The following is a 70,090-nucleotide window of genomic DNA, read 5'->3' on the forward strand; positions in this document are numbered from 1 at the left end:
GGAAATTTCAAATTCACTCAGTAAAAGTAATTAGGTTGGACACTTAGATACTTTGAGACAACGTTTATTACTGTTTCATATAGATTTTATCTGAAAATACAAGAAAATAAAATGCATTGTAAGTATTTCTAAATAACTGCAAATAATAATATAAAAGGTTAAAGTCACTTTTCCTTTTGTTTTATTAGTCAGGTCCCTGTTGGTCCTGAATACACCCTTATTACAAAATGCAGACTGCTTTATTGTCCAGAAATGCACATAATTTGATTAAACAGAGTGGAACAGCCCTGCAGCCAAACCTTCTCCAATACATGTTCGTTGCTGTTACACCACAGTATCATGTGACAGGAAATTAAACATCCGGTGTGTGAGGAGAAGAATCACATAATGCTCGTTCCCCCAGTGCATTTATCATTATATAACAGAGCTAAATCATGTTCAATCAAAACATTAGACCACATACACTCTTGGCCAGGCCTGTGTCTGTTAAATTGTTCCTTATGTTGCTGGGGATCTGGGAACCTTCAAGGATCCACAAGACTCCTTCAAGACCCCCTGAACTCTTTCAAAAGCCAATAAAAGCTCTTCACAGGCCAATGGAACCATTTTCGGGGTCATTGGACTTCGTCAAGGATCTTGATAAATCCACCTTAAGGACCAGTGGAGCCCCTTTAACGACCAGTCCCTGCAAGGATTCATGGAACTCCCTGAAAATCCTTGAAAGATCCCTTGAACTCCTTTGAATGTGACTGGAACACCTTCAATGCACAGTAGAACATCTCAAACGAGGTTTAAAGAACCTCAGAAATCTCTCAAGGACCTTGAGGAACTATAGTGAACATATACGCACACCCTCCTCTTTATTCGGTGAGTCTTGAGATCATCGACGCAGCTCATTTTCTGTTAGACCCTCTCGAGTACGTCTCTATGGCGATGAGGATGGCAACAGCAACACACACAAACAGAGAGACAGGAAGACGGATGAAAACCCCCTCTGCATCACGTCTTCTCTCAGACCGATGGGATGCAGTGGGAGCAGCTGAACAAATCATCTGACAGGACATTTATAAAAGCAAACTCAGGGTCTAACAGCCTCACTGGTGGCCCCCAGAGGCCGAGCTGCTCCCTACATCAGACCATGCTGAGGTATTTGACTGACCAGTGTGTGGCATGCTTTAAAGCTGGTCTTGTTTCTGGTACTAGAAATATGTGTTGTATAATGCAAAAGATAGCATGGCATTAAATGGTTAACATTAGAAAAAGAATTCGCTCCAGTCTCACTGGGACAGTAAACAGGAACAAACTGGAAATCTTTTTCCCCTCAGTAACTTGTAAGTAGTTCTTTGTAGTACTTGATTCATTTCAAATAAGACAGCAGCAGTCAAGAGATTCATTAACTGCATGCCTGACACATGAGAAGATGTACATTGGCCATCTGGCGTACCAAAGCGGGCGGCCCCGCCCCGCTCCTGTCACCATGACAACGTGCTGCGTGGGACTGGTTTCACTGGCCAATCGCAACCAGTGATACGAAGAGAACCAAGAGTGGTATCTATCTTCTCATCTAACTCTCCGTTAAAAGGCAAATAAGCACATTTCCTTAAATGTCAAAACACTCCTTTAATCCCTCTTCACCCCCCCTGTGGGACATGAGGCCACAATGATCTCCCTCCATCGCTTCCTGTCCTTGGCAACATGTTGAGCCGCCCCTCACATTAAGTCCATCTTGGCTACCTTGTCCATCACAGTTCTGCTCCTGGTTCTCTTTTGCCTGGAGGAGTCCATGCTTCTGCCTTATTTTAGCGGTCTTGCTTTTTGTTCCTCTGTATAAATCCAAGGTTGCGATTGAGCCAGAAGATGCCACCAAGCCTTCTCAGACTTCCATTGTGAACTGCCTCAATCCTGAAATGTTTATAAGTGAGATGTGCATGCCAGGTCTGGAGCGTCGATGTGTGTGTTAGCCTGCTTTTCACACACAAAACCAGAGTTAAAAAGATTTTGTTGAAATGTTCTTTATTATCTACAAATAAAGGCATTTTGTAGCTACATGAGACTCTTCAAAAGTCTGAGTTGTAACAGTCACGTGTTTTATCAATTAGGCAAATCTGGTATCAGAGAAAATGTAGATCACTTCCCCCTTTATTGGACAGTTAAACACAAGGTGCTTACGTCTGTGTGTCTTCACTGATCTACAGTGGAAATGTACATATTTCAGAAATAACACAAACAGTCACTCATTCGTGTTTAAAAACCTGGATATTATAACTTTCAGCTGCATGTACATTAAGTGCATAAGACCCACACAAACACATGCATGGAAACACATTCATGAAGACTGAGAACACAAACTGTTTGAAGTTGGTTCAAAAACATTAAAATCACTCACTTTGTCACACTTGTGGGTATAAATAATGGCTCTCATTTTCACTCTGTCTCTCTCACCCTTTATCTCTCAGATTCATATGTCACCACATTTATTCCAGAACCACACAAGCACACACTGGAACACACACACACCCTTCAGGGATCTGACTCTGGGTGGATTTTCTTGGCTTCCTCCTGCAATAACTCTGAAAACTCAGCAGCCGCTGGAGCCTTCTGACACAAACACAACAGCAGCAGCTCTGTGGTGAGTCGAGCCGGACGGGAAGGAAATGAGTCCAGCGGAGGCTGTACAGTCGTATCACACAGCGTGGAGGAACGACTGTGGAGCTGATTGTTAGTTAATTATGTATAAATATTTACCAACCAGACTAGAAACAGAGAGCTGAGTGAAAAAGCCTGTTGTGTTGTAGCTGTAAATACATCCAGTAAAGTTGGCAGTCAAACTGAACGGCCTGACAGTGGAGATGTGTTGCAAAAAGTATGGAGGACAAAATCTGACTTATTAGGAAATAAATGCATGGATTAACTAAACAATAATATAAAGACAATTACGTCCTAGCACAAGGTTCATTGTACCGGACAATACTAAGGTCTGAACAAACAGCATACTGCTGATTTAGATATTCCTACCAGTAGATAAACGGGAGGAGGTGTCGAGGGCACGTTCGAGAGCTAATAATACCAGCAGCTGACTTAAGTCGGGCACATGGGTTTGCCTGTACTGATTAAAGCTAAAGTCTCAGTGACTCTCTAACATTGTTTAAGGTTGTAATGCTTTCATGGAGACAAATGACTGAAACACTGTCGCCTATAGAGCAGCAAGGATCCATTTGATTGACTTTCCCTGAGCGTCGTATAATGACATAATAATAATCATATGACGTCATAGAAAGCCTTGTCATTGAGTGTTAAACGGTCAGAACAATTGATAGTTTCCAGTGACGCAGCTGCTCTCTTCTAACTGAGGCTGAGACTCGAGGACGAACATTTCATTCAGAGCGATTCAGTGAAGTGAAGCCACTAACGTGTGTGCTTTGAGTCACAAACACTCATCTGGGAGCTGTGAACGTTGCTGTGTTGTCGATAGAGGCATAAACACAGATGAAAAATTCAATCAATATTCAACCAAAAATACTTTTAATAATTTCAGTTGGGTGTTAGAAGATAAGCTGGCTTGATGATTAACATTGTTCACAACACATGTCCTTGTAAAACCTGAGAAGATAGAAAATGTGCTGCAGCCCTGGTCCTACAGCAAGTGTTCAAAACAGACAAATCCCAGAAACTAGCTGAACTTTTAAATCACTGCAATGAAATGTCTCTCTTAGCGGAAAAATCAATAGCTGCTTACGAGCAGCCACTGACTGGAGGTCAGCGTGCAGCCAGCAGCAGTGCAGAGTATGATTACGAAATACAGTTAGACTGAAGGACGTAGAAGGTATCAGGAGACTTTTATTTTGACAGTGCATTGCACTGTAACAGCAGCTGTCCTTAGAAACTGCTAATTAATACAACTCTGTACATTTCACAGTAAAGGGAGTGACCAGATGTTATTCATTGACTATATAATTAATCAAAATATATAATAAACTTCCAGTAACTCACATCTGGCCGACAGTCTGATGAGATTTGAAGTAATTGTGGGATCTCGAAAACATTTCATTGCTTCAAACACGTTTCATATTTGGAAAGCCAAGAGTGGCTGGTTGATAAAAATACATCTACTCATCACCTCGACATCAAAAATAAGTGTCATTATGTCAAAGAACAACCAACAATGGTGTTTTTTTTAAATCTTGTTATCTTCAGCCTAATGATAAAGCGTTATGTTGTCATGATCACTACTTAAATATCTCATCATCTTAGGATAATGTGCCAGTATGTAACAGTATATGCTTCTCTCATACAGTATGCAAACCGATATTTCATCAAACTCTGGAGTTCAGGGACTTCAATTCAGCTGAAGTTGAAAAATCATTAAGAGCAGACTGAAGCAACAGTGCTTTGGTCTGAATTCAGTTCTTTCAACGTGTTTTTCTCAGGGGAGGAATAAATACTCTGAATCTGTTACTCAATCAGTACCGTACCACAGTAACAATACTACAATGAAAAAATACTCCTACATTCAAAGTTTTACTCAAACAAAAGTACTTACACTGTAAAAGTAAACATGCTTAAAGTATTAAAAGCTTATGACTTACATATAAGCAACATTCATTGTTGTAGCTTGAGCTAATTTGAACAACTTTGTACTGTTGGATAGTTTAATAGATCTAATATATAGATATAATTTGATCATATGGTTTGTGTTGTGAAGTAGCACAGAATTTAAATAGTCAGTGTAAGTTTAAGTACCTCAAAATTACATAATTTACACAAGTTACTGACATAGTAACTTTCCGCCGTGCACAACTTTATTCACATACACCCCTCCATCCACCCCCCCCCCCCCCCCCCCCTGACAGACGTCACACCAGCCCGCCAATCGCCTCCTGTGTTTATCCTGCAGCTTTTATAAACCGGGACAGCCGGAGACTGAAGCTCCACACTGCATCAGTCTGCGCCGCCGGTAACGCCGCCGTCACCTCCACACTGCAAGAGCACACCTGAAATCTTCTCAACTATAATCGAGCCTTTCATATCAGTTTCAGGTCCAGTTCCCGGTTTCTGTTTGAGTTTCTTTTGGACTGTCCCATCATGCGTCTCCAGTTTGTCCTTTGCGTAATGGCCCTGCTCATCTGCCCATATCTGGTCGCCGAGGCGCGGATAGCCAAACGCTTCGCCATCGGCTGCCCGGAGAAGTGCGACAAGTCGCAGTGCGCGCCGATCCCCGCTGACTGCTTGGCCGGAGACGTGCTGGACGGCTGCGACTGCTGCCCTGTGTGCGCGTCCGGCGAGGGCGAGCATTGCGGCGGCACCGGAGACCGTGAGTGCGCCGAGGGGATGGAGTGCGTGGTGACGGACGGCGTGGAGGTGTCCGCTACGGTCAGGCGGAGGGGCAAGGCCGGTGTGTGCTCGTGCAGCAGCTCCGAGCCGGTGTGCGGGAGCGACGGGGTCTCGTACCGGAACATCTGTGAGCTGAAGCGCGTCAGCAACCGGGCGTTGAAGCTGCAGCAACCGCCGGTGATTTTCATCCAGAGGGGAGCCTGCGGGAAAGGTGAGAGCCGTGTGTGTGTGTGTGTGTGTGTGTGTGTCAACTTTCCCCTCCATCTGTTGATCTCATACCTCCTCAAATCCTGGTCTATAAAGCCAAGGAAACTAATCCAGGATCCTCAACTCTTCATCATCTTCATTACTTAACCTCTTTTTTAAGTTATTACTTGAAAAATGACTCAAATAATAAACCGATTATTGAAACGTTCTGTCAACAGATTAATCGACTAATCGTCTCAGCTCTAGTCAGCTGCCATGCAGGAGCCACAAACACTGATCTAATACTGTTGAGTGGGACTGATTTTTGTCAGCTGTGGCCACTGTTCAGTAAATGTTATGTCGTCTTGCTTTAATACTTCCAATCAGACAGCTCTGGGTGACCTCACAGTGTTTTTAAATTACATGGCCATAATCTGCAGTATTTCATGGGTTTGTGTTTTAGGCCACAGCTGCAGGTTTAAATCTGACACAACTTCAACTCACGTGAGAGGATGTTTCAATACTTTAACAAGTTACAGCATCGACGTTGAGTATCTGACATTTATTATATTATTAGAAGCTGTTTTCTGACCCTCTCTCTCTGCCTCTTTGGTATCTTTCCATTTGCTGATCAGTCAGATTTGCATTGGCCCTTCGCACTGCACCAAACTCTAGAAATGGGGTTGTTTTCCACCTCTAAACCTCTCTCTCTCTCTCTCTCTCTCTCTCTCTCTCTGTCTCTCTCTCTGTCTCTCTCTCTCTCTCTCTCTCTCTCTCTGTCTCTGTCTCTCTCTGTCTCTCTCTCTCTCTCTCTCTCTCTCTCTCTCTCTCTCTCTCTCTGTCTCTGTCTCTCTCTGTCTCTCTCTCTCTGTCTCTCTCTCTCTGTCTCTCTCTCTCTCTCTGTCTCTCTCTCTGTCTCTCTCTCTCTCTCTGTCTCTCTCTCTCTGTCTCTCTCTCTTTATGTTATCTTAACAAGGTCATAATGTCTTGAATTTAAGCCAGGATGTCCTGCGTGCCTGTGCTGCAATAACAAACAGTGTTCCCCTATGAGAGAGAGAGAGGGAGTAATGAAAGCACATTAAAGAGCGAATACGCACACACACACACACACACACACACACACACACACACACACACACACACACACTTTGTGAAGCTGCAGCAGTGAACGCACCAATTTGTTGGGTGCAGTTTCGTTCTGACTCTTAGTGGAGTTCAACCAGGTCAAAGCCTTTTTTCCTCCACCTTTTCTTATTATCTGATCATCCCTTTTCTCGGTTCTCCCCTCGTCCCTGCCGTCCTCTTTCTTCTCCTCCTTCTTTATTGCATTCTTCCCCATATTCCCTCTCCTCCTTTCTCATCTCTCCATAAATAATCTCTCCAAGAAAGGAAAGATTAAGAGGAATTTACTTGTCCTCCGCCCTTATCTTTCATCCTTCCCCTCATTTTCTTTTTTTTGCCACACTTTACCTCCTCTCTGCTTCCTCAGTCTGTCTGTCAAGCAGGACTGAGACAGCAGTCTGCTTCTGAACACACTCCTCTGCCTGGTGAATGTGCTGTGCAGAGGGTGGCAGGCATTGTCCCAGATGGACAACATTATGTAGGGTCCTTCTCTCTGCCACTGACATAAGGCCACTGCCGACCACTCAGCCAGCTCCCCTCCAGCTCTCTTAATGCTGCCTCCCCAGCTCACCACCTACAGATGTTGAAGGACAGCAGCCTCCTCAGGGAATAGAGTCGCCTCTGACCCTTCCTGTGATGCTAACCAGTCCAGTCTATTGTCCAGTGGCAGCCCCAGGTCCTGGCCACCTCCACATCGACCCTCTCAATGGAGACCGGTTGCAGATGAGGTCTGGTCCTCTGGAAGTCCACCACTATCTCTTTGGTCTTGGAGGTGAAGGTCCTGTACTCGTCCTCCTGTCCATCCCTAATACACCCCACAGTCGCAGTGTCCTCTGAGAATGTGGCACGACTCCGAGTGGTACTTGAAGTCAGAAGCTTAGAGCACAGTGCCCTGTGGTGCTCCAGTGCTACCGACCCAGTCTCTGAGGAGCAGTCCCTCAGCCTGACATACTGTGGTCTACCTGTGAGGTAGTCTGTGATCCAGGTCACCAGGTGAGTCCACCCTCATCTCTGAGAGGCTTTCCCTCCACATCTTATCCTCCTTCACTTTCTCTCCTTCAATCAAGAGCGACGGTCACTTCTCTCGGAGGATTTGAACTTCTTGAGCTGCGGAAAGAAATCTGGAAGATGTCAGTGACACACACACACACACACACACACACACACACACACACACACACACACACACACACACACACACGCCAAGTCTTCTATAATGATTCATCTCTTGGAGCTGATTGGTTGATTGTGTAACTTCCTGATCTAGGTCAAACAGTTATTTAACCCAGATTTGAAGGGATAAAAATGTTTTTATTTGATCATTTTCCTTTTCTTTTTTCTGCTTCCTGTGCAGACTTGCGAGCTCTCTGTCTGATAGACAGGCTTGGATACAGCATCAACAAAACACGGTTGCCCGATGACTCAACTCTTTCAGGAACTGGAGGAATTTTTCCCAGTTCAGGCTCGTCCAGCCTGTAATGCGATTTCACAGAGAGTGCAAAACAGGGTATCATTAGTGATTTCTGGGGATTGCACTTTTGAGCTGCATTCAGGAGACAAGTTCTAAGTAGGGAACTAGTTAAAAAGCCAGTTTTGTGCAACTACAAATCACACTTACGTTCCATCACTGCTGATCATTTTACAAACCAGAAGGCTTAGTAATTTCCTAAATAGCTGGACACTAGCTTTCGCTAACATTATTCAAATAGTGCAGTTTCTTGACAAGAATGCAGCTCTCCGGCACAGAGGAATAAGATGTTATATATCAGACTTTGGATACACACACAATACTAGTTAATAGGATCAATCCGTTGTTGGTTTGGCTGTTTTACTTGGAAAATATGAAATATCACTAGCCTTAATATCCATCCATCAGTATAACATTGTCAACTTGTGGTGATGTGAGCAGGCACTGTTTTGAACTCTCCTTGTGGGTGCGTTCAAGGACACTGACACCTACTGACACCTGAGCAGTGATTACTAAAATGAGCCCGCTGCAGTTTTATTCACTGAGGCAGAATTGACCTTTTCTGACCTCCGTATCAGCAGTGCTGTTACCGACACCTGCAGTGCGTTTGAGGTTGGGATGTTTCTTCGTCCGCATGACTGGCTCCATTCAGTTCACTTCAAAGCTGCAGCAGCTGGCACGCCACTAATCCTCCAGCCAAACACCCAGCCAGCCAAACACACACACATAAACACATCAGTGTCTTCCAGACGGTCTGCTGCAGCTGAGGCTGAAGTGAACATTCACAACAGCTGCTCAGTCAGAAACAGCAGCACTGGTGGAGGTCCTCAGAAAAACTCACCAGTTTGTAGATTGGAGTCATGTGACTGACTTTGGCAACTTCAGACTTAACTTGACATAAACATTAATGACTGGTGATTCACTTGGACTTGAGCCTTATAATCCCCTCTAAAAGTCCAAACCTGAAAAACCTTGACTGACTGCGGCAGTATATTCAGAGAAAGACAAACTGCCTGAGTACAGCGAACCTGTCCAATCATGATCCAGAGTTCAAAAGCAATTACTGTCAGCTGAGTTTGCAATAAATATCTTTTTTTAATAAAGTCAGAAAGTCAAGCAGTGTCAGTATGCTATAGTAAATTCAAGTGATGAAGCTCAGATTTGATGTTTATTATCGTGATTCTAAACATTTCAGCCTGATAGTTGCCTGTGTGAGGGCGGATGTAACTTAAGGTCCTGATAGTTTAGCAGTTTTATTTTTCTTTTCTTCTTCTTTTCTTTTTTTTTCTCTAGAATTATTTTGGCCTCCTGTCTGGTCTTCTAAAACTATACACACACACACACACACACACACACACACACACACAAAGCGTTCATGTGCAAAATCAAATGACATGCTCTTTGCAAGCCAAAAAAGTTTTATCAGCTCCACCTGCATGACCTATTTAACTGCTGGATGAAGAGGAAGTGGTATGAAGTGGAATGAGGTGGTCGCTATCGAGAATGAGCTCAGGGCTTCGACTGTGATAAGATCTGAAGACAGCTGAAAACATGTGGAGGATCAGCTGAGATACAGTAGAGTATGATCCTGCAGATCTCTGATCGAGGACACACAGACACAACATGTCTTCACTGCCACTTTTTCTTTCTTATGTGAAATGAATGGTCTATATTTAATGGTCTGTATTTAAAAGACCACATGCGTGATTTGGTATATTTCAGAAAAATCTTCACTGCTGACCATTTTCTAAAGGGTCCATAAAGTAAGCATCATAATATTCATTTATACAGTAACAGAGGACGTTTTGTCACTGATGAAATGCATAAAACATTCAAATTCTAAACAAATAATTAAATATGATGCCACACAAGCGGCGGGAAAGTTTCTTGTTTAGATTTAAATTTACAAAACAGTTTTCATGCTTGGCAGCTCTCACACAGGAAGTCGATATGGAGTCCAGATGAGAACTTGAGCTGGATCAGTCGGCTGATCAAAGTCAAAAACTTTAGTCCGCGTGCTGAAAATAAGGAATGTCTAAAATGTACCTCAGATATCCTGTTTTGCAGTTAACTTGGTCTTGGTTTAGTTGTGATGCAGAGGCGTGAGTTACCAAAGGCTGCTCACAGTCGGGATTATGGGTATTAGGAGATGGGTGCAGTTCCCCATATTCAGAAAGCCAAGCAGTGGGTCATTAATGAGTACCACAGAGTGCATCTTATTAACTAAACAGAATATTTACACCCTTGTTTCCAATGTTTTCTGAGGATGAAGTTCCTTCCTTTGCTGCTGCTTTAGTTTCAACAGGTGAAATGTTTGAATCAGCGCTGGTGGCTTGTGATTGGTCAGAGTTTTCATCGTAAACAAACATGGCTTTGTTTAATAGTGCATAATGTCTTAATGTCTTATGATTTCACGTCACTCTGCTTTGAGAAAACATGTTTTCAACACCAAAATGCACAGATGGGGGAGACAAGTGTCTCCTAACCGGTCCCAGCAGGTTGGAGTGGGAGGGACCGACTTACAAACGACCAATGAAATGAGAGAAGAAAGTTCTGTAGCCGTGACAGATGTTGCAGCACCGCTGGAGTGAAACCAAAGTGGGGTTGTGTAAGGAGACAGCAACTGTTATGCATGGACTGTTACAAAAAAAACCATCCCAACATCCCTCCCCCTGCTATCACATCTTTTGAGGCTCTGAGTCATTTCCTTTGTTTTATAAGCATCAGTGGGAGCAACAGTCTCCAGCTGCACTCAGACCTACCGTTCATATACAGGACTCCACATCTGGATTTGGTTTAACACAACAGCTACAGTTTGGGTCCCATCACACCACCCTGCACCACACGCAGTCATGCGTCCGATGTAAGTCAGGACACTCGGACAGGGCATCAGGCCCAATACGGGAGGACAGTTGACGATGCTCTCCCAAGTTAGCGACATTTAGACGTTGATGTTTTTATCCAACCTGGCAACACAAGCCTGCAATTTCTCCTCTGTTTTTATTTGAGACGTGTACAACAGATGATTGACAGTTCTCTGCTTCATGCAGAGATCGACATGAACTTTGTAGAGTCCCAGTAACTCTGCTGCTGCTACTGAGCAAAATCCATTTGACTGTGGTTAGAAAGTGGGGAGCCAGGATGGGACTGCTTTGTGTGTGTGTGTGTGTGTGTGTGTGATACAGTTAGTTGACGTTGTATTTTCCCCCTTCAGGTCAGCAGAACCCTGACAGTCTTCGATACAAGTACAACTTCATCGCTGACGTGGTGGAGAAGATTGCACCTGCTGTGGTTCATATTGAACTGTACCGCAAGTAAGAAAAAATAAATGAACCAACTACCTACACAAAAAAACAACCCGCCTTTCTACTTTGAAAGGTTCAAATGGGATGGGAGAGGGGTTTAAGGGACTCTAATTGATTAATTAATTGTATCAGGTTACATATTTGTCGCTGTTTGTTAACAGGTACAAACAGTATGTATAGCTCTGTTTTAATTAGCAATCAAGGTCCCCAGAGGATGAATCCTAATGACTTTGGTGACTTTCCATCTAGTGTCATCATCATCATTCATTATTATTAACACTTTTCTTTATGACCATGTACCTGCAAAACCCACAACATTACTAAATAGCTAATGCCAGAGCTGCCAGCGTGGCTGTAGACTTACTCTTGTTTGTCCATATTTACACTTGGTACCTCTTCACACACCTGTTAAAGTAAGAGTTTATAAGGACTGTACATTTTGTTTTTAGTTAGCATTAATTTATGTGATTGGATTGTTGTTTGAGGTTATAAGTCAGAAACATGTTCCCGTCTCTTCCTCTTTCTGCACAGGATGATATTCTCTAAGCGGGAGGTGGCAGTAGCCAGCGGCTCTGGGTTTGTTGTGTCAGAGGACGGACTCATTGTCACTAACGCCCACGTGGTGGCCAACAAGCACCGAGTTAAGGTACGTAAAGCAGTTGTAGAGACAGTGCTGGGAAACATACTCACATTATGTTTCTCCAGTAAATAGTATTTTAATGTGTTAGCTAATTCTTGTAGTTTATTGTTTTCTATTCGTGAAAATACATAAATCTAGTTTCATGGTTTTCAATTATTGCTAATATGTCATTGGAAGTGCGGATGAATGAAAGGATCCACTGAGAGCCCTCGCATGACGTATAATTGATAACTAACCAAAGAATATCAAATGAGCCGGCAGTTTATCTGGCGCAAAGGCAGCCTGACTGGTCCTGAGCAGGATGACACTTTTTGTTTCCTCCAGGTGGAGCTGAAGAGCGGAGCCACATTCGACGCCAAGATCAAAGACGTGGATGAGAAGGCCGACATCGCTCTGATCAAGATCGATGCACCGGTGAGCAGCGAGAGAGGGACGGAGAGATGAATGGATGCAATGGTTCTTGTTCTCTGTTTTTGACTTTTATCTTCCCTTCAGTCTGACCAGAAAATTGCCTTGAGATTGTGAAATTTTTGAATCTGCATAGCGGTGACAGCCTCTCTGTCTATCACGCTCTGTGTCTGAGATGTTCACACTAGATGATCATTTGCTTCTTCACAGTCTGCAGATGTTTCTGTAGTTGTGGACTGGGAATGATGAAGGCATCTTCTCTCGTCTCCCCTTTTTTATTTTCCAAAACAAATTTAGATATTTATTCCTTCTTGGAAAAAGAAATTTCACGAGCATTCCCTGTTTTTAATTCTAGCTCAGAGGGATCTTTGAGGCGAGGCACCTCGAAAAAATAATATCATGACTCATGAAAGTGGATATCTGCAGAGGAGGTCAGGATGCAGTGGGAGCTTTTTCACGTGGGTTAATTTGGGCTTTCATTTTCTCGCAGCACTTTGTTTCAGACCAGGGATGACTGGACGGTCGAGTTCAGTTCAGGAAGTGAGGTTTTTGTGCAGTGGAAAAACATTTTTAGCATGAGGACGCCGATGTGTCTCATCTTTGTACAGACACTGGGCAGTCAGAGCTGCAACATGCAAACAACCAAAATAAAGAACCAAAGCAGCCTGTTTGTGGCTGAATGTAGCCAAAGTTGTGAATCTATAAATAGGCTGAGTAAGAGAAAACAGGTTATAAATTAAGGGAAATTTAGTCCGGCTGTGCTTATGAAAGCAGACAGGATGCATTATGCAACTCTGATCTGGATTCTGTTTCGCAATATCAAAAACACACAATTTGAGAAGCTTCATGATCTTTCAAAGTCTTTTTAAAGTCTTAAAGTCAAGATATTACTGTGACATTGCATTGGACCTTAAAATGTAGTGTAATATAGTTTTCATCCTCATAAACCACAAAAATAATACCGAAAAAAATGTAAATTTAATCAAAATAAGACAGATACATTTTAAGTCAAAGTAGGTACGATTTGGGCAACACTCAACTGTTTCTTTGCCCCATCCAGTCTGTCAGGAGGGCAGCTACAAACCTGCTAATTCCATCTACACACAAACATGCTTTCTGCCACCTGCGGAAAGCAAGATGAGGACATATATGCAGAAAAATGCTCTGTTGCGTCCACATATATATATAGAAAAGTTGATTTAACTTCAGATATGACGTTTGATGGGCAGACTGAGACCAGCTCATACACAGACGAACATTAATTCAATACACAGACACACTGACACTGCAGGATGTGAGTTCATGTTTGCCGGTCAGACAGAGACGATCATGGTTTCCTCTGCATGTTGGGGCCGGGCAGTCGGGTGTAACTGGAGCTTCGGGGGATGAAATTGTGCAGAAATCCACAAACTGCTCAGCACTTGTGGTTGTGGTTTACATGCACTCAAAAACCAAGAGGCAACTGTACGTCTGCACAAATGACTTACAGCCCTCCACCCTCCCACACATCCATCCCAACAAGCACACACACACACACACACTTTCAACAGCCTACACTCGGGGTCATAAAGGTTGTCTTGATTCTCGACTGTCTGATTTTTGTAGTTCTAGTTCCATCTCGTCTGATTAGGTTTCATAAAATGAGCTTGAAGTGACAGGAAGTTTGACATCATGAAGAAAACAACAGATTGAAGGACAATCGTGTTTTTCTACTATTTTTAATTCCTATTTTTGTATATAAATCTACTGTTCCTATTGATTATGATGTCAATTATAACCTGGGGAATCAAATAAATTGAGTGGTCAGGCGATCAGTAAGGTTGAAAACAAACAGGATCTAAACCACTGATTTAGAAATAAAAAGTAAAATTACCTGAGTACCTGAAGTGTCCACTGTAATCATCCTTTGCACAGGAAAACTGTAGTAAAAGTATAGTAAGTGCCAAAGACCAAAACTGAACTAGGAGCTTGGCAAGATGTAATGGAAACAGTTAGTGTAATATTTTTAGCGTTTTCTCTTCCAAATAATGTCGGTGAAAAGGCTAATATGAGATTCCATGAGATACTGATTCAGTTAAATCGTAATTTTTGTGTTATCAAATCACCAAATCAAGACTTTGATGCTGGTGACCTATTCAGGACTATGAGGAAAAACAACAGGAAGAATTCTGAATAAAACTCCACAGTCTGATTAGTGCACATCTCCCTGTGTGTACACAGTGCAGGTCAGTGTTGAACGGCCTTTAGGTGCAGCTGTAATGAGTTTGCAGACGAAGCAGTCAGACGTGTGACTGCATGTTCAGGGCAGATAAGCTACTGCTTCATAACTATCAGAGGAGGTTTTATGAAAACAGAGCAGAGAGACAGAGACATAGAGGCTTCTGAGCGACTATCTAATCTAGCTTTTTCTCTTGTCATTGCAAATTCTACCAAGTTCTCTTTTGTTGCCCTGGAATAATGATTGTGATCTCGATATAACCCAAACTGTCCTCTTGGGATCTTCAGATGAAAACATTGGCACAGAGCAGTCTCTGCCAGACAGTAGGTAGGACATAATAACTATAATGCATGTCTGCTTATCAGATGATCAGAGTGGTTTTTAACTAATGATCATGAGAAGCTGATTGCCACTCTACACCACCTGCTCAGCAGCAAAGTTCGCCACTAGCTGGTGAACATAGTGGAGTATTTAGCAGCTAAAGAGCCAGTTAGTCTGGAGTTAGTGGAGACTGAAAGCAGAGCTAAAAGGAGAATGAATATCAGACTTGAAAAGGTAATGTTGCTCTGTATCTGCTGGACGTGTAAAAAAGCAACTGTTTGCTTCCAAGTTGGTAAGTTTTGAACTTAAAAGCTGATACGTTAGTGTTTTGCCTTTCTCTTCTGTTTTTGTTTCACCTGTTCGGGCGGGACCATGTGCATCGTTATCATTCCTATTAATGCATAGACTTTGGAGACACCACATCATATTTCCAGAATAGCTCCACCTAACTTCCACCTGACTAGAGGTCTAATAAGCGAAGGTAATTAAAAACACCTGTGTGGGTGTGCAGGGCCTCTCAGGCCAGCTGAGGTGATAGTCAGTCGTTGGTTATTCTTTGGCTGGGGAACATCAGGTTAGCCAGTCGACGATGACACAGATCCAAAGAATCCAGAGATGTGTTTCTGTTAAAGCAACTGACTGACTTAAAGAACAGAATCACATTTTTTTATCATTAGTTATTAGTGTTGGCCTGCACTGCTGCCACTGAGGCAGGTGTCCTCTGAGCATGTACAGACAGGAGCTCTTTGCCGCTGTTTTGAGTCTTGACTCATCCAGTGAAGCCTTACGGTGATATTCCACTTTGATCCGGCATCGATCATTTTCCATGACACGCTTCCAGCTTATGGAAACGGCTCTCAGCTGATCTAATCAGCTCAAAGGACTTAACAGACCGGGACGTCTGAAGGCCAACGGCAGAATCTGATCCACACTGGTACTACCAGTAAGACTGTGACTGCTGGTAGAACTGGTAGAAGGAAGAAAGAGTGGAAGGAGTGTATGGATACATTGGATCTGTGGTAGACGCCTTCTTCAGAGCTTTGAGTTGTGTATTCTAGTTGACTGGTGTAAACTGGTGTAAACTGGTGTAAACTGTTGATCAGCGTGATAATAACCCTGTGGGTAGAAACTGTTCTGGTGTCTGGTCATTTTGGCGTACAGTGCTCTGTAGCGCCTACCAGAGGGGAGAAGTTGGACCAGGTTGTGTCCAGGGTGTGATGGATCTCCAGTGATGTTTCCTGCCCGCTTCCTGACTGATGGGCGCTCACTTTAGATCCTTGTTGTGGATTGTGGATCCCAGAATCGGTTTTGAGCGTGTTCGGCTCCAGGCTGTTGTGTTTTGTGAAATGTTGTTGTGTTGTGAGCCTCACGGCCGCTCTAGGAATGAACATAACCACTGCTTTGTTCCCTTGTTGTGCTCTTTGTGTTTGGTTGCTTTGTTGCTCTCTTAAATTACTACTGAACACGGCGCCTCAGCTTTGTAATCTCACTGCTGTCATCCTTAAACCACAGAGCGAGAGACGTGGTCATTTTCCGGGTGGGCGGCGTGTCAGACGGTGGCTTCAGATGATTTGAGTTCTGGTTGTGGTTCATTACAGGCGAACAGAGGAGCTTTATGTTTAACCAATGGAGTAAAGCTCTGATTGGAAGAGCTGAATGAATCCATTCATAGCCACCTTGTTTATGTCTCTATATACTTGATGGTGATTTAGGAGAGAGTTAGTTTGTGTGCATGTATGAGATGGTGGAAGGCTGACCTCATTAGATTAACTAATGCAATCCCATTGGGATTTATTATATCATTACTCTATTAACATATCTTAATTAAGTTCAAACTTTGTTTTCAAGTTCCTTGACTTGCAAGCAATCATTCATTTGGAAAACATCATTTTGTGTGATAACGATATTATTACCGTACGATTACGACACTGAATTAGGTGAGTAAAATGAAAAAAAAGTGTACAACCTGTGACAATGACAGTATATGTATAGTAAGTAACAAGAAATTGCAGAACAGAAATGGCTACATGTTTGTTCAGTACAAATCTTGGTCAGTGACCAAAATTTAAGGGCTTTTTAAAAAGCTTTTGTTTATATTATGTGCTTTTGTTACAAACAAGTATATAAAAACTAGCATCCCTCAGTGTATTAGCAGCCCTTAAGATAAATGAACAAAACATGAATTAATCAAAATAATGTGCAGTTTATGAAGACCAGATTTACAGTCTCCTGTAAAGGGTTCCATGCCATGAAGTTCAGCTTTTTGTGCAAAAGTGTACATTTTATGTTTTTCAAAAACTTTATTGATCGTCTGAGGGGAAACTGGCTGTTAGTGTTTGTGTTCATTTTAAACATGATTTCATTTGCTCTCTTTAATCTCAAATTTTAGCTTCTGTTTCACACTCCAAATGTTGTTTTACTTCGTCATATGCCATGACTCACCTAGACCACTCTCTCTCTCTCTCACACACACACACACACTCATAGACACTAAAGCACAAACTCCACAGGCCGACCACAGATGTTTGTGGTGTACAGATGTGTTGATCATACCTGTGGTTTTTAGACATGCTTTCTTGCATGTCAATCAAACTCAGAAACAGAGAGAGACACATTCAGTTTGCGTTCTGTCTTCGTTGGTTGTCTGGAAATGTCTTCATCACTCCACAGCTGCTCTGGGATGTAAAACACATTCACATCTGTCACATCTGCCTGCATCTGTTTCTCTCTGTGCTGTCTTTCATTCCTTCCTACTCTCCTTCTCACCTTGTTCCTCCCTTTCTTTCTTCCTTCTTTTTCTTACTTATGTTTCTACCCGTCTCTCTTTCGCTTACTAAACCCTTCCAAAAGTGGGTCAGAGTCTTTAGGCTTGTTACTTAACAGAGGAAATGGGCAACAGATGTGTCTGTCATCACCGGGGAAACAAGATGCACGCACGCACACGTCGACAGACAAACCGACGCTTGTCATGCTCACATGAAGGTTGGCGTTGATGAAAGTTGGGTCTTAACATCACGGCTGCTTTATGTCTCAGTTTTTCTGCTCAGCATCACATCTGGGGCTGAAGTAGGTTAGTAGGACAACATGCAGCAGGCCAGCACACAGTTCACGGAGGGTCGACCAATCAGCAAACACCAAGGCTGTGGGCTGGGGCCAAAGTCAAGGTGCCTTAAGATCATTGATGGATACTGCACTGCAAAAAGCTTTTTCTCCTTAGACCACCTTTATAAATACAAAAATCGCCCACACCAGTACAATAGACACTGCATATTTTATTTTTCTAGATACTTTTGGGCATTTTTATTGGACAGAGTGAGGTAAAGAGGCAGACAGGAAATGTGGGGGGAGTGAGGGCATGACGTGACAAAGACGTTACGGTTATCTGGCATGCGCTGTAACCTTTTGGCTTACTGGAGTGTCAAGACGTTGAAAAGTTAAGTTTTCAGCCTGTGACTCTGTTGTCCTCACCTCAACAGAGTGTTAATTCAACCAGTGTGGAACGATGCAGCCAGTCGGTCAGAGTCTCTGTGACAGAAGGCGTCAGTTTGCTGGCTTCATACCTAAGTGGCTTGTCAGCTGTAGCACATTCACCTTTTTTCTTCCCTTCAGTGATTAAAAAAAGTCCCTGAAAACTTGACTTCAATTTGTGAGTATTTCTCTATGACATTAAATATTCATGACTAAAGCAGCAGAAAAACTAAAACTAAAATAAAATAGTTAAACCTCAGAGGATGATTGACAAAATGTATTCAGAGCCTTTAAAATCATTAAAAATCATTTTGGAGGAAAGACTGCGTTTCTGCAAAACTGTGGGGAGCTCATGCAACTTGTCCTTATCTTGTAAAATCAAGGTAAACACACAATACAATTTTTAAATCTTTTGCCAAAGTGATCAGCAGTGGCAGACAAACAGTAGTGTTGAGTGTGTTGAGTGTTTCCTGTCTTTAATAAAGTGGAGAGAGAGAGAGAGAGAGACATTAGTAGAGAGTGAAACTGAGTGAGTTGGAGAGTAATAAAATTCTATTAAAGTCTATTTTAACAGATTATTACATATAAAAGTCTTTACTGGGCTCTTCACGTTCAGTGGCAGCATAAACTGTGTGTGTGTGTGTTTGCAGTAGTCGTCAGGCACACAGCTTTTATTTGACAGCGCTGCAGTGACGGGGACAGAAAAGATGATTATTAGTTAGAGTCAGTTGATCAGAGATGCAGGCAGAGCTGTGACCCGCAGCCGTACAAACAACAGAGCAAATAAAAACCTGTTGGATTCTCACAAACGCTTCCAGCTAGGCTTGTTCTGGATCGCTCTTCCCATCTTAGCAGTCAGTTCGGACCTCAAAATCACATCACACATATGCTGTAATGACACTGTGGGATTAATTTCTTTGGCAAAATGGGTTACTCTTTTTTTTTTGCACATTTACATGTAGACAGGCTGGCAAACAAAGTGCCAAAGCAACAGCCAAGTCAGCATTAAACTGAAGGAAACTGCCAACTGACCACATGTTGATTGAAGTGATGGAAAAAGATGAAAAAAACTACGATTGGGAATAGAAAATGGACAGCATCCTGTTTTTATCAAAGCGGTTTTTGGGGGGATTTTTAGAGAGCGAGAGATGCTGAGAGATGAGGAATGACATGAGAGATCCTACTTAGTGAGGCTTTTGTGAAAGCACTGTGGAACACTTTGTAATAAATGAACCGGGTGAACCGGTGTGTATGTATGGTTTTGGAGGAGGACACACGCAACCTCTGAGTCTGACTGACACGTTGGCTGCAGGGCTGAAATGAGCCGTCGTCGAAGGTGATTTACAGTTTAGAGTTTGGGTTGTGGATGAAGAGAGGCCTCGTCCAGACTGAGAGCTGACTCAGCTCTCCACAGGAAATCCACGTCTGCCTCCAACAGCTTTGAGAGAATAAACTGCTGTTTACCTCTGTGTGTGTGTGTGTGTGTGTCCTGCCAACTGTCCACTGACTCTGTTGGTGTTCCTTCAGTCTTAGTTCATCATCTGTGTTCCTTCGATTCTGTCTTCCAGATTCAGATTCAGAATTCAGAAAATCACACCATGATACTCAGCATTTAAAGAGTTTGGAGGATGGTGTCTTTTTTTTAGCTTCTTGTCAGCAACATTTGAAGACAACAAAAAGCTCTGTATTCTGTGGTGGTTGTGTCTCTAACTGCATCCTTTCTTTAACCCCCCCCCCCCCCCTGTGTTTGGTGGAACAGATGAAGCTGCCGGTGCTGCTGCTCGGCCGGTCGGCGGACCTGCGTCCTGGTGAGTTCGTGGTTGCCATAGGCAGCCCATTCTCCCTGCAGAACACCGTCACCACCGGCATCGTCAGCACCACCCAGAGGGGAGGCAAGGAGCTGGGCCTCCGCAACTCCGACATGGACTACATCCAGACTGACGCCATCATCAACGTGAGTGAAGAGACTGAGACAGACAGACACACAGGTCCTGAGGCGAGGACGTCAGAAAGATACTGTGGGGAGAACAAAACGACCATGAGGTTTCATGAGGTTCAGCAATGTTGCTCACAAAAAGTCTCCAAACTTGACACAGTCCATATTTTTTAGTGTGTTTAGTATAAACAGATGTTTGATGCAGTCCAAGTGTATTTAATGTTGATTCCACTATTTCCTGATTAGTCAAAATCCTCCTGCATTGATCTGCTGATTGGCTGGATATTTAAAGCGACTGAGATGGAACTTAAAACCTCTTTTGATAAGTAACATACAACCACAGCATGTGACATGAGGTCATCCAAATCTGTTGAGAATGAAAAGAGAAGAAGTATAACTCTTCATCATTACATTCATGCCTCATTGCAACTGCACACAAAGTAGTTTCCTCAAATTTCTCTCACTCCAGGAATGATTTGACCAAACTTATCGTGATTGTTTAATAGAAATTTACATTCACATTTACATTCTTTGTTTGCTTTTGTCTTCTTGCAGTACGGCAACTCAGGAGGACCACTAGTCAATCTGGTAAGTGAAGGAAAACCTGTTAGAGGAGAAACAATATACAAACAAGATGTTCCCTCTTTGGGATGTATTGTACATCTTGTATACTCATAGTCTCTACCAGAAGTGTTTAGGATGTTGCATTTCTACAGTACATGCCATTTTATAATTTCACTAGTTACTAACATTACATAGCCATCAAACTTTTGAAAAAAGTAACCGCTCATGTCTTGTTTGTCTCACCCTGTGATCGAAGTTAATTGAATTCTTACATCACCTCTTGTTATTGTTACTTGGACCACGTCCGTATGTTGCGAAACAGAGATATATATATACGTAATCTCATATAAACAAACACCAAAGCCCCTTAAAGTCCTTATTAGGAAAGGTAAATAAAGACTTTAGGTCATGGTTGGCAAATAGTCCCAGTCCACAGCTGACTCTGGTTATAAGTTTGTTTTCAGCTGTCCATGTTACTTAATGAAGAACAATGTGGCGTCAGAAATGCTGTTTAACAAGCTTCATGTGGAAAGTTGTAACTGTGGGCCGTTTCGAGGAATGATTAATGTGTGTGTGTGTGTGTGTGTGTGTGTGTGTGTGTGTGTGTGTGTGTGTGTGTGTGTGTGTGTGTGTGTGTGTCTTGCAGGATGGAGAGGTGATTGGCATCAACACTCTGAAGGTCACAGCAGGAATATCCTTCGCCATCCCCTCAGACAAGATCAGACAGTTCCTGGCAGAGTCCCACGACAGACAGGCCAAAGGTTCGCAACAGTCTCACTCTTTATCTGCTGCCATTTTATCACAGTCGAGATCAGAGGCAGAGACAGGGAAGACGGGGCCAAAGAGACAGGAGAACAACATGCAGTGGAGGTCTTAAATGGTCTTAAATTTATCTTACACTCACAAAGAGGAAGTGAGCTTTATATTTTAACTCAACGGTCCGATGCAGGTATGTTTTCCATTGTAAAGGTGAACCGTGCAATACTTTGTTTAGTAGGATGACAACAGAAATAGATAATGCACAAAGCAAAACGTGTAAGTTAGCCAGTTACCTAGAGAAAGCCTGGGAGATGAGGAAAAAACACCCTCTATCAGGATAAACTCACTCCTGCTATTCAGCGTACAGCTTCTTTGAAGTCTTGAACATAAACTTTAACAGAAGATGTCTTGTTATATTTCCGATATGTAGCAGTGTCTTGTAATTCCATGTGGGAATGACACAAAAATGAATAAAAACTATAACCTACATTAAACTTATGCAGTAAGGGAAGTGTTAGCAGTAAAATGTAGTCTGCTTCAGCAGCTAGTAAAAAAGTCAATTTCAGACCAGATATTAAATTGAAGTTCCCCTGCTGAACCAAAAATATATTAAAAGCGTGTGTGTTTTTGTTGGTGTCTATTTTCTCTCTGCTATTACACACAGTTTCTGCCTGTAGGTGCTGTAATATATATCTATGTAAATGATTCCAAACACATTCAGAATATTATAAATAATGATAATGATTCCTTCCTTCCATGTCAGAGAAATGAATATTATTGTTGATTTTAAGTTAAGGCATTTACAAGACATGGACATCACAATAACTCAAAAATGGCACATTTTACAAATGATCCAGACTGCAAAGCTGCCTGTCAAAGATCTTTACAGAAGAAGTTTTTTACTTTACCGTAGTCTGAAGCTGCTGTTTGATTTATAAAAAGATGAATAGAGTGGAAGAAGAAGTTGATAATCTTTACACTGACATACTACACAAACAGCACATTTCCTTATGTTCTCCAGGTAAAACACTGCAGAAGAAGAAATACATCGGCGTCAGAATGATGAGTCTCACTCCAACGTAAGTTCCTGTTTCTGATGACGTCGTCATGTTTCGGATGTCAAATTGAAATGGTGGTACTCCATTTTGTTTTTTCATCAAAAGATAATGAACCTGCTGGAACATCTGTGTAGTTAGGTTTTGGCTCGGTCCTTGGTCGAGGTCAGGGTAAGATATTTTGGAAATATTTGGTCAGGTTTTACTCTAATAAAAAACTGACTATATCCATACGGTGATAATAAAATGGCATTCATTTTTGTGTTTCTGTGAGATCTGACTGTTTTGCTGTGTTAAAAAGTAATGCCTCTAAAATATGAAAACTTGCAGCCATCAATCTCCCCAGATCCCTTCAATGGATGTTTCTCAATAACAAGTTTAAATAGGAATGTAAGTCAATCCAGGCCACGTCCACAGCCCACAGGTCAGATTAACACCCAAGCTGCCCCTCCAGAGTGGGTCACTGTAGGAAACGCCCCAAAACAATAAAAAAGCTTCACTTTATGACAGCTTGTTCATTTTAAACAAAGCAGTGGGTTTCAGCCCATTCATTTGCTATATGTGACAGTAGTAATGAGTATTTTTCCAAAGCAAAACATATCTTTATAGATTGATTTCCTTTCCTCCTGGCGGCCATTTCTTCCCTATACAGGCCAATCTGCAGCGAGATGCTTCATCAGAATCAAATCTGCATTGTTGAAGTTGGAGCTTTTCAAAGCTTGAAGCTTGAAGTGTCACGATTAATCAGAGCAAAGCTTTACATGTTGGAATTTAAAATGAGTCACAATCCATCATCCCTTCAAGTAGAATTAAAATCAGACTAGTGTTGCGGATAGTTAGTACAAAACCTCATGTTTTGGCTGTTCTCTTGTTCTCTCCCCTCAGGCTGGCTAAGGAGCTGAAGGAGAGGCAGTCAGACTTCCCAGATGTCACCTCCGGGGCGTATGTCATTGAAGTCATCAGCCGAACTCCAGCTGAAGCGTGAGTGTGTCCATCATCCCTTCTTATTCCCACATTATCTAATGTTCACTGCCCAATATGTCAAATCCACAGGCTGTATTTTCACAAGCAGGTTAAACGATCTTAAGATGTGTAATTCTGCCTTTATCATCTGGAGTGAGTTTGCTGGTTGTTTCCAGACTGACTCCAGCAGAATATATTTTGTCCCTGGAAAGATTTTTTGGTATCCACATGAAAAGCTTGTTGACAGCCAACCGCAGTGTTGCACCTGAGGAAATGGCAGGTGGAGTTTGTTTTCTTATTGTCTGGTGGGTTTATGTGGAACACAGGCAGGAGTCAGGATGAGGATCTGATCTTGCTGAAAGGACATTTATTAGATTTGAACTTTCTGTGTGTGAAGACTGCAGGATATGGAAAGTTCACTTCTGGTTTTAAAGCGGCTGTTTTGCTTTTGAAACTGGGCTGGAAGCTGGCAGTGAAGGCAGAATCATGAATGTTTCCCACCCAGGCTGTCCAAGTCCCTCTGGCAGGGAGGACAAACTGCTCCAGTCATAGTTGAGCGGATTTCTCTTTGCCCTAGAAGTGGAGCTTCTGCATTTAAGGAACAAAGAGAAACTGCTTTGGGTTCACCTCAAGAGCTAACTGAATACTGTGAAACATAGAATAGCTAGGAATCACTGAGAGAGCACTACCTCTGCCAAGGCTGCACTAGCCTCTAAATGTGTTATTTTTAATTATTTTTAATTATTCATGTGTCTGTTACACAGTGCTAACTGTGTCCCATGACTGTGGCAGAATTTATTCATTCAAATAAAAGTAGTTCATGAGACGGTTACATAAATCCAGACCAAAAAGTAATCAGTTGTTACTTGGTCCATGGCCTAACCTTACACCATATTCACATTTTGGACTCAAGTCACTTTATTTATAAAGCAAAAGTGGAACAAGTACTGAACATATTTTCTGGGAAAGGTTATAAAAGAAGATAGATATGTTTCTGACATAACCTGAGATTATCCTGCCAAAGACAAACCCAAAACTGGACTTAAATGAGCTGAAATATGACATCAGTGCATCGTGATTTATCAATTCCGTGAGCCGTGCTACTATTAAGAAACATTTAGAGATTCAATGTTGTATTTGTTTGTGATATTTGTTGACCTTCATGCTTCTTTCTTGCTGACAGAGCTGGCCTGAAGGAGAGCGATGTCATCATCAGCATCAACGGCGAGCGGATCACCTCGGCCAGCGATGTCAGCGCCGCCATAAAGCAGGACGAGACGCTGCGAACAGTGGTGAGGCGAGGCAACGAGGACGTCATCCTCACCATCGTCCCTGAAGAGATCGAGCCTTGATCTCTCAGCTGAATGAGCGAACAATCAACTCCACAACCAGTCAACCAATCCAACCAATCCCGAGCTGGCTCTCAGTGTTTTTCAACCAATCATGAACGCTTTGAAAAACCAAGCAACCAATAGGGGTGTGTGTGTGTGTGTGTGTGTGTCTGGGGCCACACCTACTGCGTTTAAGAACTTGTAATTATTAGTACTACTACTACACTGGTGTTATGCTCACACACACCCTCAAAGGTCCGACTTCATCACCCTGGGAACTGAAGCATCAACCCTGTCATCATTCTTGTCATGTTAGTTTTCATTTTTCTTCTAATCCCAATTTACTTTCCATCATCACAGACCTTTTATATTCTACTAATGCCATCTATCATTAATGCAGGTTACCGTAGTTCTGTTTCATTGTGTATGTTCTTGATGGAATATTTTTTTAATAGTATTTTTGCCTCTATGTGTTTGATGACAATTTTTCAAAAAAAGGGAATAAAATTATTTTCAAAAGTGTTGTCATTATTGACAAAGTAATAAGTGTCAGCTGATGGTTGATCTCATCAAGAGGCAGGCCAACGCACAACCCAAAGCAAGTCTCTTCCACCGGCCAACATATTTTCCTCAGAGGTGGAGGAGACCAAAACAGAGCTAAAAGGAGGGCTTAGATTCATCAGGTGGCCACAGACATGACTCCAATATATATAAATACTAATGTTGCTTTGTGTCTGCTGGGTGGGTAAATAAGCAATTGTTTGCTAACATGTTCACCATATCAGCTTCATAAGGAGATTATACATCAATGTTGTGTTTAGAGCTTGTTGTGCTGCCCCCGAGTGGCCAAAAAATCACGTGTTGCAGCCTTTAAAAATCCTATAACCTTAAACCTAGACAAGTGAACACTGAGTTCATCAGAATGATTTATCACAGACAGATGTCTTCATGTCTTCATTAAAGATGTTTGCTCGTGTGTGAAAACAAATGGCAGAAACTGAACTCCAGCCCGACCCCGGCAGCCGAGCTCCGTTCACAAGGAGACCAAGAAAACAAGTTGAGAAAGAACTCCATCATCTCTCAAACATCTTGTTGAGTTCAACACTTCATGCCACAATCTGTTGCCAGTTGCTGACTATTGGGACTTATTTTTATCTTGGTTAAATGACAACTTGCTCAATATGTATCTCTAGTAAAGTAGTCGGGTGTCAACAGTAGAAACCCATTCAGCTTAGAATATGGACAGAAAATCCCGGAACATGTTTCAGTTGTTTTGAAAGACAAAACAGTTACAGTTGCTAGTGTAACAGAGTCTAGCTCATCACGTTTTGTCCTGAATCGAGCCTCTCGGGCACCTGCACCACCCTCAAGCTCCACCACCAGTCAATGACATGGTCAAAAGACTACATACAAACTGCATTTCAAGTCACAGTCACAGCAAAAAAAGATTTTCAATGGTTGCCTTGTCTGTACTAATCAGTCCCTCAAATTGTGCACTCAGCTGAGTAATTCATACCGTCAGATTACCAAATTACCAAATCTTAATTTTTATGCCAACACAGTCAAGAACTCCTAAAATGGAAAGTGGGCAACTCCATCTACAAACTAAATTGTATTCTCAAATGACACATGCTTTGCAGAGTTTTGATTATCAGTATCATTCATTTTTATGGCAAAAAAATGTTGTACAAACATGTTTAAGAGATAACAGAAAGACTCACTCTCGCAGTGAAAACACAGATCATCTTTCCAAATGTTTAGTAAATTCAGATTTTGCTTGCCTTGCCTTGGCCATGCGAAGGAACTGTAATGTGGAAGAGGCTGAGGAGCTTACACACACACACACTTACAAGCTGAGGGCTGAGAGGTGAAGTGGGTTCACCATTAAAACATGAATGACATCACTAGATACCCCCTGGAAAGCAGATAGATGACATCTACCAGCAGGAGAAGAAGAGCAGGGAGGTTTTCTTTCATTTCGACCCCAGTTGGATGAGATGTGAATGGAACCAGTGACCCGGTTTGTCCTGACTGACAGAGCAGATTTTCTCCCAGAACCCCCCGCTGCTGACTCAGTGTCTGTCCTCCGCACGCCTAACAAAACATCCGCACATCATTTTATAATTTGGTGTCCTTCTTATGTAATGTGTGACCCCTTTTCATTTCTGATGACTCAGCTCACAGCTGTCAGTTGGTTCGCTGCATAGCACCTTGGCATCGACCATCTCCTCTGTTTCTTTTCATATTTTGGGAACTCGGCCTTCCAGGCAGCAGATTCTTCTGTACAGGACTGGCTGCTGCAGTTCTCAACTTAAGAAGACTTTCAGTGACCCTGATGGTCCATTTCTGACCCATTTATGAGTCAGCATTACTGGAAGGCCTGGCAGGAAACATCGGCTAAGTTGATTTCACCTTTCGGGAAACTCTTGAGCAACATTTTCCTCTAACTGCCATTGTCGTCCACACAAAATGTCTATAAATCAGCATTGTCGACTCTTAAAGGTGTTTTGTGACTCATATATTTTGACTCTGGTCAGCAGCACTGGAGCCCAAAGAAACCAAACTGCACGCCAAAATGTTCTGCTTGTTACGGTTGCCATAGGTAGTTAATTAACTGTTAAATGCTGTTTTAACACTTTTCCCCTTCATCCTACATCACTCACTCAGGTCCCTTACTCTCCCTTATAGTGCATCCTACAGCTTTCTAATTTGGGACAGCAAGGCATTGAGCTCTTGCAAAGTTACATGCAAAACATTGTTTTAAGAAGTGCAGTAGAGTTCAGACAGTTATTAAGCCAAAAAAGGGTACATTCATGTGTATAAATATATTTTTATTTCTTTATATGTCAGCACAGTTATTAAAACCATCAACATTACAGGTCAAAACAGTCCTTGTAATAGTTTACCTTGGCAGACAAGCTTTGTTACAGACATGTACATTATTTAAAACATTTCAGTGTCATATTAAAACTTTTTAATCAGTTACACCTTTTATATACATGTATTTATTTATTTAAGAGGTTTTCCACAAGTGTCAAACCATGCTGAACTGAACCAAACAGTTAAGGCCTGACAGCAGATCAGTGCAGTTACAGTACATAGTGTGAAGTGTTGGTCGGGATGACTGGGCGATCATGAACCCCGGGAGAACAAATTTACATGCACACTTTAATGTGAATAAGTGTTGTATGTAAATTATTATGTAAAACCTGCCAACAATAACCTGGATGAGAGAACACCCCCTGAAGGCTCAGTTTTACTTCATTTTCTGTTAAAATGGTTTCAAAAACAGCTTGATTTTAGATGGCCTTTTTGTTGGTGATGTACTTCTTGTGGCCAAACTTGCCCAGAATGCATTGCAGCCACATGACACGTTTTTTGTGATCTTAAGGCCAAACTTTCATCATGTTGACAAGCTAATGAGACAGTCCTACATCCAGGACATTCACTTTGGCTGTCAAACAGTGTCGCATTCATTTGCTGTTTTCCCAGAGATAAAATATAAACAAACCGTTACAGAGGCTGCATCTGACAGCTGGACATGTAGTTTAACACAGTTTTGCATTTTAGCAGATTATTGTGTTTATGGTGTTAATTTCAGCCTTTTTACTTCTACTGTTGTGTCTCTGTTAGTGCCTGCGTCCAGCTCTGCCTCCAATCTGACACTATGGTATAGTCTGAGGTGCAGAAAGGCTTCCAGGTTACATGTTACGTTAGTCTTTTAGCGGTTCTGGACTCAGTGTATGGCTGGTGTCGGGGCAGTGTGATCTAACGGTCCAGTGGATGCTGCTTCTCCCGCTGAGCTGCTCATGGCTCCCTGGTTGAGGGCGCTCAGCAGGGCCTTCTCCAGCTTCTGCTCCAGAGCGTCCAAGCGACGGTCTACGTGCTCCATCAGCCTCCTCTCCATCTCCTCCAAACGACGCTCCATGGCTGAGTCCAACTCCCTGCAGAGTGGAGGGACGATGTGGTTAAAGCAAAGTGCCTGCAGAGTAAAAGTTTAATCCCAAATTGAGGTATGCACTCTTTGATCCCACTGAAATCTTCTCGAATTTGTGTGTATTTATCACCCCCCCTTGTTCTGTCATTGACTGTTTCCTACATAATAAACATTCAATAGTTTATTCTATGGACATTATGTGGAATATAGTCAAGAAATTTAAGGCTTTAATCATTTAGGCACTAAAATGGAAACAGGTATATAAAACTTGTCTAACTTTATGCTGACTGTTTGTATATAACAGTTTAAATGTCAATACAGAAGAAATACAAATGCAAATACATCTAAATCATACTAATAATACAGATAAATAAAACCGCCAAACTGGGGAAGACAGAGAGAGGTGAGCTGTGACTGATTCATGAACCAACATGAAGCCAGATCAGAGACAAAACCTCAAATATAAACACAGACAGTAAGGCTAAACCACCCACACAGTCAATGTTGACCATCCTCTTCCCTTAACCTCAAAATCTTGCAGCGTCCATCTTACTCAGGCATGAAACTCTCAGAAAGCTGACTTTGGGTTTGTTTCATCCTAACCACCTGGAGGTGGATGTTTCACAAAACATCTCCTCTTTTTCTCTTTTTCCACCTTCCCAAACATTTCCAGTCTTTCTGCAAGTCTTTGCATTTGGGGTTTCTCTGCATTACTTTTTACCCTCATGGATCTTGAAGAATCTTCAAACCACCTTCAAGTCTTTGTTGAGCCAACCCCGCCGCTCTGGCAGCTCTAGTAATTGTGCTTCTCTTACACCCAGAGGAAATCCTGACTACTGCTGCTCAGCTCTCCACCAACGCTGCCTGACCAATCTCTGCAGCTACAGACGCAGGACCAAAACTTCTCTCACAGTTTGTTCACTGTAAATGAAACCTGTTTGTATTGCTGCCATTATCGCTCCCTCCTCCTACAAGTCACCTGTACAACTGAAAGCAACAACTTCCTGCATTCATTCAAAAGCATTCTGGGAAATGTAGGACATCACAAGCTTTACGAGAAGATAAAATTGGCAGGATTGAGGGCAGTCAGTTCACAAGACAAAAAACACTCCACAACATTTCCAGTAACAGTTTCATTAGAACAAACTGTTATCAGCATCTTTAAAACAAGCATCCACTCAAATTACATACATTTCTTTCTACTACAATTATGTATTTGTTCGTCAATCAGTTTCTGTAGTAGATATTACTTTTAGATATTACTTTTTCCCTGGAATCTAATTTAGAATATCAAACTCTTTAAATATTCTAGCCTGTGGTAACTAGACTGATGTGTGGTGTTGAAGACGTACCACTGAGCAGCTGTCCTCTCCTCGATGTGGAGTCAGACTAAGCTGACATTCTCTCTGAACCCACATGTGCTGCCCTGCTCTGACAAAGAGCCTCATTTATCAAACTGCAGTCTGTAGCACAAGGTCATAAAGACATTTTTCAACCGTAGAGTGAAACTAATGTCAGCTAATATCATTTAACTCATCCTGAGACTTTGCATCAGTGTTGGCTAAAATATTCCATTTATTCAATGAGGTTTGGTGCAGTTTGCCAACATTTCAAGGATTCACACATACAGCGATGCTGATAAATGAAGTGTATTGTCTCCGTATCAGCCGCCTCCCTGCACTGGCTGAACCCAATGTGGGTATGCCAGGCAGCTTTGAGATCAGTGAATATTGTACCATGAAGCAGTGGGAAATGTTTGGGCGTCAGCTGACTTTCAGCAGCTCAACACTTTCAGCTAACAATGTGACTTTAGACAACAAAAACTATTGGCACATTAAATAAATGAGTCTTTGTTTCATTCACGCACTCTCTACGCTCCTAAACAACGTGACTGTGTAACAATGGTGTGGCTGCAAAAATTGAAACAAAGGGATCAAAAGAGATTGTTTCTACTGCAGCACTTTCCATTTAATTAAGAACTGACAAACCTGTTTATCCACGTATGAAGGGACAGATAAATCTGTAAAGTAGCTCATTTTTTTGACTAAAAGCTGAAGAAAATGTGCAAGGGGTCTGACTATGACATAAGACGTTGTTTGATATGAGAATTTGTTGCAAGAAAGTGTTCGAAGTTTAAGTTCAGATCAAGTTCACTTGCTGTATGTGGAACAGGTGTTGTGCTTCAACAAAACCATTTTCTCAGACATCTATCGAATACGACGCTGTGAGCTAATTGCTCATTTTCTTGTTGCAAAGCCGCCTTTTTGCCAAATTTGATTTCATTGGAAGTATTAGGATTTTTTTCTAATTTAAAAAGATTGAAACTGCTCAAAAACATCAACTGTTCTGCTCTGTATCTCACTTTGAAAGTGCCTCACTATAGAAGAATATCTACACATGGCAAAAAGGAATAATCTTTTTCTCTCCCCTCAAGATAATTCATCATTTTATTATACTCATCATCAATACTCCTAAACAAATTATTACAGGATAATACTATCTCCACTAGTAGTACTACTAGTTCTATCATTATTTAATAGTAAGGATAGTATAGTATAGTAGCAATAATAACAATAGTAATTATTATTTTTAATTAAAAATAATCTTATATTCTGTGTTTCGTAGTCTTGAGTTTGTCTGCAGGAACCGAGCAGTAACGTCTTTCTGACACAAGGTGGAGCTCTATTAACTGATTACACATCAACATACAGCTACTTCTTGATGATGGGTTCACATGTTAAACAAATATAAAAGCAGTCAGGGTGACTTCATTGACAAGATTTGGGTTTTAATTTCTCTGAGCGGCAGATATATTGAATTGTATTGTATTGAAACAAACATTTCCCCCCAAAAAGCAGAATATAGTTATAACACGCTGTCTAACAGGAGGGAAAACTTACCATGAGCCATTTCTCATCTTGTTCTCCTTGTCTGCCACTGCTGCAGCATCATCTAGCCTCAGCTTCGTCACCTGACCGCAGACACTCTGGAGCATGGGCAGAAGCTCAGGGCCAGAGCTTAACGCCTGGCCGTGTCCGTGCCCTTTCAGGAAGTGTGACATCATATCCGCCAACTGGGCATGGCACACTGGGCCTCTGCTCTCACTGCTCACTAGAGATGGGAGACCACATCGCAAAGTGGTCAACTGCTGACACTTGTGAATTTCAAGACTAAAAAACAGTAGTTGGTTACATTATTAAATATGTTGTGTTTGACCAGAGAGAAATGCTGATCCTCACTTATGTTCTTAGTGTTGACACCAGAGACCGGCAGGTCTGGGGAGGAGGAGGTAGAGCCGTCTGATATCGCTCCGTTCTGAGCTGGTGGAGCTTCATCTGCAGGCCTGATGGAGCCGCCGGGAGGCTAGTGACACAGAAACAACACTCTCTGAAACCATCTGTTATACAGTATGTGTAAACATTTTCTGAATCAATATTTCTCTGGCATCAAGTTGATAGAGGACAGATAATACTGATACCCTGGAGTCTGCAGATGAGGGCTGGTTGCTGACGACTGCTGGGGAGATGTTGGCTGCTTGAGCCAGGGCAGACAAAGCTCCACCACCCATCAGGAGTGGTAGGAAACCGCCCAGAGAGCTGGTCTGGTTCTGGAGAGAAACGGCAAATACATTATTTGTTGTGCAGCTACCTGTTTAATTCTTTATTTTGGGTTTATTTCTGTGCTATCGACACTGAATAAAGCTGACAGTTTCTGTTTATTGCTTTCCAGGACAATGCATCACTAAAGATTTAAGTCAGATGCCAAAAAGCACGACATTAATGAGCAGCACTGTCACAAATTCAAATGCATTCAATGCAAGACAAATCAAACACATCTCAAATGTCAGATCATTGAAGCACAGTTAAGAGGGAGAGTTTTCAAAATAGTCAAAATAGTCCCTGTGTGAAGTATCACAAGTTAATTTTCTAACACCTTATGGCACGCTTCGGAAAATGATAACCACTGAAGTGGTAGTTTATAAACACGTAATCCATTGACACGGTCCTTTAATTTATGTCACTGTTGTTGTAATTCCCCTCATCTCCTGCAGAGGTCATTAAAGATAATAAGTAACTGCTCCTTTACTCCCACCTTCTGCTGGAAGTGCACCATGTCCATGAGGTTCTGGGCTCCAGGTGAGAGGCTCGTTCCCATCTCTTCAACCAGACACTGCACCTGCTGCATGTCGATGCCGGGGCCACGGGCCGGGCAGGGGTGTAGCTGCTGAAGGCCCACGATGACTCGCCACACCAAGACACTGCTTCTACCAGCCAGGGAGAGCAGCTGGGAGACAGACCAGAGGGAGACAGAACCAGATGACTGAATGAACTCACTGGATGTGTGTGGAGTGTCGTTAAAAGATGTCTCAACAGTTTATGTAAAGACTAAAACTAAGTTTAGAGGATACATGAGTAAGACTTCACACTGATTTCACAGATAATGCTCTTTGTGTTTGCACTGACCTCTCTGAACACAACTCACCTTCACTTCACAGGCTGAAGACGGATGCTCAAGGATCAGCTGTTTCTTGTAGAAAGGCCCTCTGTCTGAACTGTGAACACAACAGAGAGGGACACTATTTCAACATCACATCAGACATTATCAAACTCAGAATATATCAGAACTTAGTCGAAACATTATCCATCAAAAATGCATAATAAATGTATCAATGTCAACTTCATTAATGTTTTTTAAATAATCTGTATGACATTTAAGCCTGTATTCAACATTGGACAATGGAGAATGACAGGACATGTGAGGAGACAGTGGGGATGACATGAAAACAAAGATGAATGAATTGTTTAACTGCATATCGAACTGTATGACAGCACAAGTCCAACTTAATTAATCCACAAATGTCACAAGTTAATTTAGTGAAAGCAACCCAGCTTTAAGTACATTGCCAAGTCATACTCAAAACAATTAGAACATTGTTAATTATTTTTGTAGCCCCCCACATGAAGTGACCACAGATATGTACCTAACAGAGATCTCAACTGACTTAAAACTGATCTCAGTTTGCTTTCTTTCCATCTGTGTTGATCAGAATCAGAATCTGATTCTGATTCTGATTCTGATCAACACAGATGGAACTGAAAGATTCTTTGCTCTAAATTCAAATAACATGTAAAACATGCAACCCAAGCGATGATAACTGTGTGTGTGTATATACCTGTCCGGCTGGATGCTGTCGTCCCTCTCCCCACGTACTGTCCCACAGTATTCTCCCATCTCGCTGTACACCTCCATGGTTCGAGCCTCGCTGATGACCAGTAGGCGGCTGATGGCAGTAGGGGAGCAGGGGCTGCAGTGGAGCATCAGGACACAAGGAGACCCTTCCTCTGTCTGCTCCAACAGCACCGGGCCGGCCCTGTGAGGGAAAGATTAGTGTTAAAGGTTGGATGGATGAAAGGATGTAAAATGCATCTTATCTCACATCTATGCCCCTACTGTTAGTGAAAGCGATGGTGAGGTTTGCCCACGTTACACACACAGTTAAAATGCACTTCTGCGTCAGACTTTAGACATTAACAGGGATTGTGTAACATGACTTTAAAAAAATCCCCAAAACACCTCAAGCAGCAGAATCCAAACACGGTAAGCCAAAAGAATCCTAGTTTTTACAGCATCATTTTTCACAGTTAATTGACTTCATATATAAGCTAAAAGCTTCTTACCAGTTTGTCTCGTCTCCCTCTGACTGACTGAGCTCCTCTTCATCATCGTCTTTGTTACTCATGTGAACAGGAAGCAGGACATCAGCCAGATGAGCGTGACAGACCCAAGCAGCTCCGCTCTTCACAGCAATGTCCACCATGATGCTGCTGAGGCCACAGCCACTGTAACCTACGAGGACACGAACTAGGAGACAAAGTAGGAAACAACTTAGGAGGAGAGAAGAGTGAATATGAACCTAGGTTAGGACGGGACTGTCCATAGGCAAATTAGGATTTGTATTTCTTCAGATGAACCTTAAGCCCTAACGTTATAATTGTAGGCTATAACACATGTCAATGGAAATTAATTTCATATATATTATGTAGAGGCTTAGTTTTTCTTTTCCTCTCCGGAATGAATGTATGTGGTTGTTACAGGATAAAAAAACATCCACCAGCTATGATGTGAGGATGTTTTGACGAGTATTTGTTTTCTATTTCAATATTAATTTCGGCTTACGTTATATTTAGATGTAAATCAAGCATTTATTACAACAGCAGTAACTGTAAACTAACAGTATAGCTTGCTTTTAACTGTACCTTAAAATGGCTTAATCTGAAACCGTTCATTAGCTTGTTTTCTTCAGGTTTCCTAAAAGCTCGTCATCGCATCTTTTCAGACGTAATCCGAAAAACTACGGATGAACTTAATTCGCGGCTATAACTAATAATAAAACGGTGAATCTCTGGTCCGATTTAGCTTCGGCTAAATCCGAAGCACAGAAGTAGAGACGGGCTGTTGTCATGACGTCATTAAACTGCGACTCGTGAGACGTCAACCCAGGCTGTGGTGCTGTTTTGGTAAATAAGCCCTTTTTTCGAGTACAACAAATAACTGTACGCGCTGTATTTAAGAGGAACTGTATGTAGCGTCGTGTGAAAGCTTGTGACACTTTCACAGTATGGAGAATGGTGACTGGAAAGCTGTATAGTTGCACATGAACAGTAGCGTTAGTTGTGTTTTGATGTTTCAAGTCCTTTATTGATTTTACGACATGCTGTCCAAATGGTAGACAAATAACGGCGTACATAATGAATGTATACATCTTGTTAAAGCAGGGGATGGACTTCACAGAGTGCTACGGAGACACAGTCTCCAGTGTCGCTGCCGCAGCTCGCTCAGGCTGCAGGAAGCGGGTGAGGAGGCTGATGAAGAGGGGTCTCAGTGTTGACTGTCCGGACAACCGCGGCTGGGTCGCCCTGCATGAGGCGGCAGCTGCTGGCAGTAAGGACTGTGTGCAGGAACTTCTGTCTGCAGCGGGCGGTAAGAGCGGGTATTGTACCACTCAGTGTAGTTCTCACATATTAGATAATGTTTGGATTTTTTCTCTCTGTATAAACGACTGAAACAGTTCAAAACCCAAAGCAATACAATTAACAAGGCAATGAAACAGAGAAAAGCAGCAAATCCTCACATATTAGAAGGTAGAACCAGAAAATGTTCAGTCAAGTGTGCATTTCAGGTAGACACAACTTTTCTTTTCCCTTTTCTGACTGTAAGCAGCAGGCTCATCCCGTGGCTGCCGTGCCTATGTGAACGCTTTGACACATGAGGGGGAATCTGCATGTTACCTGGCAGCGCAGCGTGGACACCTGGCTGTGGTCCGACTCCTCCTGAAAGCGCACGCCAACATCAACCAGCTAACAAATGACTTATCCTGTCCTTTGTATGCAGGTATAACATTTGCACATTATCAAATTGGTGTTAATGTATTTCTGTACTGATAGCTTTTGTACTGTTTTCACCCCTGTATGCTCTGACCAAATACATTTCCTCTTCTGGATAGTACAGTAAAATTTTATTTGATTAATTCTGTCTGCAATATTTATCAGCTACTAACTGTTTTCCAACAGCTGTAGATGGCGGGTACAAGGAGGTTGTGGAACTGCTGGTCAGTAAGGGTGCAGAGGTCAACAGAACACACACTGCATCCTGCTGGACCTGCCTTCATCAAGCTGTTTATAAGGTAATAACTGAACCCACAAACACTCACATCTCTCGGAGATGTATCCTAACTTGTAAGGTACCTTTTGTATTCCCTAAGGGTCACAGTGAAATTGTGCGCACACTGGTCAACGTGTGCAACCTGGAGGCACTAGATGACCACGGGATTTCCCCTCTCTTCGTGGCTGCACAGTATGGACAGCAGGAATGCCTGGAAATCCTTGTTAATGCTGGTAAATACCTGTTTTTCTTAATGTCTTTATAAGTGCATTTGTTCATAGCTCTAAGTATAACTTTATTTGTTTCAGTTTAATGTTGGTCAGTTTCCACCAGAGTTCATTACTTGTGTCCCAGCTGCTCTCCCTGCCTCTACTTTTCACTCCTCTCTTAAACCAGTAATCAAGTAAAATAAAATACATAATGAATTGTGTTTTATTTGGTTTTCACTTCAGGTGCCAATGTGAGCACCCAGGCAGCTGATCTGGCCACACCACTGCTGATTGCCTCTCAGGAGGGCCACCAGGCATGTGTGGATTTCCTTTTGGACCGCGGGGCAGATCCTAATGTAGCCTGCAGTCATGACTGGCCCCAGCTTCCCATTCATGCTGCTGCTGAGTTTGGCCACATCGGGTACTGACTCATAACTGTTACATATTGTTGGCAGTAATTCCTAACTTTATCTGAGATAAAGTTCTTATAAAGAAGCAATGTCTAGTTGTGATTCCTCATCAATTGTTGCAACTGATGAACTAAAGACTGTTTTCTCAGATTTTGTCATTTGAGAGTTGAAGAGAGAAAACTATGCAGGAAAGAGATTTTTATTTAATTATTTAGTTGATTAAATGTCAGAAAACTGAAAATATTCATTGCAGTTTCCCAGAGCCCAAGGTGATATCTTCATATTACCAACATACCGTTCAAATCCCTAGGATCTTCTGTTTACAATTATATAAAACATTGGAAAATCAGCAAATCCTCATATTGGAGTAGCTGGAACCAGAGAATGTTTAGCATTTTGCTTGATAATCTAAAACAATTAACCAAAAATAATTTGCTGTTGATCAACTAATTGATTAATCTACTACTCATCTCAGCACTGATCATCATAATCTTATTATAAACACATTCTTAGGAGGTGCTTAACCCTGATATTTGTGAATCCAGTGTCCTCAGGAGGCTGATAGCTGTTACGGATCGTGTGTGTGACCGTGGTGATGGCATGGTGAGTCCACTGTATGTGGCCGTCAACAGGCATCAGAGCAAGAGTATCGAGATACTCTTGAGGGAAGGTTATAGCCCAGATGCCCAGGACTGCACACACTTCCTGGGCATCCGTTCACCACTCTCCTTTGCCTTGTGTCGCACATCCAACAAACCATACAGGTTTGTAAGAAAGTAGATCTGACCTCTTCAGACATTCTAAGAACACACAACGCAAAACATACCGGATAGATTTGTCCCTGATTTAGATTCAAATCTCTTTCAGTGAATCAGTGAGGATGCTGGTGGCTGCAGGAGCAAGTTTCAGCGAGGAGGACTGGATTTATGCCTTGGCCACTGACAAAACAGACCTGCTGCAACTGATACTTGAGCACAGATGGATCCCTCGACCGGAGGCTTTGACCAGGAACTGTTCTGTACCACATCATGGGAAAACTGTGTTAAAGCTGCAGGAACTGAGGGAGCTGCTCTGTGTGGCACTAAACCAAGTACATTTTTCTGCCTGTTGGCTTCCTCTGCTTCTGAAGGCAGGACTGGAACCTTCTTTGCTGCTACAGCCCCATATGTAAGTCTGTCCTCTCACTTATTCACTCTTTAGTCATGTATCAGATACGATACTTGATCAATTTCTTTCTGTCCTGCTTTCTAGGTTGGAACAGGCAGACGGTGAGGTGTTGAATTACCTGCTAGAGTTTTTAAACTGGTCGACTCTGTCTCCACCTTTGAAACATATTCTGGAACGACGACGGACAGAGAAGACCTGGGAACCATGTCCACAATTTGGTACAGTGACAAAATATACACTGCAGATTTGTTTTTACTAAGTAGTAAACTTTGAGTGATGACAATTTTCATTTTCTCTTCCTTTTTTCCCCCTCCTCTCTCTAGAGTCTATTCCCTGTCTTTCCTACCTCTGTCGGCTGCAGGTTAGGTTAGTGTTGGGACCAGATCTACTGATGAGGACCAATGTAGTCCAGCAGCTCCCTGTGCCCTCCCCACTTCATGGCTTCCTCCAATTCAGAGACACCCCGAAAGCTTCGTACACACACTCCCCTCCATCGCCACTTTTAAATCGAATACAGGGATACCGCAGTACACACCAACACATACATGTTCTATAATGTTGCGTCAAGGTTGTTAAAATCATCTTATTTCACAGTGTCACCTATGTATTCTGTATCAGCTTGTTACAGCTGATACAGCAGTGTAATATTCAAGTCCAATAATCCTTGTTTTTATGGCTGCACCATCAAATATACTATATAATATACCCATGTTGTTTGTATTCACTTGTTTCCCTGTACCAGTAGCGTTTATGGTTTAGTTTTATTTAATGAATTAAATGTTTTAATTCAAGTTAATAAATCCCTAAACAACGTTGTGTTTGTGCAGTTTGTAGAGTCAGAGATGAAAAACGGAGCCTTTAAGAAGACAAAAGTGGACACAGGAAATAAGACATGAGGCAACAGCAGGAAGAATGGGAAAACTGGGATCCTGACACTGGGGATACCTTCGTGTGCTGCAAGCATTTTGTCACTGTCAAATATATAGTAGTTACTTGGATGTAACTCCAGTTCTATGAGTACGCGCTCCGTCTCTGACAGGTCCACTATCGATTTACCCTTATGAGGCTCTGCCTCTGCACCTGACACCGACATAGACCCAAATGCCAGTTTAAGGCTAACTATATTTCCATAAGTTAGGCTGAATTGTTTTGAGGGGACGCTGATAATGATTTGAGGAAGTAACTTTCATGAAGCTGAAGCTATATGCCTTGATTATTAATAAATAAGTAACAGTTGCTAATTTGGCCAGACAAACTGTAGAGTTTGAAGGTCTTTGTTAGGTTAAATGGTGATCTTACCTGGTGATACGATCAAATAGTTGTAAATATAAAAATAATCAAAATAATTGGAGTATTTCACGTGTGGCCATTTAGTGGAATAATTTCTCCAAGAAAAGCAAGGTAGGGAGAAGGGACATTGAGATAAACTGACAATGTTAAGTTAGTCAATATTCTTCACTAAAATATTTTTTGACATACTGAAATCTAATGTTTTTAGCTAGCTACAGGCATTTTGTTAACGTTTCAGCCCTTAGTTGTTCGCTTTTTTCACATTGCATTTAATGTTACGCTCCAAAAAAACATAAAAGTGGTGTTCATTTGTGATTTTGATTATCTTGCTGAACAGAATGTGCAGGTATCTTAAACTTTTGTCACGGATCTTATTTTCTGCAATAATCCGAAATCCAATGGGAAGAACCCATTGACTTCCGGGTTTGCCTACAAAAAAACGTCATCCCTACGGCCCTCTATTGTGGCGCCGATTGTTTTCCCCTCCGGTTGGCTGTGTCAAAAACCACCTGGTCAAATTGTGATTGGTGCAAACCGTTGTCATTAACATCTAGACCTGATCTGATTGGCGAACGTCACATTTTATGGGCTCTGTATTTGACACGAGGAAGTAGCGACGTAAGAAACCAGGGGTTCGTTTAGTGGGTTTACATGACATAAAACAACCTCTGTAATGTAAGGCCTTTACATCACAAGTCGAGAAAAGATATGCCTTAATGTATTACATACGTGAGTATGTTTAATGTTTGCTTTTCTCAGTGCATATGTATGTTTTCCAAAGGATATCGGCAGTGTTGATGTAGCTTGCTAACATTAGCTTGTTTCCTTTGCTTGTGCGCATTCACTGTTGTTGCCATACAGTGCGTTAACTCAGAATATACAACCGTCTAATTTCTGGCTGTTAGATATGCGCTCTGTTTCGCGTATTTAGATAGCTACACCTTTACTAATTTCCAGTCAGCATTAGAACAAAGAGGCTAAGACAATGCTTTTCGAATTCAAACGAACAATTTGATAGCATGCCAGCCTTGCCAAAATGCCATATAGCAGGTTAGCGTCAGTTCATAGACTAAGATCGGCTAGCTATTCATGATAATTAACGTTAGCTAAATGCTCATTTGTCAGGTAACTGTTGAGGTAGGTTTTATTTGCGGTACACTTTGCTAAAAGCCACTTGAACGAACATGGGGATAGTGCAGGTGTCAACACGGCTACCGGGTTCCAGCCAGTGAAGCACAGCATCACAGCAGCGTGAGCTGCTCTGAAGCTGCTCTGAAGCTGCTCTGAAGCAGTGGATGTCTCATTGAGAAGATGGGAAAAGCTATAGCTTGCTGATATTTAATCCAGATCTTTGTTAGGCATCCATGCTTTACAACATCTAACTGATGTTGATGAAAATGGGTTTTTGCAAGGGAAAATGTATTAGACGTTTGTTTTGGTGTCTACATTACAAAGATCATTGACTATTACTACTACTGTAGAAAAATCCATCAAAGCAATTGTTGAAGTATATGAATTTGTAGCTTAGTCTATGAATTATAATTCTATATCTGCATACTGTAACATTAGGGCTGCAACTAATGATTATTTTCATCATCGATTAATCTGTTGATTATTTTCTCGATTAATCGTTTGTCTATAAAATGTTAGAAAATTTAGAAAGTGGCCATTAGAATTTTTCAAAGCCCAAATTAATATATTTGATTCGGTCGAAAATGGCGACATTTGCTGGCTAATTGCATATCTGTCAATAGACGTAGACCACGAAGAGGCATTGAAACATCTTGCTGCAGTACTTCATTGAAAGGTCGATACTGTGTCCAGTAGTTTGCTTTGACCTCAATAAATATATATATATATATATTTTTTTTACCATCAGATATAGAAAAGCTAATTTGTAGACTAAGCTAATTTTTTTAAGCTAATTTTTTTTAAGCCCTACTGTATATGTTAATTCATGTCCAGGGTGGAAGTTTTTCATTTTCTTATGCCTTATTTTTTAACTTGCAGCTGAGGCCAGCATTAGGGAGACGACTTCTCGTCCACACGTCATCCAGATGAGGCATGCTGGAAGTATGCAGCCCATGTATAGAAGAGATGCTGGAGTCTGGCACCAAACGAGAAGTCTTCTCTACAAGAATCTGCTCATCAAATGGAGGACCAAGCAACAGAGTCTTCAGGTGCTTAGTTTTCAGCAGACTGATATGAATCTGTTAAAGGTGGAAGTTTCATTTAGCTTATTCCTGCCATTCTGTTGCTGTGTTTAACAGTTGTATTCATATCCCACAACGTCATGCCAGCCAGTCATTAGTATGAAATATGGAAGCAATAACATACATTCTGCAATTGTAGAAGGAGCTGGGCTTGTGGTGTGCTTGTGCCGTTGTAAAAAAGACAACCTAATGTAGGTTATTAATAAATGACAGATACTGAGTTTGATACATTCACAACTTAATTGTGGACTGTCCATTGTGTTTGACCAATTTTTCATTCTTTTATGTTACTGGCTTACATTTATATATTCACCTATTATTTCAACTAAGTCCTTGGTTACGTTTTACCCCTCCTGGTTAAAGTATTAAAGTAAGTATTTGAAATGTTTGTTGAAAGGTTTGTTTTGCAGTGATGTACCATTATCTCCCACCCATTCCACACACCTTTTCTCGAGGCCAGCACAGTGTCATGGTCTATATTCTGTCTGGATCTCTGAGCGCTCTCTCTGGGGTTATTCCAGGGAATCCTCCGCTGAAGTTAATACGCTTTGTGATATTGTCATTTTGGCACACCTCTGGCTGTCCCAGTGGCACAAAAAAATGACACCCAGACCCTTGGTGAAGTAGTCTTTAATTTATACATCATAAATTTAGATTTTTGAATCAAACAAACAAGATTGCTTGTGCTGCTTTCCCTCTCAATTTCCTCTTTGTTGGATCATGCATTTTTCATTTGGCTTTAAGTTTCACTAATGCATTTTTAATGTCTCAGTGTATCAACTTTTCAGCACTGAGGGGCCTCCTGCAACTTCCTTAAGGCTGTTAGGAAAGTCCAGGGCTTTCTTACTTCATAGCAGAGAAGCCAAGTCTTTGTCACTGCCTGCTTAAGCTCAGGATAACAATTTATCCTGAGTTACTAGAACACATAATTAATCCTTTTTATGTAGTGTTCTTTTGGAACGGGAAAACAGAACCTAGCTTTGTTGGTTTGTAGGAAACAAAGCAAACAAAATGTTTGCTAAATGAGATTTTAGTTCCGTTGTGGACACAGATAATCCCAGGTGAACCAAATCTCAGACAAGCTCTGAAATCAGCTCTTGACCTGCCAGAGGCTCCAACTTTACTGTGTTGCTCAAGGCCAAGCTGGAGCATGTTGTTGGAGGAGAGAAAGAAAGCTCTTGTCCATGTTCTAACTCTCACCTATGGTCACAAGCTTTGGGCAGTGACCAAATCCAACTGGTAGGAGATTCCAGGACAGACACAAACTATGTTGAAAGTGTTACATGTTCCATCTGGCCTGGGAATGCTTCAGGACCCTCCAGGATGAACTAGAGGACGTCATACTACTGTGTTAACCAGGAGAAGTAGCAGAAGATGAATGGAAAAGTGATGGCAAACCATGTGCAGTTTTCTCATCAGCTGTTCCTTTATGTGTCTGTCTTTGCAGGAATTGATCCTACCTCTGCTACTGCTGGGTCTCCTGATACTCATCAGCACCCTGAATCCTCACGTTTATTATGGAGGCATCAGGACTATGGAGCTGGAGCGTGACGACCACTTCTTCAAGGGCCTGGGCTACACACCAATCTCTAACATCACCAATCACATCATGGAAGAGGTGGCTCAGGAGATGCGTAAGGGCCTTAAAACCATTTAATTCTTTAAATACACTCCTACAGTATAAGACACCCCTGTGTTGTTCTTGACAGCTGTTGAAATGAGAAAGTGACTGAGGAAGGGAAACTAGAAGGTTATGTGACACCAAATATATTGGGTGTATGACACTTTTTCCTTCTTATGTTGCCAGACATGCAAGATCGTCTGGAGATGTTTGCCAGTGAGGAGGACCTGGAGAACGCCAGCCTGTATGAGCCTTCCAGCTACGTCGGTGTTGTGTTCATGGACAGCTCTGCCACGTCTTACAGACTACGCTTCCCATACAACCAGCTGCCCCTACCCAGTGATTACACAGAATCTATTGGTAAAGTCTGATGAGACCTTTTTTAATTTAATTGTATTTCATTTTGTCTCCCTTTATTTATATATATATATATATATATATATATATACACATATATATATATATGTTATATAACTCCCTTTGGACAGCTCCAGTGTACACAATCTCATACTGGCTTAGATTTTCAACTTTCAGCAAAATAAACAAGTACACAGCCATGACAATGCTGGATAGGTTCCAAGACAAGTTTCTGAAGGTTCTTAAATGGCTAATCCAAAATCCAGACTTAAAACTCATTGTTGTTAATTTGTCAAATCCTGGCTGTTGCTTATCACTGATACTGATCCTTCCTGACAGGATATGTAAGGAATACTGTCCAAATCAGGCGTCATTGAGTTCGGGGCTGGGGATAAGTTTTGTGTATTGAACCATGTGTTGGTGTGAGACAGAACAAAATAAAGAAAAACTAAATCATGCCGTCTCATTTTATATGGTATATAAAGAGAGTCACACTAATGCAAGCAGGATTATCACATACCAGAGCTGCAATATAAAGTGTTTGTCATTGTGTTTGTTCTCCTCTAGCCAACTGTTTTACCAGCTCGGTGAACTGCAGAGCAGCTAATTACTGGTACTCTGGCTTCATCCGCCTCCAGTCTCTGATCGATGCAGCCATCATCCAGGTGAGGCAGGCTAGAGATCAGCACAATGTTCTCCAGTGTGAACCCACTCGACCATAAAGAAAATGTCAGAGTCTTGTCTTCAGTACAGAGTTCCCTACCCAGTAAATTTCATATTTTCGGTTTATTGAAACATCTTATGCACGATGGTTTGTGCAGTAATAAAGCTAATGTCATGTAACAGAGAATCTAAAAGATTTCAGTATTTTCAGAAAGTATTGAAGACAAATGCATAAAGGGTCATCTATGGTTCATTACAAGATGGCAAAGGTAGTTCAAGTAGGATTCCTTAAATGTTTATGTAATTTCTACAAAGATGCCAAACACTGGTCCACGTGTTGTGTACAGATGCAGACAAAGCGTTCAGTGTGGAGTGAGATGGACTTGAAGGTAGTAATGATGGGTCAACCAGGCTCTGTGGAGGTGCAGAAATTCCCTCACGCCCTCATCTCCATCTACCTGGTCCTGGCCTTCACACCCTTCGTAACTTTCCTCATCGTGAATGTGGCAGCTGAGAAGGAACATCGCCTCAAAGACACCATGACCATGATGGGGCTCTATGACACCGCTTTCTGGTGAGGGAGAAGAGAGCACCAGTCACTGCAGTTTCAGTCACTTCTTGAAGTTTTGTTTCCATGACAATAATCTGTAAGAACCTGCTTTCTGTGTGGGTGTGATTGTATATATTGTTGTAAGTTTTTGTGTCGTACAACAGGTTGTCATGGGGACTCCTGTATGCCGCTCTGGTGACGACCATGTCGATCCTGATGTCCATCATCGCGACGTACACGGCCCTGTTCCCTAACAGTGACTTCTTTGTCATCTTCTTCCTCATCTTCCTCTATGGAATATCATCGGTGAGTAGAGCTTTTTAAAGGGTCACTTCACCCAAAGTGCATTAGCATGGTGTCTAGCCATGCAGATAGTTTTGGTTTTGTTTGCGTAGGTTTTGAGATGTACATTTCTAAGATTTCTGTCTCCACCCCAATACAATGGAGGTGAATAGGCTTTTGTTCGTGGTGCTCACAGCAGTGAAAAATGTCAACATCAACGTGTCTTTCCAGAAACAATCTACCTGTTTTTCTGGATAATCCACAGACCTCACTGTTTTCTTTGAAACTACTTTCTACTGAAGAAACAGTCCCTATGGAAAGTTGACAGTGTGTTTTTAAGGAAATTAAAATGTAGGAAAAGCTTGGAGTGTGTTACTGTATTTGTTCTATGCAACATCATTTGTAAATTCTGATTTAATATCCATTAGGTACAGCACATTAGGTTTCAAGTGATTGCCTTGGAAACAGCAGTAATTACCTGTCACAAAATAATAGGGTAGCATTACATCATGGCATTTTCTAAAATTGTTGGTAATATTGGAGGGTGATGTCTTCCCAACCTGTAAGAAAGTAATATATTATATAGTAATATTTATCCCCTTATATCCCCTTATACAGTCTCTAAACCAGTATCTTTAAACTGAGGGAGGTTTTACAGCACTGTTAAGTTTGATCTGTCAGTGCTCTCATAGTTCAACAGCATTGGTGGTTGAAATACTGATTATTTTCCCACATTATCTTTCTCTGCCTTCTTTCGCTCTTCTCTCTCTTTCATTCCACAGATCTTTTTCTCCTTCATGCTGACTCCGTTATTTAAGAAGCCCAAGTTTGCCAGCACAGTGGGCTCCATGCTGACGGTGGTGTTTGGCTGCCTGTCACTGTTCACCGTGCTGATGAAGGACTTCCCACAGCCGCTGGTCTGGCTTCTCTGCCTGCTCTCCCCCAGCGCCTTCTCAATTGGGATTGCACAGGTAACAAACACACACACACACACACACACACACACCATGACACCATCCAACATCCAACATCCTGCTATCTTTATTTTTGTCTGCCATTGTCGTCTTTTTTTTTTTGTACATTTAATTTGTTTTGAATTTGAACTACTCTACGTACTATCTTTTGATCAAAGGTGCTTCTGATTTTGGTATTGCATATGTCTGTTTGTTTGCTTAACAAACTGTGCATATGAGGCACAGTGTGGAGGGTAATAACTAGGGAATTGATCTGTAAGTGTGTGTGTGTCTGTGTACATATGTTAGGTGGTTTACCTGGAGGCCCAGGGAGATGGTGCTGTGTTTTCCTCTCTGGCCAATGGCCCTCATCCTCTTTACGTGCCCCTGCTCATGCTGGTTTTGGACTGCATCCTCTACCTTCTGCTGGCCATCTACCTGGACCAGGTACTGCCTGGTAAGTACACACACAGTACACCTCAATACAATTTACAACTAATTAAGTCTACTTAAATACTGTTAGTTGGTATCAGTTCTCCAGCAACAGCCAGGTTTCCTTGTGGGATCAATAATCAGTAATACCTATTACATTTTGTCTGAAATGCAGGTGAGTTTGGAATGAGGAGGTCTTTGGTGTACTTCCTGAAGCCATCGTATTGGTCCAAACGAAGAAAGCGCTACGTTGAAGTGAGCTCAGTATACGACGCAGAGGTGAAAGGTGGTCCTGGTGGGGACGAGTCTGTGGAACCAGTTTCACCTGAGTTCAGAGGGAAAGAGGCCATCCGGTAAAAGTCTAAACTTGCATACGAATGTCAGCTGGATGCAAATTTCTGTTTTGAATTGAGTGGTTGCAGCCTGTTGCAAGGATAGGTAACAGTTCCTACAGGCCTTTGATAGTGAAGCATGAGGAGAGAGTTTCCAGTAGAAATCAGCATCAGGCTCAGTTAAAAATGCAGCCTGGCTCTGTTCTTGGTTCAGTGCCAAACACCACTCACACCTTCATTCGTCCTGGCTGAGGAGAGCCTATGGGACCAGCCTGTAACCTGAGAGCTGCTCTTCACTCTGATTCTGCTTCTGTGTTTACACTTCTTTCCTTTCTGTTTCTATTTTTTCTTCCTTACTCGTTTGCTTCCTCTCTGGCAGCATCAGTAACATCCATAAAGTGTACAAAGAGAAGGACAACGTGGTGGAGGCTCTGAGAGGTGAGTCCTAAACACTTGGTTCTTTTAAGGTCAAAGGCTTCTCAAATAGCAGATGTTGTGATATGCTGATGTAATTTAAACATGGGCTACAAAATATTGATAAGCTGAGAGAATACTCAATCAATTTTGGCTTGCAAGTTTTGTTGCACCTGCCTACATTGTCACTGCTGAAACAATATATTGTTCAGCCCTACTGTGTGTCTGTTATGTTAATGTACATTTTCTGATGGATTTTCACGATACCGTCCTTCTTTCTTTACATCCCCTCCCCAGGTTTGACATTTGACATCTATGAGGGCCAGATCACGGCTCTGCTGGGACACAGCGGGGCTGGAAAGTCCACTCTCATGAACATCCTGTGTGGCATCTGCCCGCCTACTAACGGCTCGGCCACCATCTACGGCTCCAGTGTAGCAGAGATCGCAGATGGGTCAGAAATGAAGCAGCTGGTGGGAATTTGCCCCCAGTTCAACATAATCTTTGATGTGCTCACTGTGGAGGAGCACCTGCGGATATTTGCCGCCATCAAAGGGATCCCTCCGGCGGACATCAATGCTGAGGTAATGTGATGGTTTAAGCGCCTCTGTCTTATAGTTGGTAAGATCGGTCAGGTAGGAGTTGTCTGGTATGAAATGTTTTGTTGCTTTTACGTGATGAAAGAAATATTATTTTCATTAAGTTCAGTGCACAACATCCTGACAAAGCAGTAAACGTGAACTTAAATAAAGTATGAATTTTGTTGTGACAGGAAATGTCACATATTATGGAAGCCCATTCATCAGCTGACAATAAAAATGATGCATTCAACAACATTTGGGAAATAACCAAAACATTATACTTGCTTTGTTGAACTTACCAAAATAATATTTCAATGCATGAGTCATCAATTTATTGATCTGACCTTTTCTAATTTCAGATGGCTAGATGACTAGAGGTGCTGGTGTCTGGCTGTTGGTCCTTGGTGTGATTTTGCTTCTCTCTAACAGGTTACCAAAGTGCTAAAGGATCTTGACTTGGAGAAGATCATGACTGCTCAGGCCAAGAATCTGAGTGGAGGCCAAAAGAGGAAACTCTCTGTGGGCATCGCCATTCTTGGAGATCCTAAGGTACCTGGAGCTTGAAATAGTGCTTTCACCATTAATCGTTTGCTTTATTTATTTTTTTGTGTGTATCCTGGTTGGAAATGCCTGGAGTTATCAGTAATCCTGCTACCGGCAGGATAACATCAGCTTGAGCCCATTCTGAGCAGTTTGCATCATGTTTGTTCCTGTCAGATCCTGCTCTTGGACGAGCCCACAGCAGGCATGGACCCCTGCTCCAGACACCAGGTCTGGTCGCTGCTGAAGAGCCGCAGAGCCGGCAGAGTCACTGTCCTCAGCACACACTACATGGACGAGGCTGACATTTTTGCTGGTATGAACTCTCTCTGTTACCTAACGTGCTCTGACCCGCAGGCACTAAAACCATTCGGCAGATGTCGTCCCAAGTTGGAAATGAAAAGGGTCAAATTTAGCTTTTACGGTTTTTATCCAGTTTAAAAGTGACCTGTTCTTTTTTTTTTTGTTTTTTTTTTACATTTCCTCCAGATCGCAAAGCTGTGATCTCTCAAGGACAGCTGAAATGTGTTGGCTCTTCCCTGTATCTCAAGATCAAGTGTGGTGTTGGATATCATCTCAGGCAAATAGATTTTATTTCCTGTGTGTACTTACTTGTGTACAACCTGTGTCTCAACCTCATGTAGGTCTTTATTTAACTTTCTTCCCCCTCCCTTGCAGAATGTCCATCAATGAGGGATGTGAAGCTGAAAAGATCACGTCATTGGTCAAGCAGCATGTTCCCAAGGCAAAGTTGTCTCGACAACATGAGGCAGAATTGACATTCACTTTGCCTTTTGAGAGTATGGACACATTCCCAGGTCAGATCACAATATCTAGATCAGTAATATAAATAGTCTCTTATTGATGTACAGTGACCCTGAATTTTGAACGTTATTTTTACAAGTGGTTTAAGTCCACATCCACAGAAATTTGTGTTCAAGTCTGAAAGTCCACTAACTAACCACTCATAGTTTCCTCTGTCTGCCAACCTTCTCACTGTTTACGCTGTCCTTTAGTAACCCCACCCATTTGCGACTCATCTTCGACTGTAACAGCAGTGGACCGGCAGCAAGTACTGATTCAATTTGTCTTTCATAGGCTTGTTCTCGGAGCTCGACTGTCAACACAACCTGGGAATTGTCAACTATGGGGTTTCCATGACAACACTGGAGGATGTTTTCCTTCGTTTGGAGGCAGAGGCTGAAGTGGACCAAGCTGGTGAGGAGTATTGTTGTATTAACAAAATACCAGACTTCTCTGAAATTCAATGAACTGACTGATTTTGTGAAAATTTCTCCATCTGATTGTTTCATGTCTTCAGACTACAGTGTGTTTAATCGGGAGCAGGCGGAGGATGAATGTGACAATGCCTCTCTGGATGATACAGACCAGCGGCTGCTGACGTTCTCAGACAGCAAGTCAGATGTTGTGTCGGGTCATGCTCTGTGGCGGCAGCAGTTCAGCACTGTGGCATGGCTGCACATGCTCAACATGTGCAGGGAGAGGAAGGCCTTCGTTTACACGTGAGTAACAAAGAATATTTAAAAAAACAGATGTAGTTTCAGGTCCGTCATTTGGGACTGAGCAAGCAGCCGATCAAAGATCTCATTTAAATAAATATATATATATTCTGCTGTAGGATTATAAAGAATCTGCACTGAATCTGTGTGTTTTTGAGACATGTCCCTTCCATTCATCCTGTCGTTCCTCACCACCTCCCTTCTCCTGCAGCCTGGCCTTGTTCCTGGTGTTTGTTGCTGCAGTGCTCGTCCTGTCTCTGGCCACAGGAAACATCCAGATTCACTCTCCAGACCGTCAGTTTCTGCCCATTTATCTCCTCAAAAGGAACCAGGCTCCCCGGAGATACGCCACCAGCCTCCTGGTTCAGAACTCCTCAGGTGAGGCTGAGATTTAGTTTTGTGACCTGGGAGTAAACAAGCTGATTGCTGATGTATTCAGGATGTAAAACTGAAGACCTTCAATTTAGAAGGCAAGTCAGCTTTCAGGTTTTGTTACGATATGTCCTCTCAATGAGACTTCAGATCTCTCTTTTCTGTCAGAAAGTGCTGCATGCTGTAAATATTGTGATGGGATACTGACTGACTGTACTGCCTTACAACTGTTAAATAACACAGTAAACCATAATCAATAAGAATTCTCCCATAGGTGAAATTCTAACGGTGCCGTTTTCTTGCATATGTGTCAGCAGTGTTTTTTTTCTTGTGCCAACAGGCTCTGATATTTCTGACTTCATCCACAACCTGGAGTCTCAGGACATCAAAGTGGATATGATGAAACACAACGACTACATGGCCGCAGCTCCCCACAGTGCCGCCATCAACGTAACAGGATCCAGCAAGGTCACTTTAATATTGGACACATTTAATACCAGATATTTGATGAAACTGGAGGTAAAGCATCAGATGTGGGCAAGGGTTCGACGATTGGACGTAGGAAATGTTTTTCATTTTGTTCTGCCTCCTTTTAGAATTCAACTCGGTCAATAATGAACCTGTTAAGCGCAATTCAAAGCATGCGCAAATAGGAACTGCCAGTTTGAGTTGGATTATGCACGTTCTTGTTGCACTGATTTCCGAGTTTTTCATAAAACATATCTGCAGTCGCCAGTTGTTAGGCTGACTGTGGCTGGTTGGAAAATTGAGGAAACACGTGGCCTCGCCTCTCTTGCAGCACCTCCACCTACAGTGTATGTGGTAGTTCCAGATGAAGGGCCCTTTGTTTGAGGGCTGCTGAGTCCTCTAACTGAGAGCCTTATATTTAGATGGAGTGGAGTTAACCTGCCAAGATGTTGCACTCTTTCACACCATCTTTTCTGTCTTTTTAACAGGGTTTCAGATACAGTGTTGCATTCAACAGCACCACCGTTCACTCCTTGCCTATGGCTGTCAACATACTAAGCAACGCTCTTCTAAGAGGTCTGAATGGTACTGGACAGATCCGAACCTGGACCAAACCGTTTGATTATGTGAGTATTTGACAGTTAGGAGTCCGATGATGCAGATCTCATCTATCCTGTTTCCCTCTGCCATTTAAAGATATTAAGCGTTTCCATTGTGACATCCCTCAGCAAATCCCAGATGCTACGTCCTACGCTCTGGTGTACATAGAGGCCATCATACTGGGAATGCTGGCAGCTGGAATGCCTGCGTATTTCGCAATGGACCACACTCGAGACAGAGAGGTAATCACTGATTATGATTCAAGCGATTGTTTCATCTGTCCCTCAAGGCAAGAAATACTGCACTTCTTAGCATGTTCACACACAGCTTTGACTAAGTTAAGTTGGTTGATATCTTAATTTGAAGTTGTAATGTTAAACTTTATATGTAAAAGAGAGAGAGGAGTGATTTGTACTGCAAAGGGACCTCTATAGGGAACTATATCATGCAGTCATAAACCACTCCTTCGCTGACATGCATATTTTGTGTTGTGATTCTTAGTAGAGAGCAGCAGGAAACTTTGTGCCCTGTCTACTCCTGTAGAGCACATAGAAGCTCACAGCAGTTAGTCAGATTGTGTTTTCTTCCTGCTGGCTTTCCCAAATGTAATAATGCAGTGGACATCAGATATATTGGTCTATATTTTCACACGTGTTGACTTGTATATTTGCTGTTTTTTCCTCTGCAGATCAAGTGTCGCTCTACACTGCGTATCTCTGGTATGGTACCGTCAGCCTACTGGTGCGGCCAGGCAGCTGTGGACATCCCCTTCTACTACCTCATCCTCTCCTGCATGACCATCATCCTCTTCTCCTTCCACACTGGAAACCTGCTCACCTCCAGCAACCTCACCGCTGTGGTCCGTACAGCCGTTTAAACATGGCGGCCTGCTCATAAATTACACAATATTATTATATATATATATATACCATTCCTCTTCCATCCCTTGGACAACTATACCTTCATTTCTCCTTCCACCTTTTTGAAATATCTAGATTTAACTTTCAGACAACACACATAGGACGAAATGCATGATCATGAAATGCAAAATCAAATGTATAATACACGATCCAATAAATATTGCTGGTAATATTCATGAAAAATAAAATGACCATTGAGTCACACTTCATGACTTCTCTTCTCCCCTCTCTTAGGTCCTGTGTACTGTTGGCTTTGGTCCAGCCATGATCCTCTTCACTTATGTGTTTTCTTTTGGCTTCGCTCGAGTCCAAAGCAACAGGGATTTCTTCTCTGTCATCTCCATGATGGTGAGGCGGGATGCCTTGTGTATGCACATTAAAAACACACTTTCCAAGAGGTGAACTCCAAACAGCACAACAAAATCTGTTCCTGAAGTCATGAGATTAATAACTGTGATCACGATGCCTAAAATATGAAGTAAATGGGCTTATTATTTTGGCTGTAGTTAAACACCTCTGATGACATATTGTACATGTAGTGATCCTGAAAGAGCTTCAGCTTCATATTCTCACTTTGACACAAAAACAATTTTAGTGTGTAATTCTACTTTTGGATGGTGATCATTATTAGAGCCACATGACAGGAGTTTGCTTACTGAGTGACTTGTGCTTCAGGTATGTGTGGTATCGGCCTCCCTGGTTCAGTTGTTGAACGACAACCCTGAACTAACAAGAAACCTGCACAACATCTTGTGTTTCTTCAACCCTCTCTACCCTCTCATGGGCTGCCTCAACTGCATCACCAAGGTAGGGGCTCAACCGGAGCAACCAGTCAGCTCTTTTACTGGTTTCTCTGTCTGCCTTACTGTCTTTTAACCTGCATTAAGCTATATTGTAAACAACATGGATGAGTTGCTTGTAGTGATGAACCCACTGAGAATCAACACTAACTCACCAGCAGTTCTTCGTAGCTTTTAATCTCTTTAGGCCTCTTTTAGCTCATTGTTTACAATTAACTTCTCGTCTTTGGACCCTTAAGGGAAATTTGCGAAGATGTGAAAGTTTCAGCTGTTGTTTCTCTTTTAGACGATGGCTGCTATACGCAACAGGAGTCACCTCACTTATGTTTTTTCCCCATTTACAGGCGACCTTCCTCCCCTCTCAGTACGAGGAGAACTTCCTGTGGAAAAACCTGCTCATTGCAGTTATAGCTGTGTGTATTTTATTTAGAAAATTTTGGCCAAACATTGCTACTTTCAGAAAATAGAGACTATAGAAGTGTGTCTTCGCCCATAATACTGTATGTGCCTGTTTCTGTGCTCAGCCCTATCTCCAGTGCATCCTGCTGCTTTTCCTGCTTCGTTGGCTGGAGATCCACTACGGAGGGAGGACAATGAAAAACGATCAGTTCTGCAGGTGATGATCAGACAGAGAGGTTTACTACTTGTATTTCACATGAACAGTTCACGTTCTTGTTATAATGAAGGAAGATACTTTTGCATTTCCAGTGATTTTAGATGTTGACAGATTTGTCAGAGTAGCTATTTAAAAAATGTAGTTCATTTAAAAAAAAAGTTTGACCAAGAGCCAATCTTGGATATTTTTATTTAAACTTTCACAGAATATCATCCAAGTCAAAGCCCAAAGTGGAGAGGAACCCAGAAGAAGGGCTGAATGAGGATGAGGATGTCCAGATGGAGAAGGCCAGAGTGAAGGAGGCCCTCACCTGCCAGTCCTGTGAAGAGGTGAGTGAATATCTTATCTTAAAACAGTTTTATACATAAATGTGAGCTTGAAAACCTGAATTTTCATGAATTTTTATTCATGGTACATTTTTTGACCACTAGCCATCAGAAGTTATTTGCCAAACAAGTTAATTTTGTCTCTCTTCACTGTGCTGTCTTTCACATTTAGAAACCACTGGTGGTTGTGAGCAACCTGAGGAAACATCACGAGGGCAGAAAAGAAGGTTTTTCTCTGAACAAGACGAGGAAAGTGGCCACAAAGAACATCTCTTTCTGTGTTCGCAAAGGTATATTTTTAGTCTTCTGGTCAAGTGGACTAATGCGTATTAGATTGCATGGTTACCAAACACGGTATGTTTGGACTGTTCCAATCCATGACCACACTAGAGATCAAAGTTCAGCCATAGTCTAGTAACTGTCGTTTCTTCAGGTGAAGTTCTCGGACTGTTGGGCCCCAATGGAGCAGGAAAGAGCACCGTCATGCATATGTTGTCCGGTGACACTGATCCCACGGCAGGCCAGGTACAGTACAGAGAATACAGAGGCTTTTCTCCTCGTCTCTAATGTGGAATATTAGTTCCCCATTGAAGACTTTAACTCATGGAACCTTCTGATCTTCTGTTTTCCTTTGTCCAGGTGCTGATGGGGGACTATAGTACAGAGTTTCGTCAAGTGGACAATCCTTTGGAGCATGTGGGCTACTGTCCACAGGTGAACCCTCTGTGGCCCAGGATCACTCTGCAGGAGCACCTGGAGATCTACGCTGCCATCAAGGGCCTGAGAGGACAGGATGTACCGGGTATCATCAAACGGTGAGTCTCCGTTACCGTCGGGACTGATTTTTACCATCAGGCCGAGTTGGCGTCTGTACAGTGGACAGTCACAGGTGATATCGTGTGACGGGGTTTGGGATTACTATCTGTTGCTGATGATCACAGCTTTTTCAGATGTTTGATTTTCACATCTCTAAACTGTTAAAGATCCTGTGGTGTGAATATTCGGCGTACGGGTGGATGATAACAGGAATTTGTACTGATGCTATTTTTATCCTTGAAAGTGTTTAAAATGTCATTTATTTCCTAATGATGACGGAGATACAAGAACACATTATATTCAATCTTTTTATTGTGATAATTAGAGTTAAATATGCTAAGTTGCTGACAGACTGTTGTTGTTGTCAGTGTGGTGAACGCTCTGGAGCTAAAGGACCACTTGAACAAACAAGCCAAGACCCTGTCAGCAGGACTCAAGAGGAAGGTGAGAACATGTTAAAAGTTTTAAACTGTACAAAGCCTCAGTACAAAAACTCACTCAGCTGTCCATATGTCCAAAAAGATGCAGACTTCAAATTGAAGGCTTGGAGACATTTGCCATTATGAACAGCCAAACATTTACAGATTCATTCAAATTGAAGACCAGGTGATGTTTTCAAACATCCTACAACCTGGAAGACTAACAGGACTCTGTGGCGGCAGCTTTTCTGTTTTTGGCTTTGCAGAATGAAATGTCTGTTTTACTGATGATAAATTAAAGTTGAATTTGAAGTGTGTCTTCCCTCAACACTTTATCTGATGAAAACGCTTTTAATTACTGAATGAATTCTACAAGTTTGACTACACTGTTGTCCTGTTGGTTTACAGTTGTGCTTTGCCTTGAGTATGATCGGGAATCCTCAGATCGTCTTACTGGACGAGCCGTCGTCGGGGATGGACCCCAAGTCTAAACAGCGCATGTGGTGAGACTAAAATAAAGTAAAAACATATACGTCAAATTGTGAAAGTTTTGTACAAACCAAACTTCAGAGACTTCAGAGATCATTTTGCTATTTTGATATTCATTCATTTGTTTTTCCTCTCATGGTTTTTGTTGTAGTCTTCTTTGTGATAACCTTCATCACAGACTACGTTCGGCTATAAAGCAGAAAGAATTCATTATTTTGCTCGAGGCCACTTGACTGTGGAGGTTTCGCCTCTTCACAGGTCCTGCTGTTGGAGGACGGCCCCCCTTTCGCTTTGTCTTTCTGTCGTATTTAAAACCAGTTTCTGACATCTGTATCTCCATTGTGTAGGAGGGCAATACGTGCGGCTTTCAAGAATCGTCAGCGGGGAGCCATCCTCACCACGCACTACATGGAGGAGGCGGAGGCTGTGTGTGACCGCGTAGCCATCATGGTTTCCGGCCAGCTGAGGTTAGTGCTCGCGGCTGTGTGGCATCCTTTGACGGGACAGATGTGTGGATCACTTAATGCTCTGTCTGTTTTCCCTCTATCAGGTGTATCGGCTCCATCCAACATTTAAAAGGGAAATACGGTCAAGGCTACAATCTGGAGGTAAAACTCAGAGAGGAGCTGATGGGGCTTCAGCAGGTGGCGCTGTTGCACAAAGAGATCCTTCGAATCTTTCCTCACGCTGCCCGGCAGGAGAGGTGAGACCCAATCCAACTGAATCAGTCTGTCTGTGTACTGGGTTGTGGACAAGGACCACATTTCTTTCCGCAGTTTATCGCGAGGCATCAGACATGACATCAGCACAACATCTCTGCGGTTGTGTAGAAACACAGCATCCTCCGACTGTTGCGTAATGCTCTCTGTGTCTGCGTAACACCATGAATAGTCACTAAATGCTCCACACTAGCCAACATGGTCACAACAGTACTGTTCACTCCAGCGTTGTGACTACAGCCCTGCCAGACACGAGCCTCTTCTAATTCATAGATTTATGCATGAAAAGAAAGCCCCAAAATGTAACTTAATGTCACGTATACAACCAAAAATGCAGAAAGATTATAAGTAAAACACTAAACCTTCTGTTTAAAGCACAGAACATTCCCTTTTTATAATTAATCAATTCTACATTTACACTCACTTTTCTTCCAAAAAATGAAATGTCTCCTTCCAAATGAAAGCTTTGCTGAAACCACATGATTTAAAAGAAATGTGTAACGCTTGTTAATAATTTAGTGCATCAACACACACACACACACACACACACACACACACACACTACGACATGTACATGTCTGATTCTGTTGGCTGATGCTTTCTTTGCAGCTTCGCTACTCTGATGGTTTACAAGATCCCCATGGAGGACGTCAAATCACTGGCGAAGTCTTTCTCTCAGTTAGAGAGAGGTGAGTCACTGCTGACCACACACACACACACACACACACACACACCTGCTGACTCATTCGATGTAATTTTTCTTCTGAATCTCTGTTTATTTTCAGCCAAGCAAACCTTCAACTTTGAGGAGTACAACTTCTCCCAGTCGACCTTGGAGCAGGTAGGTGGCAAAAACAAAAGACACCAGTTTCAAACGGATGACAGGGTCAATGTAAACTTCTTCACTGTGAGGATTTGCAGCTTTTCGATGTATTCTATCATTGTACATCGAATATCTTTGGGTTTTGGGATCAAGAGGAGTTATCTGAATATGTCCACTTCTTGTCTCATCTTCCTCCTCTTCCTCTGTTTTTGTTTGTCCTCCAGGTGTTTATGGAGTTTGCTAAGGAGCAGGAGAACGAGGAGGACGAGGTTGGCTCCCTCAGCACAACCTTCCAGTGGCAGCGTCTCCGCCAGGACGGCCCGGTTCCAGTCAACCACACAGACAGCATCGTCCACCAGCTTTGAACTCCAGCCGAGAGGGAGCGGGCTGGTGACTGACCAGGACTGACCGATCCCCACCTGCCAGGCTTCGGCGCCTGAGGGTTCACGCCAGCACTCGCCCGCTCCACGCAAACCGTCGCCCACCGCCCTTAAATGAACGGGGACAGACCTGGGTGGGGGCTCGCATACACTGGGACTGCCCCCTTTCTCTGGGCCTGAGGTGTGCATGTGTGTAACCCTCGTCCACTGGTGCTCCATGTTTTCTGAATCGCACTGACCGAGGGGCCTGCAGTCTTTCTCGACACGCTGATGCGTCACCTGCTCCTCTTTCTAACTGTGTTTTTTTTATCTTCACAGGGAGTCAGTAAAAGTAAGAAAAAAAATATAAAGATATATATAAATAATATATAATAATTATGCTTTGTAATCCTTTCCATCCGTTGTCCTCTGTGGGAGGCGTTACAGTGAGTGTGTTTGCTCGTGTCTTCAGATGTTTTTGTCTGTTGTGTTTGTGAAACTGTTTTTTAAGCACTACCAGAACTGGAATCCATCCACGATCGTACCAAAGCAGCACATCTCTGAACCACACACTACCACACCTCCTCACACACTGAGACTGAGAGGTACCTTTTGTTTTTTAGTGTCAGTAGCATGTGCATAAGTAGTTCTATAGTTGATGTGAGGCGGAGGAATGAGGAAGCGTCCGTACGGCCCATTTGCTAAAACACTGGAGAAGAGATGTTCCAGGTCTCTACGGAGTCTTTAGACCTTCACAGAGTCTCCTACTTGACAAAGGCCAGGTGTTCTTGTTCTTTGAGGTTGAAGAGTCCCTTCTCCTCACTTTCCACCAGCATGCACACCTTAACATCCAGACCCACGGTTAAACTCTACATTCTCCAGGACGGAGTGTTTCAGCATGCACGCTCGTGAGGACACGGATGTTGGGATGAGGGTTTTGGATGGATGATTTGCCCTGTGGCCTTCCTTGCAGGTTTAGCTTTGAACTAGAACCCATAGCTTGGGAATGTAGTGTAGAATATGCACACCAGTACATGTAGCACACTGCCCTGGTCAGGCGTTAGCCGGGGGCCGATGATCCGACGTGGAGAGGTGAAGCTTGAGGTTGTGTTCAGATCTAGATGGGGCTCGTTGAAACGTTCTTTAAGTCTTCTGTCAGCCGGTGTTGGGAGGATTTTTGATAACAGATTCTGAATGTACGTTTGGCCTCCGGTAAGAGGAGGGTTTATAACTCAGCAGTGACCGCTCCGTGGAGCTCCTGTCGTCACTCTGTTTCACTTTGGTGCCACTTTTATTCACGCAGCTGTGTTTTGTTAACTCTTATCTAGCCTGTGTGGTGGGTGTGTGTGTGTGTGTGTGGGTGTGTGTGTGTGTGTGTTTCTAGTGTTGTGTGTAGCTGCGGCTGTGTCTGCAAAATGTAGTATTTGTACAGGCAGGTGTGTTGTTGGTGCAATACCTATCAGCAAACCGATAAATTGTAATTTTGTCTTGACATTCAGGTGAGAGGATGATACGGTTAAAGGGAATTTAAGACACTTTGTTGAACAGACTTGAGAAATATGTGATCTGTTGAGTTTTATTTTGTTAATGATCATAAATAGACCTGGGAGGGTGATATTTGTCCAACCTGAGCAGCTCCCTCAGCACATCTTTAACCTGACAGAAGGACCCTTTTGGCTGCTGGCTCGGTTAAGTACAAAGGGGTGGACAAAATATCAGGAACAGTTGACAATCTAATGCAACTCAGTGCAGCAACAACACAAACACTCTGGCCTCAAAACTCAACGTTATTATAAGCTTCACAGAGGAAGTGTTGCAGGGTGATTGGACTGGATGTAATTACGCTGTCAGGTGTGTTTGTTTTGTCCACCTCCGCAAGACAGAATGTCATCTCCATGAGGTTTTTTGGAAGTTGGTCTACTTGTCATGGAACAGCCGACAACCTAAGGTTTTTGATATGAATTATACACACTTATCTTGCTCATTAAATGTCCAACATGAATTCATTTTCTGTCCTGAGCTCCGTCAGGGGCCTAACTCAGATTCATGGCACAGATGCTTTGTAGTGCTGCGATTTTCAGTCTTGCACAAGGTGTCGGGAATAAGTTCCTTTGTGAGTTTATGCAGTAGCTTCCATTTAGATTTTATTTGCTGTTTTTACCTACAATGTCATCATTAAATGAAGTGAGAGCTGATTTAACAACCATCAGTCATTTTTTGAATTAGATGTTTCGAGGAGTGAGTATGAAGCCGACTGACTGTCCAAACATTCGCTGCAGACGTTACATACATTAAAGCTTCAAATATACTTAACTTGAGAAAGTGAGTGAGGTTCTGTCCTCGTACTGTTGGGTGCATTATGTCTTTTTTAAATGTGAAATCTTTATTTAAACCCTGACGGCATTTTTTTTGCACACATGTAGCCTTGTTCTCTCAAATAAGGAACAAAATAACACTGGCTCTGCTTTAAGTTTAACATGTGTGAATGTCATATAAATATATACTCCGTATATTTTATATTTGTTTTCCCAAGTGCAATGTCGGGTATTTGTTCACAAATAGAACTTTGTCGTTCTCCAACATTCACGTGTTCTGTGGGTTGAACTGTCAGTTTCAGTAACATGTAGCCACCCAAATAACATTGTCTTTTTTGCACTTGTCTCACCCCTGCTTCCAGAACAAGAAGCATCACTTCTAGTTGGAAGTATTTCACATAAAGAAAACCAAACTATTCTTTGGCTCTGTGGAAAGTGGAGCATTTAAGCAACTAGCATTGAAAGTGGAGCAAGTTACATTTTATTTTCCTGGTGGTGGTAAAGTTGCACTATTTCTGGGAAATTTTATAACCTTACTTTATATTATGCAATCTTTGTAAGATTATCTGTGCACTGATTTTATTTTTTAAAGACTGTGGTTTAGCTGTGTGCTGTATTTTCCTCCTGTATCGCCCGCATGTCTGGATGGTCATTAATGAACTCTATGGTCTCTACACGACCTTTTCATGAATAAATGTTACTCCAAATGATTGTTTTGTCCTTTTTTGGTGAACAGCCAGAGTACTAATAGTGAGTTTGTATCCATTTAACACACACACTGCTGGGCAAAAGTGATTGAACACTCTCTCATTTCGCATGTTTGGTTAAATCTGAAGCCATTTAATTAAACAGCAAATTAATTACACATGCCACACAAAAGGAGAGGGTGTAAGTTACCCACTGCAAGTCTATTAATGTATTACATTCAGTCTGCAGGGATAGGCAGTTTAATTTCGATTAACACGTGCTTTATGTTAAAATATGTACAACAAAAAGAAACAAGAAGAATATAATAAAATAAAGTATACCAAGTTACTTTTGGTCATTAATTGTTTTAAAAGTTCGGTTGTCCACATTAAAAATCTTAAAATGAACTTTTAATATGATGAATTTAGTGTATCTATATATTTATGTCGATCTTACGAGCCAGTTCAAGAACATGAGATCAGTATGTATGATATTTCTGTGCTATAAAAACATTTGTACATTTGTTTTGTCTGTTTGCAATACTGTTAGAAAGATGAACTGGATAAAGCTCAGAATTTGTTAGTGGGTTGGACTCGTGGCTGTTTGCTGCCATCTAGTGTTCACAGCGGGGAACTACCGCAAATGAAGTTAAACAGAGTGTATCATCAGGAGTGTTCACTGCCCTCTCGTGGTCACAGTGTAGAACTACAACATAATTAATTCGTCAAGACAGCGTCAATGCAGACATGAGAGCATACTACCATTTCCGCTACAGTGACCAAACTAAGTAAATTATCATGTTAATTGTTGGTGAGGATTATTTACACAGTGAGCACAATTAGCCATCATCTAAAAGAAAACAAAAAATGATCAAATAACTGAGTATTTAGAAATTATATAGAAAATAAAACTAATGATAATACGTAGAGTTGTTTTAGAATATGTGTTAATACACAATAAATCGATTTGAGATTATATCAAGTAAATGTTCAAGATCTTACGTTAATTACACTAATTATATTTCCTCTTTAAATGTTACAGCTTCTCTACAGCCAGATATCGAGTACTTGCCTTTGGGAAATGAGGTAGAGTTCATTTGGTACGTTTTGGTTATTTTCAGTAAATCGGCTCCAACATGAAATAAGGTTAAATACAGGGACAAAAATGCTAAAATACTTTATTTTAAAATAAGAAAAGCAGAGTAAGCAGGGGAAAAAATGGTAAGAATAGATTGTTAATATAGATGCAACACTTTTACCTTAAGAATATTGATAATCAGCACAAACATCTGTATGATTATTACATTGATCATTTCTAGTAGTACGTTTATGAACGCTTCAGTTTGGCCGGAAGTCGTAGTATCCTGTTATGTCTGCATTAACGCTAACTTGACGAATGTGCTGCAGTTCTCTTCTATGGCCACTGGAGGGCAGTGAACAACCGTTATTCCTCATACCGCTTAGTTTTTGTGCTTTAGTCAAACAAACTCGCAGCCGTCATTTCACACTCGAAGCAGACGTAACTAATTAATGGACGGCACGTAATTTAATAAAAGAATTTGATGATTTAATAAAGGTCTATCTTTAATGGAATGTTTGGACTTTTCCAGATCTCAATCCTTCAGTTTTTGTCCCTGCCCAGACACCGTCCTTCCTGGTGTGGGTGTGGACACTTGCACAGATGACTACACAAATAATGGAGGTGAAGCTTCACTAATCTGCTTCATACAAGTTAGAAAATAGTTTAAAATCGGACCAGGTTCACATTTACCTCCTGGTTGTAGCTGGGATGCTGTGTCAGAATGGGAAATCTTTTTGGAAAAAAGAAACAGACCCGAGTGACAGAACAAGACAAAGCGGTTTTGGTAAGTGTAACCTGCTAGCTGACAGTAGCTAGCTAACTAAACTGTTAATATTAGGCTCACTATGCGTTCTGCTCTGTAACGAGCAATTCACGCCAAACTGCTTTGAAAAATGTGGTCATTTAACACCTTTGCTTATCAGTAATCGTAGACACCCACCTTATACAACAAAACGTCATAATTTTAGTACTTTTAAAGATACTCTTCAATTCGGCATTAATGTTTTTCAAAAAATCAAATGTTAGATTTTGGTGTGTAGGCTAACTTAACGTTAATCACCTGATTCTGCCTTCATATTGTACGATTGAGAACCAGAGTTTTAAAAGTTGAGACATTAACTAGTGTAATCAAAGTGGTGCCGATTCCATCCCAGCAGCCTAACGTTAGTCTGTTCTTGCTATTTTAGTAAAATGTTGTCCGACAGGTGTTTTACGGCGTGTGTATGTTTGACTGCAAATATTCAGATTGAAGTTACTGTAGAGTTTGACAGAACAGCAGGTGGGCTACACATACACTGTGTCGTGGCACTGACAGCTACAATATCTAAGTCCATGTAGGTCGCAATGAGAAGATGTTGTATGATCTGAATGAATTCGTGTCTTTAATATCAGCTCTGGACATACTCATGTCTCTGTTTTCTCTTTGCAGCAACTGAAACAGCAAAGAGATAAGCTGAGGCAGTATCAGAAGAGGATCAACCTGCAGCTGGAGAAGGAGAGATTTTTAGCCAAACAGCTGCTGAAAGATGGCAAAAAAGAGTGAGTATACAAAAAGATGACAGTGAACGAGTGGAAACAGAGGACTAGACCAACACATCACTTCTTCTGACCTGTTTTGGGGAGAATAAAGTTCTAGTGGGATTCCTTATTCATATTAGAAACAGTTTATAAGTATTCAGGAGCCAAGATAACAGACAAAAAAGGTCAGTGAGCATTCTCACTTTATTTAGACATTAGCAGAAAAATGATAGGCAGGGTTTCATAAAATCAAGAAGATATAAAATATATTTTTTTTCTGGGGAATATTCTCTGAAATCAGGTCGTGGTTCTTTTCTTCAGAGTGATTCTAATTTTACTGTCTTTGGGATTGAAACAGGAAAGCACTCCTCTTGCTGAAAAAGAAGCGCTACCAGGATCAACTCCTAGACAAGACGGAGAACCAGATCGGGAACCTGGAGCGCATGGTGAGGGACGGGACGACTTGACTGACACTTGGGGAGTAGCAGCAACACTGAAGTGAAACTAACAGTATTCTGCTTATTTTAGGTCCAAGACCTGGAGTTTGCCCAGATTGAAAGGAAAGTTATCGATGGGCTGAAAGTTGGAAATGAATGTCTGAAAAAAATGCACGAGGTAGGCGGTGAGAAGTGTCCCCGAAATGTGTTTGAAAAGATGTAATTTCATGTCTGATGCGTTATTGATGACTCTGTCTGCCTCGTTAGGTGATGTCTGTTGAAGAAGTAGAACGGATTATGGATGAAACCCAAGATGCAATTGAGTACCAAAGGGTAAGATGTCAGAAATCCAGACAGTTCAGTTTTGGGCCGAATCTCTCCATAGAACAGACACAAGTTCTCGCTAACTTCTGAAGTCTGGTCTACAATATAAAGCTGTTTGTTCACTGAGAGCTTGTTGTCTCTCCACAGCAAATAGACGAGATGCTGGCTGGCTCTTTATCACAAGAGGATGAAGATGCTGTTCTGGCTGAGCTGGAGGCCATAACTCAGGTTCAGTATCACCGTCAGCATGTTGACACTTGTTTAAGCTCAGGCTCCAAAGTTCTGCTTTTATTTAGTCCATCACGTAGGTATTTGAAACTGAAACTGACGCCCATCATTTTCCTGATCATGTCTCGTCTCTGATCTGTTTCCACTCCGTCCTCTAAACTCTCTCTCAGGGAGACGTTGAGCTTCCTGAAGTTCCTGCAGACGAGCTGCCGGAAGTCCCAGCAGCCACAGAGGAGAAACCAGGTTTGTTCTGTCACTGGCCTTTTCTGTGTCTGAACCTCCCGTCCGACTTCAGCTGTGACAAAACACCAAACAGCCTCTTTGCTTTCTGATATGTGATCTCGCAAATTTATCCATAGTATTGTATTTTATAGTGTTGACGCTATTAAGGGGGGTGGTGATTATCCCCAATCATTTGTCCTGGAGGCCTCTGTTTGAAAAGCTTAGGGGGGCAGCTGTGTGCAGGAGGGTTGTTATAACTTGAGAAGCGGGTCTCGATACTCCACCCTGATGCCTGATGTCTCTGAATCTGGTGTTGTTTCAGAGAGGGATCGTCCCAGAAAGAAGCCAGAGCGAGAGCTGCTTGCTGCGTAGCGAACGTCTGCTGGACCTTCTCCACAACACTCCTAAACACAAACATACAACCACACAAACGTTTGCTGGAGAACTGGTTCTCCTTCAGAGGCCTGCGATGAAGTGACAGCAGCCTCTCTCAGATACTGGGCTTCCTCCATCCCACCCAGCCGCTGTTGGTCCTCGTCTGCTGCAGGTGGACGCGTGAAGGCAGTCGGGACTGGTTCACTGCGGTGCCCTCCTCATTGGACAAATGCTGAGTTAAACCACGATGACCTGTGACGCAGATACTTGTGCCTAACCTTTGTTTGATTTCAGTTCTTTCTGTATGTTCACCACTGATTCATTTTACACACACTGACTTCACTTAAATGCTTGTATGTATTTCTCTTGTCATTCATCAACTTTTTATCGTGTTTTTGTTGTATTTGTCCAGGTGTCTTTGAGATTTCTGCCTCCACGTCAGAACAATGGAGTTCAGTGGAATTTCATTTTTGAGGCTCAAAGAACTGAAAAGTGTCTTTCTTTTTAGAAGACAAAACCGTTTTTATTGGGTCTACTTTCCAAATCAGAGAAAAAATCAGAAACCAAACAGGGAGAAATGTATATTTCATCTTTTGGTTTCATGATGGCGCCCCCTATCTTTGCATACATTTGTCAGAATGTCGTCAGTTCTCAGTCTAAGTAGATGGAGACCTTTTTTTTTTTTTTTTTTTTCTGGCTTTTAGTAATAAAAAAACTATTCACAATCAGTTCAAAACACTGACATTATTTTTAACTGCAAAAGGAGCTAAATGCGGTTTCAGTCGGACTTCTGGGCAAATAAAACCAAAACTATCTGCATTTCCAGACAACAGCAGGACTGAGTGATGAAATGTTGTTCTTGCTGTTTCAGTTCTCGTCACGATGAAAACGTAACCCGCGCTCTGCAGTCTTTGGCGTTATCTTCTCACAGGCCTCGTCTGCTTTCATACGAGTTATTTGACCCACCCTGTAACTTTTCTAAACTACCGAAACATTTGCATAAGCATCTGTTTCGCAGAATATTCTCTCAGTCTGACCCCTTTTCAAGCAGCTTAACAGATCTAATTCTCTGCTCCCCTTGTGGATTAGTTCAGTGTCATTGGAGAAAGGTCTAATCGTATCGTCTGTGGGCTTACCTATGAAGCCCAGACAACAGTTGTTAATCTCTTCATGGTAAGAACTTGACAGAACCTGGATCGTTACCCACTGAATACTATCAACGCAGGGGCCTGTAATTATTTTACATCACGCTCAGACTCGCTTGTATAGATCGGTGTTGCAGGAAGAAGGATGGCCTACATTCGTGAGGCTTAAGCTTGTGCATCTTTGAAGATCTATAACTAATCTGTAAACCAGTTAATCTTGCACACAGAAAACACCCGATGACTAACACTGTCAGGCTGCAGACGTCATTTCATCGGCATCAAACTGCTCGTCTTAAAGTTGGAAATGTTACCTCTCTCTGTACACTGCTTTTACAATAAAAGTGTTTTTTTATTGTGGTACTCTGTGTTGCCACGCTGCCGGCCACAGTTCAGACTTTCCATGACTGAACACAAGGTGGCGACAAATATTTTCTGAAGCTGTCCGTGTGGAGAGCAGGTGACTTTGATTGTCCCCCCCGAGCACAAAGCAGCTCCATAAAGAAACTCTTTTCCCAGTTTGGTGTGGTGGAACTGGACACTGGTCACCGACATCAGTGTCGGACCTCACTGATGCTGTTGTGTCTGAATGGGATCAAATCTCTGCATCTGGCTCAACATCTGGTGGAAAGACTGAAGCCAGACGACTGCAGGCTGATGGAGCAGCACATCATGAGTATATGGGTGTCATTTTCTACCATCTGTAAAAGCTAGATTCTGTTTACAAATACAGAAGGTTAGATTTAAACAAGTGTCTCCGATGAAAACGCTGACCTTCAGTTTGTTCTCTTCACTATTGTTATAAAGGTGATCTCAACTGTTTCTACAGGACAAAAGCATCAGCTCGACCTTTGCAGAATAAAAGAAAGACATGAAATGTTCCTATCTATATCCTTGAAGTATTTTCATTAAACAAAGCCAGTGTATTGACGTTCCATCATTCAGGCCTTTTGTGAGCCTGAAATAGCCTGAATTGGTGTCTTTGTCAAGTTACTGAAAGCCACTTCACAGTGCTGTACTCTTTTTGAATGGAGCGGCTCCATCCTGCAGCTGACTGTGCACTACAAGCCCATCAGTGCCGTGTGGGAGTGGGCAGCTCAGAGACAGGAACCTGAATGTCAGAGCGCCGCGCTGATGAATCACGCACGTGGATCTGAAGCAGAGAGAAAGGCTGAGAGGACGATGGTGAGTAGGACGTACATGAAGGAGAGATCAAATGCTGCTGAATGGATGCTTCAGGTATGTAGGTGTGTGTGTGTGTGTGTGTCCTGCCCACCCAGAGTCTTGCCTACCTGACTACACCTCCACCATGTACTGAATATACACACGGGTCCAAGTCACATCTCACATCATTGTTAATGTTAATATCACAGTCATGTAAAGTCTCCTGCAGGACAAGTCCAAGTCACACGACAAGTGGAAGCCTTTCAGGTCTACAAGTGCTGACTTTTCACTGGATACCAGAATGTTTCAGGTCCGGGGCACTCTGGTGTGACCTTCAACCAGGACTCTTGTTGCTGTCATCTGACAACTTTCAGCTGTCAAATAAAGGCATAAAAACCAACAAAACGTGATTCAAATATGTCTCACGTCAAGTTTCAAGTAACTGCTTCTGTCCAAAGGTAACAACTGTCTACCAACAGGACTAAAGCTCGCTGATTAACACGTTATATCTAGTTTATTTTACAAAACGTGTGGTGGAAAAATGACAAGTTGTGGTTTTACTGCGGCTAAAAGTTTAGTCTGTAGTGAAAACACTGATTTTGACAAAGTTTTTGGGGGCAAGTCTCAAATCACTTGAGACAAGTTCAAGTTAAGTCTTCAAATCAAATTGAATTGAATTCCTTGAAGTCTTCGACCATTAAAATGACACACAGGACCTTTTAAACTTGTGTTCACTTGTGAGTTTTTCCAGGTCAGAATTTGAAACGTCCATCATTTTTAAGCCCAGCTTGAGTCTTAAGTCTACAGCTCTGCTTATTACTTGAACTAACCATGAGCAACAATCATTACCGTAATTAATTTGTGTATAATTATACTTCAAGATGGATCGCAGTCAGCAAGCATAATGGGAGCCTGCAGTCATTCATGGAAACTAATTGTGGGGATTGAATACTGGCAGCGGAGTGAATCAATAGCCTCGCTGACAGTGAGAATGTTTGCTCTGTTAAGACCAAACATGCCTGATTGATTTTCACTAACTGTCTGCAGTTTGGTCTCCGGGGGATCTGCTTTAATCACATGTGACAATCAAAACAAAACCAGTCTGTTCTCATTGTGAGCTGAGGCTCCACTTTATTAACACATCTCACTAAAATATGTCGCAGAACAGAAAAGATGTGACTGTCCTCTTTCACACCGACCTTCTTATCTTCTTCTGTGTCTTTTTCATGAATTCTCATTCAAAGGCCTTCAGCTCGTCATGTCCTGAGATGTCCCACCAAGAAAATGTGGCTCCCACTCATGCCAACCAGGGCCCACTCAGCCACAAGGAGGGGAGCCACACCAATGTAGAGCAGGGTAAACAACGTTGGTCTCTTATGGTATATTAAATGTTGCATTGTCAAAATAAAACAGTCCCATAATGGACAGTTACAGGATCAATAACACTGATAAATAATATTCTAAAGAAACATGATGAAATATGACAGAGCTCTGGTGTCTGAGAGGATTCAATCACACTTTGATGGTTGCAGTTTCTGCACGAGGAGCTCGCTCAGGTCTTCTGAATGGTTGTAGCAGAGGCGGCGTGGGCAGCGCGTGACACAGCGGAGGAGGCGTGGCTTGTTTAAATGCTATGCTGCGTTCAAAGACTCATCGTAAAGCGCCGAGATTCCAGGTACCCTCTCTGATGCTTGTGGTAAGGGTTAATTAGGGTTAATTGATAATAGTAATAATACGATACTAGTGGAAATGAAATTATTAAGAAAAATAATAAGTGATGAATGATAGATTAATAAACTACCGCACAATGTCTCTCTTAGGCTGCTGCTGGTGTAATTATTTATTTATGAAACGTTTTACTGAAACGTCAGAAATAAGCAGTGGGCCAATTAAAATGTGTATTATTCATGTAAAGACAGTAGTACCCTACGTTTCATGTGACATGGCCAGTGAATAGTCTGGTAGTTTGGTAGCATTTCTTTCCATTGGCTGGAAAGAAAACAGAGTCTTGGCACGGCCAAGGCTGGCTTACCAATTGGGCGAAACTGCCCTGGGGCCCCAGAAATCCAGGGCCTCCCCCCAATACATCAGCACGATAGGGATCTTGAGTTGGGCCCTGCTTTATTAGTCTGTCTCAAATTCCAGTTTCAAGGCCTTCATTATCCAAACATTTTGCTTATGTGTTACAATTTACATTTTATCCGGAATCAGAATCAGAATCAGAAATACTTTATTATTATTAATAAATTCTCCTACAATTTATTTCAATATTCGATGCTTTCCTTTCATAGGCACTGCTTATTGTCTTCCTTAATATTTTATTTACCGGCTACGTGTCCTGTTTATTCTACAAAACATTTTCTAACATAAAGGTCCCAGCTCTTCGTCGGGATCCTCAGGTGCAGTTTCCCACCGTCAGTGAAGGCAGCACCGCCCCCCTTGAAGTGAGTCCGCCTCTGCGCTCCGACCGACTGACTGGCTGCGTGGGGAGCCGGTGTGGGCGCAGCGGAGGACTTTCCTATAAAAGCAGGGATCCCACGGTCAGCCGAGCTCGTCTCTCTCAGTCACCGCACACAGGAGCCGCGACGCCCCGCCAGCAGCTGCGTGATTTCTCTGGTCACAGTTCGGGAAACCCTCTCAGCCTCCCCCGAAGGAAATCTTAG

General features: G+C 42.1%; 5 protein-coding genes across 8 annotated transcripts; 4 read left to right on the forward strand and 1 right to left on the reverse strand.

Annotated features, from left to right (window-relative positions):
- The first annotated feature begins 4,964 nt into the window (after positions 1-4,964).
- Positions 4,965-25,567, forward strand: htra1b (HtrA serine peptidase 1b). Of its 3 annotated transcripts, none has more exons than XM_070926628.1 (10): positions 4,965-5,553; positions 11,330-11,421; positions 11,944-12,058; positions 12,377-12,466; positions 20,227-20,421; positions 20,959-20,991; positions 21,614-21,728; positions 22,748-22,805; positions 23,667-23,762; positions 24,928-25,567. In XM_070926628.1, the coding sequence occupies exons 1-10, from the start codon at positions 5,083-5,085 to the stop codon at positions 25,094-25,096; spliced, it is 1,434 nt and encodes a 477-aa protein (XP_070782729.1). In that variant the 5' UTR covers positions 4,965-5,082; the 3' UTR covers positions 25,097-25,567. The 3 variants fall into 3 exon arrangements, with proteins under 3 accessions (XP_070782729.1, XP_070782728.1, XP_070782730.1); XM_070926627.1 differs by having other exon boundaries at positions 4,965-5,542; positions 11,322-11,421; XM_070926629.1 differs by having other exon boundaries at positions 4,965-5,542; positions 11,322-11,421; positions 20,233-20,421.
- A 2,322-nt stretch (positions 25,568-27,889) lies between these two features.
- Positions 27,890-34,830, reverse strand: c20h10orf88 (chromosome 20 C10orf88 homolog). Its single transcript, XM_070927412.1, has 8 exons — positions 34,691-34,830; positions 34,186-34,383; positions 33,495-33,564; positions 33,105-33,296; positions 32,491-32,619; positions 32,252-32,375; positions 31,913-32,123; positions 27,890-29,019 (listed from the first exon to the last, which is right to left on the reverse strand). The coding sequence occupies exons 1-8, from the start codon at positions 34,828-34,830 to the stop codon at positions 28,812-28,814; spliced, it is 1,272 nt and encodes a 423-aa protein (XP_070783513.1). The 3' UTR covers positions 27,890-28,811.
- A 961-nt stretch (positions 34,831-35,791) lies between these two features.
- Positions 35,792-39,163, forward strand: asb3 (ankyrin repeat and SOCS box containing 3). Its single transcript, XM_070927553.1, has 9 exons — positions 35,792-35,993; positions 36,231-36,404; positions 36,584-36,696; positions 36,775-36,907; positions 37,127-37,304; positions 37,839-38,057; positions 38,161-38,460; positions 38,545-38,678; positions 38,784-39,163. The coding sequence occupies exons 1-9, from the start codon at positions 35,792-35,794 to the stop codon at positions 39,014-39,016; spliced, it is 1,686 nt and encodes a 561-aa protein (XP_070783654.1). The 3' UTR covers positions 39,017-39,163.
- A 1,303-nt stretch (positions 39,164-40,466) lies between these two features.
- Positions 40,467-58,235, forward strand: abca5 (ATP-binding cassette, sub-family A (ABC1), member 5). Its single transcript, XM_070926807.1, has 38 exons — positions 40,467-40,479; positions 41,761-41,930; positions 43,411-43,597; positions 43,771-43,944; positions 44,509-44,606; positions 44,952-45,178; positions 45,319-45,460; positions 46,219-46,407; positions 46,699-46,846; positions 46,997-47,174; positions 47,533-47,591; positions 47,865-48,151; positions 48,578-48,697; positions 48,866-49,004; positions 49,178-49,268; positions 49,367-49,506; positions 49,787-49,906; positions 50,010-50,211; positions 50,420-50,586; positions 50,921-51,048; positions 51,537-51,674; positions 51,777-51,890; positions 52,337-52,507; positions 52,803-52,916; positions 53,244-53,375; positions 53,713-53,781; positions 53,893-53,984; positions 54,190-54,313; positions 54,483-54,600; positions 54,744-54,835; positions 54,950-55,125; positions 55,495-55,570; positions 55,954-56,048; positions 56,382-56,501; positions 56,585-56,737; positions 57,363-57,442; positions 57,539-57,594; positions 57,801-58,235. Exons 1-38 carry the CDS (start codon positions 40,467-40,469, stop codon positions 57,939-57,941), a joined length of 5,040 nt encoding a protein of 1,679 aa, XP_070782908.1. The 3' UTR covers positions 57,942-58,235.
- A 4,379-nt stretch (positions 58,236-62,614) lies between these two features.
- Positions 62,615-67,140, forward strand: chmp6b (charged multivesicular body protein 6b). Of its 2 annotated transcripts, none has more exons than XM_070926843.1 (8): positions 62,615-62,801; positions 63,447-63,556; positions 63,894-63,981; positions 64,064-64,150; positions 64,240-64,305; positions 64,444-64,524; positions 64,695-64,767; positions 65,069-67,140. In XM_070926843.1, exons 1-8 carry the CDS (start codon positions 62,739-62,741, stop codon positions 65,116-65,118), a joined length of 618 nt encoding a protein of 205 aa, XP_070782944.1. In that variant the 5' UTR covers positions 62,615-62,738; the 3' UTR covers positions 65,119-67,140. The 2 variants fall into 2 exon arrangements, with proteins under 2 accessions (XP_070782944.1, XP_070782945.1); XM_070926844.1 differs by having other exon boundaries at positions 64,695-64,765; positions 65,061-67,140.
- The last annotated feature ends 2,950 nt before the right edge of the window (positions 67,141-70,090 follow it).

This window comes from Enoplosus armatus, chromosome 20 (genome assembly GCF_043641665.1).
Source record: "Enoplosus armatus isolate fEnoArm2 chromosome 20, fEnoArm2.hap1, whole genome shotgun sequence".
Lineage (NCBI taxonomy): Eukaryota > Metazoa > Chordata > Actinopteri > Centrarchiformes > Enoplosidae > Enoplosus > Enoplosus armatus.

Excerpts from the sequence above, each read along its gene's own strand:
- abca5 (XM_070926807.1), top strand. Across the intron at positions 53,782-53,892 it reads TGCTCATTGCAGTTATAGCT|CCCTATCTCCAGTGCATCCT; the intron begins GTGTGTATTTTA and ends TTCTGTGCTCAG. Across the intron at positions 53,985-54,189 it reads AAAAACGATCAGTTCTGCAG|AATATCATCCAAGTCAAAGC; the intron begins GTGATGATCAGA and ends AAACTTTCACAG.
- c20h10orf88 (XM_070927412.1), bottom strand. The coding sequence starts at position 34,830 with ATGGTGGACATTGCTGTGAAGAGCGGAGCTGCTTGGGTCTGTCACGCT. Across the intron at positions 34,384-34,690 it reads GAGGGAGACGAGACAAACTG|GGCCGGCCCGGTGCTGTTGG; the intron begins GTAAGAAGCTTT and ends TTTCCCTCACAG. Across the intron at positions 33,297-33,494 it reads CTTCAGCCTGTGAAGTGAAG|CTGCTCTCCCTGGCTGGTAG; the intron begins GTGAGTTGTGTT and ends TCTGTCTCCCAG.
- asb3 (XM_070927553.1), top strand. The coding sequence starts at position 35,792 with ATGGACTTCACAGAGTGCTACGGAGACACAGTCTCCAGTGTCGCTGCC. Across the intron at positions 37,305-37,838 it reads GCTGAGTTTGGCCACATCGG|TGTCCTCAGGAGGCTGATAG; the intron begins GTACTGACTCAT and ends TTGTGAATCCAG. Across the intron at positions 38,461-38,544 it reads TTGCTGCTACAGCCCCATAT|GTTGGAACAGGCAGACGGTG; the intron begins GTAAGTCTGTCC and ends CCTGCTTTCTAG.
- chmp6b (XM_070926844.1), top strand. The coding sequence starts at position 62,739 with ATGGGAAATCTTTTTGGAAAAAAGAAACAGACCCGAGTGACAGAACAA. Across the intron at positions 63,557-63,893 it reads CTGAAAGATGGCAAAAAAGA|GAAAGCACTCCTCTTGCTGA; the intron begins GTGAGTATACAA and ends GGATTGAAACAG. Across the intron at positions 64,525-64,694 it reads AGCTGGAGGCCATAACTCAG|GGAGACGTTGAGCTTCCTGA; the intron begins GTTCAGTATCAC and ends ACTCTCTCTCAG.
- htra1b (XM_070926628.1), top strand. The coding sequence starts at position 5,083 with ATGCGTCTCCAGTTTGTCCTTTGCGTAATGGCCCTGCTCATCTGCCCA. Across the intron at positions 12,059-12,376 it reads CCAACAAGCACCGAGTTAAG|GTGGAGCTGAAGAGCGGAGC; the intron begins GTACGTAAAGCA and ends TGTTTCCTCCAG. Across the intron at positions 22,806-23,666 it reads ATGATGAGTCTCACTCCAAC|GCTGGCTAAGGAGCTGAAGG; the intron begins GTAAGTTCCTGT and ends CTCTCCCCTCAG.